Raw genomic sequence first — 70953 nt, forward strand, 5'->3', positions numbered from 1 at the left:
GAAGGGTGAGAGGGGAGAATTGGAGAAAAAAATTGAAGGGGAGGGGTGAGGGGGGAATTTAGGAGGGGCGGGGTGAGGAGGGAGTTTCGGACGGGAGGGGTGAGGGGAGAGGTTAGGAGGGGAGGGGCAAGGGGGAGATTTGAAAGGGATGGGTGATGGGTGAGGGGGGAGTTTAGGATTGGAGGGGTGAGTTTGGATTTTAGAAAGTGTTGAACATTAATTGTAAAATGAGTTACTTGTGATTTTCGGGTAAAAATCAAATAAAAGAGGGTGACAGCCTTTTCTTTATAAATAGGAATTTAGAGCTCAGTGTCCGATTGTCAATCTGCATAAAATCACCTGAGCTCAGTGGGAGAGTTTATTGAACTTGACATGGGATCCAATGAATGGGTGAACATTATAACAAAATCTCCCCTTGGTGCAATTCTCCCACTGAGTTTGTCATTTATTATGAATCTGTTCCCTAATTATGCCAAAAGGCTCTGATGGACCCAGAGGATCATATGGGTTTTGTAACCCCAGTCCATAAGGGCTTGCTTGACCGCTTGGTCACAGGCTTCATTGCCTCCTTTTGCTACACGAGTGTGGATCCAGCACAAAGGGATGATTGTGCCACTCCAATTAGAAGTGTTAATCATATTGATCACCTCAATTAATCAGAACATACCTACATCTAGTCTGTAGGGATTCTGGAGACTTTAGAGAAGCCAAAGAATCATATAAGATAACTGTGCTTAGAGGATTAAAATGAATCATCCATCCTACCTCCATTACAATGGTGAAAAATTCTGCCGAAAATAACTACAAGGACTTGGTTAACCTGGTACAATTGGTCACCTTAACATCTCGAATATATATTGCTACTGCTGTTCTCTTTGATTTTTTTTGTATTTGGAGTCATCTGTGCAAACATTGAAGGATTGAATCCAAACCGTATGAATGTATTCCTCAGCCTGATTACGCATCACCACCAGATTGTCCCTGTAGATTACTCAATAAGGTCTACATGGATAAGGGGGGCATATAGAGTACAGGGGGGCAAATTGCCAGTACATTTGAGATATTTATTGGGACAGGATCCAAATCCATGCTTTTAACTGCACTCATACATGCAAGCCCGAAAGATGGAGATCCTGAATTGTTATGGCTCATTTGGTGTTCCCAACAGTTTATAAACATGCCTTTTCTGGATGGATATCACCAGCATAGCTAAACTTGCCCCAGTATTTCAATCTAGTTGCTTCCTGTTGTAATAATAGAGACATTTCTCCAGCTTCCATTAGGAGAGCAGAGACTGCAGTGCTTCGTATGGATCATTGACAAACACAATGTGCCTTGGATTGGATGCTTTCATGTTTTTTTACAGTTAGCTTTTGACATGTCATCTTGGCTGCCATAAGTCAAGGGGCGAGTGGATAAAGGCCTTGTATCTTACTATAATTCACCAAATGTCCGTCTGTCCATTCGAAGGTACCGCAAAAACGGCTCAACCGATCGCAACGATATTTGGGGGGGGGGGGTGGGGGATTTCTGGGACCCCTGGGAGTAAAATAGGCTTAATTGTTTTTCCAAGTTTTCCAAGTTTTCCAATTTTCCAGTTTTTACAAACACGATGGAATAATAATTACCGATATGAACAGTGATGTGGCTTTTGTTGAAATTCTACAAATACTGTTTATTCTACGTACCAGGAGAGAGTACATCGACTCCTGACGAACTCTTCCTATATAAACGTGCGGCTCCGAAGTAACATGGCAGCGTGTGCAAAGCGACTGAGAAACAGGTGTAGCGGCCGCTTCCGTGTTACAGATTCGGCGCGCACTCTTCACACATAAACGTGCGACTGAGAAAGACGTGTAGCGGCCGCTTCCATTTTTCAGATTTCAATCTTTTTTCAAAATGGGCGCCATGTACTGTTTAGATTTTGATTTGCGTGTGATATGATTCAACGGATGTTTATATGAATCGTTTAAAATAAAAAAAGCCTTCAATTTCTGATATTTTGCCTTTTCACTTGGGCCTCCCAATTGAAGCCCCACCCATAGGGCAGGTACCGTTGCCAGTACAAGTAATAGAGTTTCCTGATGTGCTTTCTATGATGCACTGGATATGCCTCTAATTAAATTTAGGCCTATTGCTCATGAGGCACCCAACTTTTTAAATGAGATCTCCAATTTAAGCCTTTATCCAAAGGTAATCCCGAAAAAAATGATGTTTCTATGGAAGGACACTTTAATGTGAGTATCGTTGTGTCACTGAAAGGTCATTAATGACTTTCTTGTGTGTGAAAACAACCAATTTAGACTTAGTTCCTGAGGATTTGAGTCCATATTTTTGACACCATTGCTCAATATTGCAGATATCAGTTTGGAGATTTTACGGCGTAGCCTGAAGAGCAATGCTATCCAGAACAGCGTTTGTCTGTCTGTATGCCCCCACAAACATACACCAATCGGAGCTGAGGATCTGGTCACATGACAGGGGGGAGCGTTTCGTAACGTTTCCAGTTGCATATTTTACTAAAGGGAAATATAATAACATTCTGTGGAATGTTTTGGCGTCCCAGCTGTTGTCATAAGGTTTCAGAAATTCCTCAATACTATTATGATTTTGTTGGAGATTTCAGAAATTCCTCAATACTATTATGATTTTGTTGGAGGTTTCAGAAATTCCTCAATAATATTATGATTTTGTTGGAGGTTTCAGAAATTCCTCAATACTATTATGATTTTGTTGGAGGTTTCAGAAATTCATCAACACTATTATGATTTTGTTGGAGGTTTCAGAAATTCCTCCATACTATTATGATTTTGTTGGAGATTTCAGAAATTCCTCAATACTATTATGATTTTGTTGGAGGTTTCAGAAATTCCTCAATACTATTATGATTTTGTTGGAGATTTCAGAAATTCCTCAATACTATTATGATTTTGTTGGAGGTTTCAGAAATTCCTCAATACTATTATGATTTTGTTGGAGGTTTCAGAAATTCATCAACACTATTATGATTTTGTTGGAGGTTTCAGAAATTCCTCCATACTATTATGATTTTGTTGGAGGTTTCAGAAATTCCTCAATACTATTATGATTTTGTTGGGGGTTTCAGAAATTCCTCAATACTATTATGATTTTGTTGGAGCTTTCAGAAATTCATCAATACTATAATGATTTTGATGGAGGTTTCAGAAATTCCTCAATACCATTATGATTTTGTTGGAGGTTTCAGAAATTCCTCAATACTATTATGATTTTGTTGGAGGTTTCAGAAATTCCTCCATACTATTATGTTAGTTTGGCGCATGTGTTAGTTTGGCGAATGTGTTGGTTTGGCACATGTATTAGTTTGTCGAATGTGTTGGTTAGGCGCATGTGTTAGTTTTGTCGAATGTGTTGGTTTGGCGTATGTGTTAGTTTGGCGAATGTGTTTGTTTGGCGGGTGTGTTGGTTTGGTGCATGTGGTATTTTGGTGAATGTGTTGGTTTGGCACAAGTATTGGTTTGGTGAATGTGTTGATTTGGTGCATGTGTTAGTTTGGCGAATGTGTTGATTTGGCGCATGTGTTAGTTTGGCGAATGTGCTGGTTTGTCACAAGTCTTGGTTTGGCGAATGTGTTCGTTTCGCGAATGTGTTGGTTTGGTAAATGTGCTGGTTTGGCACATGTGTTAATTTGGCGAATGTGTTGGTTTGGCGTATGTGTTCGTTTAGCGAATATGTTGGTTTTGCACATGTGATAGTTTGCCGAATGTGTTCGTTTGGCGAATGTCTTAGTTTGGCGAATGTCTTAGTTTGGCGAATGTGTTAGTTTGGCGAATGTGTTGGTTTGGCGAATGTGCTGGTTTGGCGAAAATGTTAGTTTGGCGAATGTGTTAGTTTGGCGAATGTGTTAGATTGGTGAATGTCTTAGTTTGGCGAATGTCTTACTTTGGCGAATGTGTTAGTTTGGCGAATGTGTTGGTTTGGTGCATGTGTTAGTGTGGTGAATGTGTTAGTTTGGCGAATGTTTCTTTGGAAAATGTGTTGGTTTGGCGAATGTGTTAGTTTGGCAGATGTGTTCCTTTGGCGAATGTGTTAGTTTGGTGAATGTGTTAGTTTGGGGAATGTGTGAGTTTGGCAGATGTGTTGGTTTGGCGAATGTGTTAGTTTGGCGAATGTGTTAGTTTGGCGAATGTGTTGGTTTGGCGAATGTGCTGGTTTGGCGAATGTGTTAGTTTGGCGAATGTGTTCGTTTGGCGAATGTGTTAGTTTGGCGAATGTGTTCGTTTGGCGAATGTCTTAGTTTGGCGAATGTGTTAGTTTGGCGAATGTGTTAGTTTGGCGAATGTGTTAGTTTGGCGAATGTGTTGGTTTGGTGCATGTGTTAGTTTGGCGGATGTGCTCGTTTGGCGAATGTGTTAGTTTGGCAGATGTGTTAGTTTGGCGAATGTGTTGGTTTGGTGCATGTGTTAGTTTGGCGGATGTGTTGGTTTGTCGAATATGTTGGTTTGGCGTTTGTATTAGTTTGGCGGATGTGTTGGTTTGGCGTATGCGTTAGCTTGGCGACTGTGTTGGTTTGGCGCATGTGTTAGTTTGGCGACTGTGTTGGTTTGGCGTATGCATTAGTTTGGCGACTGTGTTGGTTTGGCGTATGCGTTAGTTTGGCGACTGTGTTAGTTTGGCGCATGTGTTAGTTTGGCGGATGTGTTGGTTTGGCGCATGTGTTAGTTTGGCGCATGTGTTAGTTTGGCGCATGTGTTAGTTTGGCGCATGTGTTAGTTTGGCGCATGTGTTAGTTTGGCGCATGTGTTAGTTTGGCGCATGTGTTAGTTTGGCGCATGTGTTAGTTTGGCGCATGTGTTAGTTTGTCGAATGTGTTGGTTTGGTGCATGTGTTAGTTTGGCGGATGTGTTGGTTTAGCGAATGTGTTAGTTTGGCAAATGTGTTTGTCTGGCGAATGTGTTCGATTGGCGAATGTGTTAGTTTGACGAATGTGTTAGTTTGGCGAATGTGTTAGTTTGGCGAATGTTTTAGTTTCGGGAATGTGTTGGTTTGGTGCACATGTTAGTTTCGCGGATGTGTTGGTTTGGCGAATGTGTTATTTTTACAAATGTGTTAGTTTGTCGAATGTGTTGGTTTGGTGCATGTGTTAGTTTGGCGGATGTGTTGGTTTGGCGAATGTGTTAGTTTGGCAAATGTGTTTGTCTGGCGAATGTGTTCGTTTGGCGAATGTGTTCGTTTGGCGAATGTTTTAGTTTGGCGAATGTTTTAGTTTCGTGAATGTGTTGGTTTGGTGCACATGTTAGTTTCGCAGATGTGTTGGTTTGGCGAATGTGTTAGTTTTACGAATGTGTTAGTTTGGCGAATGTGTTGGTTTGGTGCATGTGTTAGTTTGGCGAATGTGTTAGTTTGGCGAATGTCTTAGTTTGGCGAATGTGTTAGTTTGGTGAATGCGTTCGTTTGGCGAATGTGTTAGTTTGGCAAATGTGTTAATTTGGCGAATGTGTTAGTTTGGCGAATGTGTTGGTTTGGCACATGTGTTAGTTTGACGAATGTGTTGGTTTGGCGCATGTGTTAGTTTGGCGCTTGTGTTAGTTTGGCGCATGTGTTCGTTTGGTGCATGTGTTGGTTTGGCGCATGTGGAAGTTTGGCGCATGGGTTAATTTGGCGAATGTGTTGGTTTCGCACATGTGTTAGTTTGGCGCATGTGTTAGTTTGGCGCGTGTGTTAGTTTGGCGCTTGTGTTAGTTTGGCGAATGTGTTAGTTTGGCGAATGTGTACGTTTGGCGCATGTGTTAGTTTGGCGAATGTGTTGATTTGGCGAATGTGTTGGATTGTTGCATGTGTTGGTTTGGCGAATGTGTTCGTTTGGCGAATGTTTTAGTTTGGCGCATGCGTTAGTTTGGCGAATGTGTTGGTTTGGCGAATGTTTTAGTTTGGCGCATGCGTTAGTTTGGCGAATGTGTTGTTTTGGCGCATGTGTTAGTTTGGCGCATGTGTTAGTTTGGCGGATGTGTTGGTTTGGCGCATGCGTTAGTTTGGCGAATGTGTTGGTTTGGCGCATGTGTTAGTTTGGCGCATGTGTTAGTTTGGCGGATGTGTTGGTTTGGCGCATGTGTTAGTTTGGCGAATGTGTTGGTTTGGCACATGTGTTAGTTTGACGAATGTGTTGATTTGGCGAATGTGTTTGATTGGTGAATGTGTTGGTTTGGCGCATGTGTTGGTTTGGTGAATGTGTTGGTTTGGCGCATGTGTTAATTTGGCGCATGTGTTAGTTTGGTGGATGTGTTGGTTTGGCGCATGTGTTAGTTTGGCGCATGTGTTAGTTTGGCGCATGTGTTAGTTTGGCGCATGTGTTAGCTTGGCGCATGTGTTAGTTTGGCGCATGTGTTAGTTTGGCGCATGTGTTAGTTTGTCGAATGTGTTGGTTTGGTGCATGTGTTAGTTTGGCAAATGTGTTTGTCTGGCGAATGTGTTCGATTGGCGAATGTGTTAGTTTGGCGAATGTGTTAGTTTGGCGAATGTGTTAGTTTGGCGAATGTTTTCGTTTCGTGGATGTGCTGGTTTGGTGCACATGTTAGTTTCGCGGATGTGTTGGTTTGGCGAATGTGTTGTTTTTACGAATGTGTTAGTTTCTCGAATGTGTTGGTTTGGTGCATGTATTAGTTTGGCGGATGTGTTGGTTTGGCGAATGTGTTAGTTTGGCAAATGTGTTTGTCTGGTGAATGTGTTCGTTTGGCGAATGTGTTAGTTTGGCGAATGTGTTAGTTTGGCGAATGTGTTAGTTTGGCGAATGTTTTAGTTTCGTGAATGTGTTGGTTTGGTGAACATGTTAGTTTCACGGATGTGTTGGTTTGGCGAATGTGTTATTTTTACGAATGTTTAAGTTTGGCGAATGTGTTAGTTTGGCGAATGTGTTAGTTTGGCGAATGTGTTAGTTTGGCGAATGTGTTAGTTTGGCGAATGTGTTAGTTTGGCAAATGTGTTAATTTGGCGAATGTGTTAGTTTTGCGAATGTGTAAGTTTGGCGCATGTGTTAGTTTGGCGAATGTGTTGGTTTGGCACATGTTTTAGTTTGACGAATGTGTTGGTTTGGCGCATGTGTTAGTTTGGCGCTTCTGTTGGTTTGGCGCATGTGTTCGTTTGGTGCATGTGTTGGTTTGGCGCATGTGTAAGTTGGGCGCATGAGTTAGTTTGGCGAATGTGTTGGTTTCACACATGTGTTAGTTTGGCGCATGTGTTAGTTTGGCGCATTTGTTATTTTGGCGCTTGTGTTAGTTTGGCGAATGTGTTAGATTGGCGAATGTGTTAGTTTGGCGAATGTGTAAGTTTGGCGAATGTTTTAGTTTCGTGAATGTGTTGGTTCGTGAATGTGCACATGTTAGTTTCGCGGATGTGTTGGTTTGGCGAATGTGTTATTTTTACGAATGTGTTAGTTTGTGGAATGTTTTGGTTTGGTGCATGTGTTAGTTTGGCGGATGTGTTGGTTTGGCGAATGTGTTGGTTCATGAATGTGCACATGTTAGTTTCGCGGATGTGTTGGTTTGGCGAATGTGTTATTTTTACAAATGTGTTAGTTTGTGGAATGTGTTGGTTTGGTGCATGTGTTAGTTTGGCGGATGTGTTGGTTTGGCGAATGTGTTAGTTTGGCAAATGTGTTTGTCTGGCGAATGTGTTCGTTTGGCGAATGTGTTCATTTGGCGAATGTGTTAGTTTGGCGAATGTGTTAGTTTGGCGAATGTGTTGGTTTGGTCCACATGTTAGTTTCGCGGATGTGTTGGTTTGGCGAATGTGTTAGTTTTACGAATGTGTTTGTTTGGCGAATGTGTTGGTTTGGTGCATTTGTTAGTTTGGCGAATGTGTTAGTTTGGCGAATGTGTTAGTTTGGCGAATGTGTTAGTTTGGCGAATGTGTTCGTTTGGCGAATGTGTTAGTTTGGCGAATGTGTTAATTTGGCGAAAGTGTTAGTTTGGCGAATGTGTAAGTTTGGCGCATGTGTTAGTTTGGCGAATGTGTTGGTTTGGCACATGTGTTAGTTTGACGAATGTGTTGGTTTGGCGCATGTGTTAGTTTGGCGCTTGTGTTAGATTGGCGCATGTGTTCGTTTGGTGCATGTGTTGGTTTGGCGCATGTGTATGTTTGGCGCATGGGTTAATTTGGCGAATGTGTTGGTTTCGCACATGTTAGTTTGGCGCATGTGTTAGTTTGGCGCATGTGTTAGTTTGGCGCTTGTGTTAGTTTGGCGAATGTGTTGGTTTGGCGTATGTGTTCGTTTAGCGAATATGTTGGTTTTGCACATGTGATAGTTTGCCGAATGTGTTCGTTTGGCGAATGTCTTAGTTTGGCGAATGTCTTAGTTTGGCGAATGTGTTAGTTTGGCGAATGTGTTGGTTTGGCGAATGTGCTGGTTTGGCGAAAATGTTAGTTTGGCGAATGTGTTAGTTTGGCGAATGTGTTAGATTGGTGAATGTCTTAGTTTGGCGAATGTCTTACTTTGGCGAATGTGTTAGTTTGGCGAATGTGTTGGTTTGGTGCATGTGTTAGTGTGGTGAATGTGTTAGTTTGGCGAATGTTTCTTTGGAAAATGTGTTGGTTTGGCGAATGTGTTAGTTTGGCAGATGTGTTCCTTTGGCGAATGTGTTAGTTTGGTGAATGTGTTAGTTTGGGGAATGTGTGAGTTTGGCAGATGTGTTGGTTTGGCGAATGTGTTAGTTTGGCGAATGTGTTAGTTTGGCGAATGTGTTGGTTTGGCGAATGTGCTGGTTTGGCGAATGTGTTAGTTTGGCGAATGTGTTCGTTTGGCGAATGTGTTAGTTTGGCGAATGTGTTCGTTTGGCGAATGTCTTAGTTTGGCGAATGTGTTAGTTTGGCGAATGTGTTAGTTTGGCGAATGTGTTAGTTTGGCGAATGTGTTGGTTTGGTGCATGTGTTAGTTTGGCGGATGTGCTCGTTTGGCGAATGTGTTAGTTTGGCAGATGTGTTAGTTTGGCGAATGTGTTGGTTTGGTGCATGTGTTAGTTTGGCGGATGTGTTGGTTTGTCGAATATGTTGGTTTGGCGTTTGTATTAGTTTGGCGGATGTGTTGGTTTGGCGTATGCGTTAGCTTGGCGACTGTGTTGGTTTGGCGCATGTGTTAGTTTGGCGACTGTGTTGGTTTGGCGTATGCATTAGTTTGGCGACTGTGTTGGTTTGGCGTATGCGTTAGTTTGGCGACTGTGTTAGTTTGGCGCATGTGTTAGTTTGGCGGATGTGTTGGTTTGGCGCATGTGTTAGTTTGGCGCATGTGTTAGTTTGGTGCATGTGTTAGTTTGGCGCATGTGTTAGTTTGGCGCATGTGTTAGTTTGGCGCATGTGTTAGTTTGGCGCATGTGTTAGTTTGGCGCATGTGTTAGTTTGGCGCATGTGTTAGTTTGTCGAATGTGTTGGTTTGGTGCATGTGTTAGTTTGGCGGATGTGTTGGTTTAGCGAATGTGTTAGTTTGGCAAATGTGTTTGTCTGGCGAATGTGTTCGATTGGCGAATGTGTTAGTTTGACGAATGTGTTAGTTTGGCGAATGTGTTAGTTTGGCGAATGTTTTAGTTTCGGGAATGTGTTGGTTTGGTGCACATGTTAGTTTCGCGGATGTGTTGGTTTGGCGAATGTGTTATTTTTACAAATGTGTTAGTTTGTCGAATGTGTTGGTTTGGTGCATGTGTTAGTTTGGCGGATGTGTTGGTTTGGCGAATGTGTTAGTTTGGCAAATGTGTTTGTCTGGCGAATGTGTTCGTTTGGCGAATGTGTTCGTTTGGCGAATGTTTTAGTTTGGCGAATGTTTTAGTTTCGTGAATGTGTTGGTTTGGTGCACATGTTAGTTTCGCAGATGTGTTGGTTTGGCGAATGTGTTAGTTTTACGAATGTGTTAGTTTGGCGAATGTGTTGGTTTGGTGCATGTGTTAGTTTGGCGAATGTGTTAGTTTGGCGAATGTCTTAGTTTGGCGAATGTGTTAGTTTGGTGAATGCGTTCGTTTGGCGAATGTGTTAGTTTGGCAAATGTGTTAATTTGGCGAATGTGTTAGTTTGGCGAATGTGTTGGTTTGGCACATGTGTTAGTTTGACGAATGTGTTGGTTTGGCGCATGTGTTAGTTTGGCGCTTGTGTTAGTTTGGCGCATGTGTTCGTTTGGTGCATGTGTTGGTTTGGCGCATGTGGAAGTTTGGCGCATGGGTTAATTTGGCGAATGTGTTGGTTTCGCACATGTGTTAGTTTGGCGCATGTGTTAGTTTGGCGCGTGTGTTAGTTTGGCGCTTGTGTTAGTTTGGCGAATGTGTTAGTTTGGCGAATGTGTACGTTTGGCGCATGTGTTAGTTTGGCGAATGTGTTGATTTGGCGAATGTGTTGGATTGTTGCATGTGTTGGTTTGGCGAATGTGTTCGTTTGGCGAATGTTTTAGTTTGGCGCATGCGTTAGTTTGGCGAATGTGTTGGTTTGGCGAATGTTTTAGTTTGGCGCATGTGTTAGTTTGGCGGATGTGTTGGTTTGGCGCATGCGTTAGTTTGGCGAATGTGTTGGTTTGGCGCATGTGTTAGTTTGGCGCATGTGTTAGTTTGGCGGATGTGTTGGTTTGGCGCATGTGTTAGTTTGGCGAATGTGTTGGTTTGGCACATGTGTTAGTTTGACGAATGTGTTGATTTGGCGAATGTGTTTGATTGGTGAATGTGTTGGTTTGGCGCATGTGTTGGTTTGGTGAATGTGTTGGTTTGGCGCATGTGTTAATTTGGCGCATGTGTTAGTTTGGTGGATGTGTTGGTTTGGCGCATGTGTTAGTTTGGCGCATGTGTTAGTTTGGCGCATGTGTTAGTTTGGCGCATGTGTTAGCTTGGCGCATGTGTTAGTTTGGCGCATGTGTTAGTTTGGCGCATGTGTTAGTTTGTCGAATGTGTTGGTTTGGTGCATGTGTTAGTTTGGCAAATGTGTTTGTCTGGCGAATGTGTTCGATTGGCGAATGTGTTAGTTTGGCGAATGTGTTAGTTTGGCGAATGTGTTAGTTTGGCGAATGTTTTCGTTTCGTGGATGTGCTGGTTTGGTGCACATGTTAGTTTTGCGGATGTGTTGGTTTGGCGAATGTGTTGTTTTTACGAATGTGTTAGTTTCTCGAATGTGTTGGTTTGGTGCATGTATTAGTTTGGCGGATGTGTTGGTTTGGCGAATGTGTTAGTTTGGCAAATGTGTTTGTCTGGTGAATGTGTTCGTTTGGCGAATGTGTTAGTTTGGCGAATGTGTTAGTTTGGCGAATGTGTTAGTTTGGCGAATGTTTTAGTTTCGTGAATGTGTTGGTTTGGTGAACATGTTAGTTTCACGGATGTGTTGGTTTGGCGAATGTGTTATTTTTACGAATGTTTAAGTTTGGCGAATGTGTTAGTTTGGCGAATGTGTTAGTTTGGCGAATGTGTTAGTTTGGCGAATGTGTTAGTTTGGCGAATGTGTTAGTTTGGCAAATGTGTTAATTTGGCGAATGTGTTAGTTTTGCGAATGTGTAAGTTTGGCGCATGTGTTAGTTTGGCGAATGTGTTGGTTTGGCACATGTTTTAGTTTGACGAATGTGTTGGTTTGGCGCATGTGTTAGTTTGGCGCTTCTGTTGGTTTGGCGCATGTGTTCGTTTGGTGCATGTGTTGGTTTGGCGCATGTGTAAGTTGGGCGCATGAGTTAGTTTGGCGAATGTGTTGGTTTCACACATGTGTTAGTTTGGCGCATGTGTTAGTTTGGCGCATTTGTTATTTTGGCGCTTGTGTTAGTTTGGCGAATGTGTTAGATTGGCGAATGTGTTAGTTTGGCGAATGTGTAAGTTTGGCGAATGTTTTAGTTTCGTGAATGTGTTGGTTCGTGAATGTGCACATGTTAGTTTCGCGGATGTGTTGGTTTGGCGAATGTGTTATTTTTACGAATGTGTTAGTTTGTGGAATGTTTTGGTTTGGTGCATGTGTTAGTTTGGCGGATGTGTTGGTTTGGCGAATGTGTTGGTTCATGAATGTGCACATGTTAGTTTCGCGGATGTGTTGGTTTGGCGAATGTGTTATTTTTACAAATGTGTTAGTTTGTGGAATGTGTTGGTTTGGTGCATGTGTTAGTTTGGCGGATGTGTTGGTTTGGCGAATGTGTTAGTTTGGCAAATGTGTTTGTCTGGCGAATGTGTTCGTTTGGCGAATGTGTTCATTTGGCGAATGTGTTAGTTTGGCGAATGTGTTAGTTTGGCGAATGTGTTGGTTTGGTCCACATGTTAGTTTCGCGGATGTGTTGGTTTGGCGAATGTGTTAGTTTTACGAATGTGTTTGTTTGGCGAATGTGTTGGTTTGGTGCATTTGTTAGTTTGGCGAATGTGTTAGTTTGGCGAATGTGTTAGTTTGGCGAATGTGTTAGTTTGGCGAATGTGTTCGTTTGGCGAATGTGTTAGTTTGGCGAATGTGTTAATTTGGCGAAAGTGTTAGTTTGGCGAATGTGTAAGTTTGGCGCATGTGTTAGTTTGGCGAATGTGTTGGTTTGGCACATGTGTTAGTTTGACGAATGTGTTGGTTTGGCGCATGTGTTAGTTTGGCGCTTGTGTTAGATTGGCGCATGTGTTCGTTTGGTGCATGTGTTGGTTTGGCGCATGTGTATGTTTGACGCATGGGTTAATTTGGCGAATGTGTTGGTTTCGCACATGTTAGTTTGGCGCATGTGTTAGTTTGGCGCATGTGTTAGTTTGGCGCTTGTGTTAGTTTGGCGAATGTGTTAGATTGGCGAATGTGTTAGTTTGGCGAATGTGTAAGTTTGGCGCATGTGTTAGTTTGGCGAATGTGTTCGTTTGACGAATGTGTTGATTTGGCGAATGTGTTGGTTTGTTGCATGTGTTGGTTTGGCGAATGTGTTCGTTTGGCGAATGTCTTAGTTTGGCGCATGCGTTAGTTTGGCGAATGTGTTGGTTTGGCGCATGTGTTAGTTTGGCGCATGTGTTAGTTTGGCGCATGTGTTAGTTTGGCGCATGTGTTAGTTTGTCGAATGTGTTGGTTTGGTGCATGTGTTAGTTTGGCGGATGTGTTAGTTTGGCAAATGTGTTTGTCTGGCGAATGTGTTCGATTGGCGAATGTGTTAGTTTGACGAATGTGTTAGTTTGGCGAATGTGTTAGTTTGGCGAATGTTTTAGTTTCGGGAATGTGTTGGTTTGGTGCACATGTTAGTTTCGCGGATGTGTTGGTTTGGCGAATGTGTTATTTTTACAAATGTGTTAGTTTGTCGAATGTGTTGGTTTGGTGCATGTGTTAGTTTGGCGGATGTGTTGGTTTGGCGAATGTGTTAGTTTGGCAAATGTGTTTGTCTGGCGAATGTGTTCGTTTGGCGAATGTGTTCGTTTGGCGAATGTTTTAGTTTGGCGAATGTTTTAGTTTCGTGAATGTGTTGGTTTGGTGCACATGTTAGTTTCGCAGATGTGTTGGTTTGGCGAATGTGTTAGTTTTACGAATGTGTTAGTTTGGCGAATGTGTTGGTTTGGTGCATGTGTTAGTTTGGCGAATGTGTTAGTTTGGCGAATGTCTTAGTTTGGCGAATGTTTTAGTTTGGCGCATGCGTTAGTTTGGCGAATGTGTTGGTTTGGCGAATGTTTTAGTTTGGCGCATGCGTTAGTTTGGCGAATGTGTTGTTTTGGCGCATGTGTTAGTTTGGCGCATGTGTTAGTTTGGCGGATGTGTTGGTTTGGCGCATGCGTTAGTTTGGCGAATGTGTTGGTTTGGCGCATGTGTTAGTTTGGCGCATGTGTTAGTTTGGCGGATGTGTTGGTTTGGCGCATGGGTTAGTTTGGCGAATGTGTTGGTTTGGCACATGTGTTAGTTTGACGAATGTGTTGATTTGGCGAATGTGTTTGATTGGTGAATGTGTTGGTTTGGCGCATGTGTTGGTTTGGTGAATGTGTTGGTTTGGCGCATGTGTTAATTTGGCGCATGTGTTAGTTTGGTGGATGTGTTGGTTTGGCGCATGTGTTAGTTTGGCGCATGTGTTAGTTTGGCGCATGTGTTAGTTTGGCGCATGTGTTAGCTTGGCGCATGTGTTAGTTTGGCGCATGTGTTAGTTTGGCGCATGTGTTAGTTTGTCGAATGTGTTGGTTTGGTGCATGTGTTAGTTTGGCAAATGTGTTTGTCTGGCGAATGTGTTCGATTGGCGAATGTGTTAGTTTGGCGAATGTGTTAGTTTGGCGAATGTGTTAGTTTGGCGAATGTTTTCGTTTCGTGGATGTGCTGGTTTGGTGCACATGTTAGTTTCGCGGATGTGTTGGTTTGGCGAATGTGTTGTTTTTACGAATGTGTTAGTTTCTCGAATGTGTTGGTTTGGTGCATGTATTAGTTTGGCGGATGTGTTGGTTTGGCGAATGTGTTAATTTGGCAAATGTGTTTGTCTGGTGAATGTGTTCGTTTGGCGAATGTGTTAGTTTGGCGAATGTGTTAGTTTGGCGAATGTGTTAGTTTGGCGAATGTTTTAGTTTCGTGAATGTGTTGGTTTGGTGAACATGTTAGTTTCACGGATGTGTTGGTTTGGCGAATGTGTTATTTTTACGAATGTTTAAGTTTGGCGAATGTGTTAGTTTGGCGAATGTGTTAGTTTGGCGAATGTGTTAGTTTGGCGAATGTGTTAGTTTGGCGAATGTGTTAGTTTGGCAAATGTGTTAATTTGGCGAATGTGTTAGTTTGGCGAATGTGTAAGTTTGGCGCATGTGTTAGTTTGGCGAATGTGTTGGTTTGGCACATGTTTTAGTTTGACGAATGTGTTGGTTTGGCGCATGTGTTAGTTTGGCGCTTCTGTTGGTTTGGCGCATGTGTTCGTTTGGTGCATGTGTTGGTTTGGCGCATGTGTAAGTTGGGCGCATGAGTTAGTTTGGCGAATGTGTTGGTTTCACACATGTGTTAGTTTGGCGCATGTGTTAGTTTGGCGCATTTGTTATTTTGGCGCTTGTGTTAGTTTGGCGAATGTGTTAGATTGGCGAATGTGTTAGTTTGGCGAATGTGTAAGTTTGGCGAATGTTTTAGTTTCGTGAATGTGTTGGTTCGTGAATGTGCACATGTTAGTTTCGCGGATGTGTTGGTTTGGCGAATGTGTTATTTTTACGAATGTGTTAGTTTGTGGAATGTGTTGGTTTGGTGCATGTGTTAGTTTGGCGGATGTGTTGGTTTGGCGAATGTGTTGGTTCATGAATGTGCACATGTTAGTTTCGCGGATGTGTTGGTTTGGCGAATGTGTTATTTTTACAAATGTGTTAGTTTGTGGTATGTGTTGGTTTGGTGCATGTGTTAGTTTGGCGGATGTGTTGGTTTGGCGAATGTGTTAGTTTGGCAAATGTGTTTGTCTGGCGAATGTGTTCGTTTGGCGAATGTGTTCATTTGGCGAATGTGTTAGTTTGGCGAATGTGTTAGTTTGGCGAATGTTTTAGTTTCGTGAATGTGTTGGTTTGGTGCACATGTTAGTTTCGCGGATGTGTTGGTTTGGCGAATGTGTTAGTTTTACGAATGTGTTTGTTTGGCGAATGTGTTGGTTTGGTGCATTTGTTAGTTTGGCGAATGTGTTAGTTTGGCGAATGTGTTAGTTTGGCGAATGTGTTAGTTTGGCGAATGTGTTCGTTTGGCGAATGTGTTAGTTTGGCGAATGTGTTAATTTGGCGAAAGTGTTAGTTTGGCGAATGTGTAAGTTTGGCGCATGTGTTAGTTTGGCGAATGTGTTGGTTTGGCACATGTGTTAGTTTGACGAATGTGTTGGTTTGGCGCATGTGTTAGTTTGGCGCTTGTGTTAGATTGGCGCATGTGTTCGTTTGGTGCATGTGTTGGTTTGGCGCATGTGTATGTTTGGCGCATGGGTTAATTTGGCGAATGTGTTGGTTTCGCACATGTTAGTTTGGCGCATGTGTTAGTTTGGCGCATGTGTTAGTTTGGCGCTTGTGTTAGTTTGGCGAATGTGTTAGATTGGCGAATGTGTTAGTTTGGCGAATGTGTAAGTTTGGCGCATGTGTTAGTTTGGCGAATGTGTTAGTTTGACGAATGTGTTGATTTGGCGAATGTGTTGGTTTGTTGCATGTGTTGGTTTGGCGAATGTGTTCGTTTGGCGAATGTCTTAGTTTGGCGCATACGTTAGTTTGGCGAATGTGTTGGTTTGGCGCATGTGTTAGTTTGGCGCACGTGTTAGTTTGGCGCATGTGTAAGTTGGGCGCATGAGTTAGTTTGGCGAATGTGTTGGTTTCACACATGTGTTAGTTTGGCGCATGTGTTAGTTTGGCGCATTTGTTATTTTGGCGCTTGTGTTAGTTTGGCGAATGTGTTAGATTGGCGAATGTGTTAGTTTGGCGAATGTGTAAGTTTGGCGAATGTTTTAGTTTCGTGAATGTGTTGGTTCGTGAATGTGCACATGTTAGTTTCGCGGATGTGTTGGTTTGGCGAATGTGTTATTTTTACGAATGTGTTAGTTTGTGGAATGTGTTGGTTTGGTGCATGTGTTAGTTTGGCGGATGTGTTGGTTTGGCGAATGTGTTGGTTCATGAATGTGCACATGTTAGTTTCGCGGATGTGTTGGTTTGGCGAATGTGTTATTTTTACAAATGTGTTAGTTTGTGGAATGTGTTGGTTTGGTGCATGTGTTAGTTTGGCGGATGTGTTGGTTTGGCGAATGTGTTAGTTTGGCAAATGTGTTTGTCTGGCGAATGTGTTCGTTTGGCGAATGTGTTCATTTGGCGAATGTGTTAGTTTGGCGAATGTGTTAGTTTGGCGAATGTTTTAGTTTCGTGAATGTGTTGGTTTGGTGCACATGTTAGTTTCGCGGATGTGTTGGTTTGGCGAATGTGTTAGTTTTACGAATGTGTTTGTTTGGCGAATGTGTTGGTTTGGTGCATTTGTTAGTTTGGCGAATGTGTTAGTTTGGCGAATGTGTTAGTTTGGCGAATGTGTTAGTTTGGCGAATGTGTTCGTTTGGCGAATGTGTTAGTTTGGCGAATGTGTTAATTTGGCGAAAGTGTTAGTTTGGCGAATGTGTAAGTTTGGCGCATGTGTTAGTTTGGCGAATGTGTTGGTTTGGCACATGTGTTAGTTTGACGAATGTGTTGGTTTGGCGCATGTGTTAGTTTGGCGCTTGTGTTAGATTGGCGCATGTGTTCGTTTGGTGCATGTGTTGGTTTGGCGCATGTGTATGTTTGGCGCATGGGTTAATTTGGCGAATGTGTTGGTTTCGCACATGTTAGTTTGGCGCATGTGTTAGTTTGGCGCATGTGTTAGTTTGGCGCTTGTGTTAGTTTGGCGAATGTGTTAGATTGGCGAATGTGTTAGTTTGGCGAATGTGTAAGTTTGGCGCATGTGTTAGTTTGGCGAATGTGTTAGTTTGACGAATGTGTTGATTTGGCGAATGTGTTGGTTTGTTGCATGTGTTGGTTTGGCGAATGTGTTCGTTTGGCGAATGTCTTAGTTTGGCGCATACGTTAGTTTGGCGAATGTGTTGGTTTGGCGCATGTGTTAGTTTGGCGCACGTGTTAGTTTGGCGCATGTGTTAGTTTGGCGCATGTGTTAGTTTGTCGAATGTGTTGGTTTGGTGCATGTGTTAGTTTGGCGGATGTGTTGGTTTAGCGAATGTGTTAGTTTGGCAAATGTGTTTGTCTGGCGAATGTGTTCGATTGGCGAATGTGTTAGTTTGACGAATGTGTTAGTTTGGCGAATGTGTTAGTTTGGCGAATGTTTTAGTTTCGGGAATGTGTTGGTTTGGTGCACATGTTAGTTTCGCGGATGTGTTGGTTTGGCGAATGTGTTATTTTTACAAATGTGTTAGTTTGTCGAATGTGTTGGTTTGGTGCATGTGTTAGTTTGGCGGATGTGTTGGTTTGGCGAATGTGTTAGTTTGGCAAATGTGTTTGTCTGGCGAATGTGTTCGTTTGGCGAATGTGTTCGTTTGGCGAATGTTTTAGTTTGGCGAATGTTTTAGTTTCGTGAATGTGTTGGTTTGGTGCACATGTTAGTTTCGCAGATGTGTTGGTTTGGCGAATGTGTTAGTTTTACGAATGTGTTAGTTTGGCGAATGTGTTGGTTTGGTGCATGTGTTAGTTTGGCGAATGTGTTAGTTTGGCGAATGTCTTAGTTTGGCGAATGTGTTAGTTTGGCGAATGCGTTCGTTTGGCGAATGTGTTAGTTTGGCAAATGTGTTAATTTGGCGAATGTGTTAGTTTGGCGAATGTGTTGGTTTGGCACATGTGTTAGTTTGACGAATGTGTTGGTTTGGCGCATGTGTTAGTTTGGCGCTTGTGTTAGTTTGGCGCATGTGTTCGTTTGGTGCATGTGTTGGTTTGGCGCATGTGGAAGTTTGGCGCATGGGTTAATTTGGCGAATGTGTTGGTTTCGCACATGTGTTAGTTTGGCGCATGTGTTAGTTTGGCGCGTGTGTTAGTTTGGCGCTTGTGTTAGTTTGGCGAATGTGTTAGTTTGGCGAATGTGTACGTTTGGCGCATGTGTTAGTTTGGCGAATGTGTTGGATTGTTGCATGTGTTGGTTTGGCGAATGTGTTCGTTTGGCGAATGTTTTAGTTTGGCGCATGCGTTAGTTTGACGAATGTGTTGGTTTGGCGCATGTGTTAGTTTGGCGCTTGTGTTAGATTGGCGCATGTGTTCGTTTGGTGCATGTGTTGGTTTGGCGCATGTGTATGTTTGGCGCATGGGTTAATTTGGCGAATGTGTTGGTTTCGCACATGTTAGTTTGGCGCATGTGTTAGTTTGGCGCATGTGTTAGTTTGGCGCTTGTGTTAGTTTGGCGAATGTGTTAGATTGGCGAATGTGTTAGTTTGGCGAATGTGTAAGTTTGGCGCATGTGTTAGTTTGGCGAATGTGTTAGTTTGACGAATGTGTTGATTTGGCGAATGTGTTGGTTTGTTGCATGTGTTGGTTTGGCGAATGTGTTCGTTTGGCGAATGTCTTAGTTTGGCGCATGCGTTAGTTTGGCGAATGTGTTGGTTTGGCGCATGTGTTAGTTTGGCGCATGTGTTAGTTTGGCGCATGTGTTAGTTTGGCGCATGTGTTAGTTTGTCGAATGTGTTGGTTTGGTGCATGTGTTAGTTTGGCGGATGTGTTGGTTTAGCGAATGTGTTAGTTTGGCAAATGTGTTTGTCTGGCGAATGTGTTCGATTGGCGAATGTGTTAGTTTGACGAATGTGTTAGTTTGGCGAATGTGTTAGTTTGGCGAATGTTTTAGTTTCGGGAATGTGTTGGTTTGGTGCACATGTTAGTTTCGCGGATGTGTTGGTTTGGCGAATGTGTTATTTTTACAAATGTGTTAGTTTGTCGAATGTGTTGGTTTGGTGCATGTGTTAGTTTGGCGGATGTGTTGGTTTGGCGAATGTGTTAGTTTGGCAAATGTGTTTGTCTGGCGAATGTGTTCGTTTGGCGAATGTGTTCGTTTGGCGAATGTTTTAGTTTGGCGAATGTTTTAGTTTCGTGAATGTGTTGGTTTGGTGCACATGTTAGTTTCGCAGATGTGTTGGTTTGGCGAATGTGTTAGTTTTACGAATGTGTTAGTTTGGCGAATGTGTTGGTTTGGTGCATGTGTTAGTTTGGCGAATGTGTTAGTTTGGCGAATGTCTTAGTTTGGCGAATGTTTTAGTTTGGCGCATGCGTTAGTTTGGCGAATGTGTTGGTTTGGCGAATGTTTTAGTTTGGCGCATGCGTTAGTTTGGCGAATGTGTTGTTTTGGCGCATGTGTTAGTTTGGCGCATGTGTTAGTTTGGCGGATGTGTTGGTTTGGCGCATGCGTTAGTTTGGCGAATGTGTTGGTTTGGCGCATGTGTTAGTTTGGCGCATGTGTTAGTTTGGCGGATGTGTTGGTTTGGCGCATGTGTTAGTTTGGCGAATGTGTTGGTTTGGCACATGTGTTAGTTTGACGAATGTGTTGATTTGGCGAATGTGTTTGATTGGTGAATGTGTTGGTTTGGCGCATGTGTTGGTTTGGTGAATGTGTTGGTTTGGCGCATGTGTTAATTTGGCGCATGTGTTAGTTTGGTGGATGTGTTGGTTTGGCGCATGTGTTAGTTTGGCGCATGTGTTAGTTTGGCGCATGTGTTAGTTTGGCGCATGTGTTAGCTTGGCGCATGTGTTAGTTTGGCGCATGTGTTAGTTTGGCGCATGTGTTAGTTTGTCGAATGTGTTGGTTTGGTGCATGTGTTAGTTTGGCAAATGTGTTTGTCTGGCGAATGTGTTCGATTGGCGAATGTGTTAGTTTGGCGAATGTGTTAGTTTGGCGAATGTGTTAGTTTGGCGAATGTTTTCGTTTCGTGGATGTGCTGGTTTGGTGCACATGTTAGTTTCGCGGATGTGTTGGTTTGGCGAATGTGTTGTTTTTACGAATGTGTTAGTTTCTCGAATGTGTTGGTTTGGTGCATGTATTAGTTTGGCGGATGTGTTGGTTTGGCGAATGTGTTAATTTGGCAAATGTGTTTGTCTGGTGAATGTGTTCGTTTGGCGAATGTGTTAGTTTGGCGAATGTGTTAGTTTGGCGAATGTGTTAGTTTGGCGAATGTTTTAGTTTCGTGAATGTGTTGGTTTGGTGAACATGTTAGTTTCACGGATGTGTTGGTTTGGCGAATGTGTTATTTTTACGAATGTTTAAGTTTGGCGAATGTGTTAGTTTGGCGAATGTGTTAGTTTGGCGAATGTGTTAGTTTGGCGAATGTGTTAGTTTGGCGAATGTGTTAGTTTGGCAAATGTGTTAATTTGGCGAATGTGTTAGTTTGGCGAATGTGTAAGTTTGGCGCATGTGTTAGTTTGGCGAATGTGTTGGTTTGGCACATGTTTTAGTTTGACGAATGTGTTGGTTTGGCGCAAGTGTTAGTTTGGCGCTTCTGTTGGTTTGGCGCATGTGTTCGTTTGGTGCATGTGTTGGTTTGGCGCATGTGTAAGTTGGGCGCATGAGTTAGTTTGGCGAATGTGTTGGTTTCACACATGTGTTAGTTTGGCGCATGTGTTAGTTTGGCGCATTTGTTATTTTGGCGCTTGTGTTAGTTTGGCGAATGTGTTAGATTGGCGAATGTGTTAGTTTGGCGAATGTGTAAGTTTGGCGAATGTTTTAGTTTCGTGAATGTGTTGGTTCGTGAATGTGCACATGTTAGTTTCGCGGATGTGTTGGTTTGGCGAATGTGTTATTTTTACGAATGTGTTAGTTTGTGGAATGTGTTGGTTTGGTGCATGTGTTAGTTTGGCGGATGTGTTGGTTTGGCGAATGTGTTGGTTCATGAATGTGCACATGTTAGTTTCGCGGATGTGTTGGTTTGGCGAATGTGTTATTTTTACAAATGTGTTAGTTTGTGGAATGTGTTGGTTTGGTGCATGTGTTAGTTTGGCGGATGTGTTGGTTTGGCGAATGTGTTAGTTTGGCAAATGTGTTTGTCTGGCGAATGTGTTCGTTTGGCGAATGTGTTCATTTGGCGAATGTGTTAGTTTGGCGAATGTGTTAGTTTGGCGAATGTTTTAGTTTCGTGAATGTGTTGGTTTGGTGCACATGTTAGTTTCGCGGATGTGTTGGTTTGGCGAATGTGTTAGTTTTACGAATGTGTTTGTTTGGCGAATGTGTTGGTTTGGTGCATTTGTTAGTTTGGCGAATGTGTTAGTTTGGCGAATGTGTTAGTTTGGCGAATGTGTTAGTTTGGCGAATGTGTTCGTTTGGCGAATGTGTTAGTTTGGCGAATGTGTTAATTTGGCGAAAGTGTTAGTTTGGCGAATGTGTAAGTTTGGCGCATGTGTTAGTTTGGCGAATGTGTTGGTTTGGCACATGTGTTAGTTTGACGAATGTGTTGGTTTGGCGCATGTGTTAGTTTGGCGCTTGTGTTAGATTGGCGCATGTGTTCGTTTGGTGTATGTGTTGGTTTGGCGCATGTGTATGTTTGGCGCATGGGTTAATTTGGCGAATGTGTTGGTTTCGCACATGTTAGTTTGGCGCATGTGTTAGTTTGGCGCATGTGTTAGTTTGGCGCTTGTGTTAGTTTGGCGAATGTGTTAGATTGGCGAATGTGTTAGTTTGGCGAATGTGTAAGTTTGGCGCATGTGTTAGTTTGGCGAATGTGTTAGTTTGACGAATGTGTTGATTTGGCGAATGTGTTGGTTTGTTGCATGTGTTGGTTTGGCGAATGTGTTCGTTTGGCGAATGTCTTAGTTTGGCGCATGCGTTAGTTTGGCGAATGTGTTGGTTTGGCGCATGTGTTAGTTTGGCGCACGTGTTAGTTTGGCGCATGTGTTAGTTTGGCGCATGTGTTAGTTTGTCGAATGTGTTGGTTTGGTGCATGTGTTAGTTTGGCGGATGTGTTGGTTTAGCGAATGTGTTAGTTTGGCAAATGTGTTTGTCTGGCGAATGTGTTCGATTGGCGAATGTGTTAGTTTGACGAATGTGTTAGTTTGGCGAATGTGTTAGTTTGGCGAATGTTTTAGTTTCGGGAATGTGTTGGTTTGGTGCACATGTTAGTTTCGCGGATGTGTTGGTTTGGCGAATGTGTTATTTTTACAAATGTGTTAGTTTGTCGAATGTGTTGGTTTGGTGCATGTGTTAGTTTGGCGGATGTGTTGGTTTGGCGAATGTGTTAGTTTGGCAAATGTGTTTGTCTGGCGAATGTGTTCGTTTGGCGAATGTGTTCGTTTGGCGAATGTTTTAGTTTGGCGAATGTTTTAGTTTCGTGAATGTGTTGGTTTGGTGCACATGTTAGTTTCGCAGATGTGTTGGTTTGGCGAATGTGTTAGTTTGGTGAATGTGTTAGTTTGGCGAATGTGTACGTTTGGCGCATGTGTTAGTTTGGCGAATGTGTTGATTTGGCGAATGTGTTGGATTGTTGCATGTGTTGGTTTGGCGAATGTGTTCGTTTGGCGAATGTTTTAGTTTGGCGCATGCGTTAGTTTGGCGAATGTGTTGGTTTGGCGAATGTTTTAGTTTGGCGCATGCGTTAGTTTGGCGAATGTGTTGTTTTGGCGCATGTGTTAGTTTGGCGCATGTGTTAGTTTGGCGGATGTGTTGGTTTGGCGCATGCGTTAGTTTGGCGAATGTGTTGGTTTGGCGCATGTGTTAGTTTGGCGCATGTGTTAGTTTGGCGGATGTGTTGGTTTGGCGCATGTGTTAGTTTGGCGAATGTGTTGGTTTGGCACATGTGTTAGTTTGACGAATGTGTTGATTTGGCGAATGTGTTTGATTGGTGAATGTGTTGGTTTGGCGCATGTGTTGGTTTGGTGAATGTGTTGGTTTGGCGCATGTGTTAATTTGGCGCATGTGTTAGTTTGGTGGATGTGTTGGTTTGGCGCATGTGTTAGTTTGGCGCATGTGTTAGTTTGGCGCATGTGTTAGTTTGGCGCATGTGTTAGCTTGGCGCATGTGTTAGTTTGGCGCATGTGTTAGTTTGGCGCATGTGTTAGTTTGTCGAATGTGTTGGTTTGGTGCATGTGTTAGTTTGGCAAATGTGTTTGTCTGGCGAATGTGTTCGATTGGCGAATGTGTTAGTTTGGCGAATGTGTTAGTTTGGCGAATGTGTTAGTTTGGCGAATGTTTTCGTTTCGTGGATGTGCTGGTTTGGTGCACATGTTAGTTTCGCGGATGTGTTGGTTTGGCGAATGTGTTGTTTTTACGAATGTGTTAGTTTCTCGAATGTGTTGGTTTGGTGCATGTATTAGTTTGGCGGATGTGTTGGTTTGGCGAATGTGTTAGTTTGGCAAATGTGTTAGTTTGGCGAATGTTTTAGTTTCGTGAATGTGTTGGTTTGGTGAACATGTTAGTTTCACGGATGTGTTGGTTTGGCGAATGTGTTATTTTTACGAATGTTTAAGTTTGGCGAATGTGTTAGTTTGGCGAATGTGTTAGTTTGGCGAATGTGTTAGTTTGGCGAATGTGTTAGTTTGGCGAATGTGTTAGTTTGGCAAATGTGTTAATTTGGCGAATGTGTTAGTTTTGCGAATGTGTAAGTTTGGCGCATGTGTTAGTTTAGCGAATGTGTTGGTTTGGCACATGTTTTAGTTTGACGAATGTGTTGGTTTGGCGCATGTGTTAGTTTGGCGCTTCTGTTGGTTTGGCGCATGTGTTCGTTTGGTGCATGTGTTGGTTTGGCGCATGTGTAAGTTGGGCGCATGAGTTAGTTTGGCGAATGTGTTGGTTTCACACATGTGTTAGTTTGGCGCATGTGTTAGTTTGGCGCATTTGTTATTTTGGCGCTTGTGTTAGTTTGGCGAATGTGTTAGATTGGCGAATGTGTTAGTTTGGCGAATGTGTAAGTTTGGCGAATGTTTTAGTTTCGTGAATGTGTTGGTTCGTGAATGTGCACATGTTAGTTTCGCGGATGTGTTGGTTTGGCGAATGTGTTATTTTTACGAATGTGTTAGTTTGTGGAATGTTTTGGTTTGGTGCATGTGTTAGTTTGGCGGATGTGTTGGTTTGGCGAATGTGTTGGTTCATGAATGTGCACATGTTAGTTTCGCGGATGTGTTGGTTTGGCGAATGTGTTATTTTTACAAATGTGTTAGTTTGTGGAATGTGTTGGTTTGGTGCATGTGTTAGTTTGGCGGATGTGTTGGTTTGGCGAATGTGTTAGTTTGGCAAATGTGTTTGTCTGGCGAATGTGTTCGTTTGGCGAATGTGTTCATTTGGCGAATGTGTTAGTTTGGCGAATGTGTTAGTTTGGCGAATGTTTTAGTTTCGTGAATGTGTTGGTTTGGTGCACATGTTAGTTTCGCGGATGTGTTGGTTTGGCGAATGTGTTAGTTTTACGAATGTGTTTGTTTGGCGAATGTGTTGGTTTGGTGCATTTGTTAGTTTGGCGAATGTGTTAGTTTGGCGAATGTGTTAGTTTGGCGAATGTGTTAGTTTGGCGAATGTGTTCGTTTGGCGAATGTGTTAGTTTGGCGAATGTGTTAATTTGGCGAAAGTGTTAGTTTGGCGAATGTGTAAGTTTGGCGCATGTGTTAGTTTGGCGAATGTGTTGGTTTGGCACATGTGTTAGTTTGACGAATGTGTTGGTTTGGCGCATGTGTTAGTTTGGCGCTTGTGTTAGATTGGCGCATGTGTTCGTTTGGTGCATGTGTTGGTTTGGCGCATGTGTATGTTTGGCGCATGGGTTAATTTGGCGAATGTGTTGGTTTCGCACATGTTAGTTTGGCGCATGTGTTAGTTTGGCGCATGTGTTAGTTTGGCGCTTGTGTTAGTTTGGCGAATGTGTTAGATTGGCGAATGTGTTAGTTTGGCGAATGTGTAAGTTTGGCGCATGTGTTAGTTTGGCGAATGTGTTAGTTTGACGAATGTGTTGATTTGGCGAATGTGTTGGTTTGTTGCATGTGTTGGTTTGGCGAATGTGTTCGTTTGGCGAATGTCTTAGTTTGGCGCATGCGTTAGTTTGGCGAATGTGTTGGTTTGGCGCATGTGTTAGTTTGGCGCATGTGTTAGTTTGGCGCATGTGTTAGTTTGGCGCATGTGTTAGTTTGTCGAATGTGTTGGTTTGGTGCATGTGTTAGTTTGGCGGATGTGTTGGTTTAGCGAATGTGTTAGTTTGGCAAATGTGTTTGTCTGGCGAATGTGTTCGATTGGCGAATGTGTTAGTTTGACGAATGTGTTAGTTTGGCGAATGTGTTAGTTTGGCGAATGTTTTAGTTTCGGGAATGTGTTGGTTTGGTGCACATGTTAGTTTCGCGGATGTGTTGGTTTGGCGAATGTGTTATTTTTACAAATGTGTTAGTTTGTCGAATGTGTTGGTTTGGTGCATGTGTTAGTTTGGCGGATGTGTTGGTTTGGCGAATGTGTTAGTTTGGCAAATGTGTTTGTCTGGCGAATGTGTTCGTTTGGCGAATGTGTTCGTTTGGCGAATGTTTTAGTTTGGCGAATGTTTTAGTTTCGTGAATGTGTTGGTTTGGTGCACATGTTAGTTTCGCAGATGTGTTGGTTTGGCGAATGTGTTAGTTTTACGAATGTGTTAGTTTGGCGAATGTGTTGGTTTGGTGCATGTGTTAGTTTGGCGAATGTGTTAGTTTGGCGAATGTCTTAGTTTGGCGAATGTTTTAGTTTGGCGCATGCGTTAGTTTGGCGAATGTGTTGGTTTGGCGAATGTTTTAGTTTGGCGCATGCGTTAGTTTGGCGAATGTGTTGTTTTGGCGCATGTGTTAGTTTGGCGCATGTGTTAGTTTGGCGGATGTGTTGGTTTGGCGCATGCGTTAGTTTGGCGAATGTGTTGGTTTGGCGCATGTGTTAGTTTGGCGCATGTGTTAGTTTGGCGGATGTGTTGGTTTGGCGCATGTGTTAGTTTGGCGAATGTGTTGGTTTGGCACATGTGTTAGTTTGACGAATGTGTTGATTTGGCGAATGTGTTTGATTGGTGAATGTGTTGGTTTGGCGCATGTGTTGGTTTGGTGAATGTGTTGGTTTGGCGCATGTGTTAATTTGGCGCATGTGTTAGTTTGGTGGATGTGTTGGTTTGGCGCATGTGTTAGTTTGGCGCATGTGTTAGTTTGGCGCATGTGTTAGTTTGGCGCATGTGTTAGCTTGGCGCATGTGTTAGTTTGGCGCATGTGTTAGTTTGGCGCATGTGTTAGTTTGTCGAATGTGTTGGTTTGGTGCATGTGTTAGTTTGGCAAATGTGTTTGTCTGGCGAATGTGTTCGATTGGCGAATGTGTTAGTTTGGCGAATGTGTTAGTTTGGCGAATGTGTTAGTTTGGCGAATGTTTTCGTTTCGTGGATGTGCTGGTTTGGTGCACATGTTAGTTTCGCGGATGTGTTGGTTTGGCGAATGTGTTGTTTTTACGAATGTGTTAGTTTCTCGAATGTGTTGGTTTGGTGCATGTATTAGTTTGGCGGATGTGTTGGTTTGGCGAATGTGTTAATTTGGCAAATGTGTTTGTCTGGTGAATGTGTTCGTTTGGCGAATGTGTTAGTTTGGCGAATGTGTTAGTTTGGCGAATGTGTTAGTTTGGCGAATGTTTTAGTTTCGTGAATGTGTTGGTTTGGTGAACATGTTAGTTTCACGGATGTGTTGGTTTGGCGAATGTGTTATTTTTACGAATGTTTAAGTTTGGCGAATGTGTTAGTTTGGCGAATGTGTTAGTTTGGCGAATGTGTTAGTTTGGCGAATGTGTTAGTTTGGCGAATGTGTTAGTTTGGCAAATGTGTTAATTTGGCGAATGTGTTAGTTTGGCGAATGTGTAAGTTTGGCGCATGTGTTAGTTTGGCGAATGTGTTGGTTTGGCACATGTTTTAGTTTGACGAATGTGTTGGTTTGGCGCATGTGTTAGTTTGGCGCTTCTGTTGGTTTGGCGCATGTGTTCGTTTGGTGCATGTGTTGGTTTGGCGCATGTGTAAGTTGGGCGCATGAGTTAGTTTGGCGAATGTGTTGGTTTCACACATGTGTTAGTTTGGCGCATGTGTTAGTTTGGCGCATTTGTTATTTTGGCGCTTGTGTTAGTTTGGCGAATGTGTTAGATTGGCGAATGTGTTAGTTTGGCGAATGTGTAAGTTTGGCGAATGTTTTAGTTTCGTGAATGTGTTGGTTCGTGAATGTGCACATGTTAGTTTCGCGGATGTGTTGGTTTGGCGAATGTGTTATTTTTACGAATGTGTTAGTTTGTGGAATGTGTTGGTTTGGTGCATGTGTTAGTTTGGCGGATGTGTTGGTTTGGCGAATGTGTTGGTTCATGAATGTGCACATGTTAGTTTCGCGGATGTGTTGGTTTGGCGAATGTGTTATTTTTACAAATGTGTTAGTTTGTGGAATGTGTTGGTTTGGTGCATGTGTTAGTTTGGCGGATGTGTTGGTTTGGCGAATGTGTTAGTTTGGCAAATGTGTTTGTCTGGCGAATGTGTTCGTTTGGCGAATGTGTTCATTTGGCGAATGTGTTAGTTTGGCGAATGTGTTAGTTTGGCAAATGTTTTAGTTTCGTGAATGTGTTGGTTTGGTGCACATGTTAGTTTCGCGGATGTGTTGGTTTGGCGAATGTGTTAGTTTTACGAATGTGTTTGTTTGGCGAATGTGTTGGTTTGGTGCATTTGTTAGTTTGGCGAATGTGTTAGTTTGGCGAATGTGTTAGTTTGGCGAATGTGTTAGTTTGGCGAATGTGTTCGTTTGGCGAATGTGTTAGTTTGGCGAATGTGTTAATTTGGCGAAAGTGTTAGTTTGGCGAATGTGTAAGTTTGGCGCATGTGTTAGTTTGGCGAATGTGTTGGTTTGGCACATGTGTTAGTTTGACGAATGTGTTGGTTTGGCGCATGTGTTAGTTTGGCGCTTGTGTTAGATTGGCGCATGTGTTCGTTTGGTGCATGTGTTGGTTTGGCGCATGTGTATGTTTGGCGCATGGGTTAATTTGGCCAATGTGTTGGTTTCGCACATGTTAGTTTGGCGCATGTGTTAGTTTGGCGCATGTGTTAGTTTGGCGCTTGTGTTAGTTTGGCGAATGTGTTAGATTGGCGAATGTGTTAGTTTGGCGAATGTGTAAGTTTGGCGCATGTGTTAGTTTGGCGAATGTGTTAGTTTGACGAATGTGTTGATTTGGCGAATGTGTTGGTTTGTTGCATGTGTTGGTTTGGCGAATGTGTTCGTTTGGCGAATGTCTTAGTTTGGCGCATGCGTTAGTTTGGCGAATGTGTTGGTTTGGCGCATGTGTTAGTTTGGCGCACGTGTTAGTTTGGCGCATGTGTTAGTTTGGCGCATGTGTTAGTTTGTCGAATGTGTTGGTTTGGTGCATGTGTTAGTTTGGCGGATGTGTTGGTTTAGCGAATGTGTTAGTTTGGCAAATGTGTTTGTCTGGCGAATGTGTTCGATTGGCGAATGTGTTAGTTTGACGAATGTGTTAGTTTGGCGAATGTGTGAGTTTGGCGAATGTTTTAGTTTCGGGAATGTGTTGGTTTGGTGCACATGTTAGTTTCGCGGATGTGTTGGTTTGGCGAATGTGTTATTTTTACAAATGTGTTAGTTTGTCGAATGTGTTGGTTTGGTGCATGTGTTAGTTTGGCGGATGTGTTGGTTTGGCGAATGTGTTAGTTTGGCAAATGTGTTTGTCTGGCGAATGTGTTCGTTTGGCGAATGTGTTCGTTTGGCGAATGTTTTAGTTTGGCGAATGTTTTAGTTTCGTGAATGTGTTGGTTTGGTGCACATGTTAGTTTCGCAGATGTGTTGGTTTGGCGAATGTGTTAGTTTTACGAATGTGTTAGTTTGGCGAATGTGTTGGTTTGGTGCATGTGTTAGTTTGGCGAATGTGTTAGTTTGGCGAATGTCTTAGTTTGGCGAATGTGTTAGTTTGGCGAATGCGTTCGTTTGGCGAATGTGTTAGTTTGGCAAATGTGTTAATTTGGCGAATGTGTTAGTTTGGCGAATGTGTTGGTTTGGCACATGTGTTAGTTTGACGAATGTGTTGGTTTGGCGCATGTGTTAGTTTGGCGCTTGTGTTAGTTTGGCGCATGTGTTAGTTTGGCGAATGTGTTGGTTTGGCACATGTGTTAGTTTGACGAATGTGTTGGTTTGGCGCATGTGTTAGTTTGGCGCTTGTGTTAGATTGGCGCATGTGTTCGTTTGGTGCATGTGTTGGTTTGGCGCATGTGTATGTTTGGCGCATGGGTTAATTTGGCCAATGTGTTGGTTTCGCACATGTTAGTTTGGCGCATGTGTTAGTTTGGCGCATGTGTTAGTTTGGCGCTTGTGTTAGTTTGGCGAATGTGTTAGATTGGCGAATGTGTTAGTTTGGCGAATGTGTTAGTTTGACGAATGTGTTGATTTGGCGAATGTGTTGGTTTGTTGCATGTGTTGGTTTGGCGAATGTGTTCGTTTGGCGAATGTCTTAGTTTGGCGCATGCGTTAGTTTGGCGAATGTGTTGGTTTGGCGCATGTGTTAGTTTGGCGCACGTGTTAGTTTGGCGCATGTGTTAGTTTGGCGCATGTGTTAGTTTGTCGAATGTGTTGGTTTGGTGCATGTGTTAGTTTGGCGGATGTGTTGGTTTAGCGAATGTGTTAGTTTGGCAAATGTGTTTGTCTGGCGAATGTGTTCGATTGGCGAATGTGTTAGTTTGACGAATGTGTTAGTTTGGCGAATGTGTGAGTTTGGCGAATGTTTTAGTTTCGGGAATGTGTTGGTTTGGTGCACATGTTAGTTTCGCGGATGTGTTGGTTTGGCGAATGTGTTATTTTTACAAATGTGTTAGTTTGTCGAATGTGTTGGTTTGGTGCATGTGTTAGTTTGGCGGATGTGTTGGTTTGGCGAATGTGTTAGTTTGGCAAATGTGTTTGTCTGGCGAATGTGTTCGTTTGGCGAATGTGTTCGTTTGGCGAATGTTTTAGTTTGGCGAATGTTTTAGTTTCGTGAATGTGTTGGTTTGGTGCACATGTTAGTTTCGCAGATGTGTTGGTTTGGCGAATGTGTTAGTTTTACGAATGTGTTAGTTTGGCGAATGTGTTGGTTTGGTGCATGTGTTAGTTTGGCGAATGTGTTAGTTTGGCGAATGTCTTAGTTTGGCGAATGTGTTAGTTTGGCGAATGCGTTCGTTTGGCGAATGTGTTAGTTTGGCAAATGTGTTAATTTGGCGAATGTGTTAGTTTGGCGAATGTGTTGGTTTGGCACATGTGTTAGTTTGACGAATGTGTTGGTTTGGCGCATGTGTTAGTTTGGCGCTTGTGTTAGTTTGGCGCATGTGTTCGTTTGGTGCATGTGTTGGTTTGGCGCATGTGGAAGTTTGGCGCATGGGTTAATTTGGCGAATGTGTTGGTTTCGCACATGTGTTAGTTTGGCGCATGTGTTAGTTTGGCGCGTGTGTTAGTTTGGCGCTTGTGTTAGTTTGGCGAATGTGTTAGTTTGGCGAATGTGTACGTTTGGCGCATGTGTTAGTTTGGCGAATGTGTTGGATTGTTGCATGTGTTGGTTTGGCGAATGTGTTCGTTTGGCGAATGTTTTAGTTTGGCGCATGCGTTAGTTTGACGAATGTGTTGGTTTGGCGCATGTGTTAGTTTGGCGCTTGTGTTAGATTGGCGCATGTGTTCGTTTGGTGCATGTGTTGGTTTGGCGCATGTGTATGTTTGGCGCATGGGTTAATTTGGCGAATGTGTTGGTTTCGCACATGTTAGTTTGGCGCATGTGTTAGTTTGGCGCATGTGTTAGTTTGGCGCTTGTGTTAGTTTGGCGAATGTGTTAGATTGGCGAATGTGTTAGTTTGGCGAATGTGTAAGTTTGGCGCATGTGTTAGTTTGGCGAATGTGTTAGTTTGACGAATGTGTTGATTTGGCGAATGTGTTGGTTTGTTGCATGTGTTGGTTTGGCGAATGTGTTCGTTTGGCGAATGTCTTAGTTTGGCGCATGCGTTAGTTTGGCGAATGTGTTGGTTTGGCGCATGTGTTAGTTTGGCGCATGTGTTAGTTTGGCGCATGTGTTAGTTTGGCGCATGTGTTAGTTTGTCGAATGTGTTGGTTTGGTGCATGTGTTAGTTTGGCGGATGTGTTGGTTTAGCGAATGTGTTAGTTTGGCAAATGTGTTTGTCTGGCGAATGTGTTCGATTGGCGAATGTGTTAGTTTGACGAATGTGTTAGTTTGGCGAATGTGTTAGTTTGGCGAATGTTTTAGTTTCGGGAATGTGTTGGTTTGGTGCACATGTTAGTTTCGCGGATGTGTTGGTTTGGCGAATGTGTTATTTTTACAAATGTGTTAGTTTGTCGAATGTGTTGGTTTGGTGCATGTGTTAGTTTGGCGGATGTGTTGGTTTGGCGAATGTGTTAGTTTGGCAAATGTGTTTGTCTGGCGAATGTGTTCGTTTGGCGAATGTGTTCGTTTGGCGAATGTTTTAGTTTGGCGAATGTTTTAGTTTCGTGAATGTGTTGGTTTGGTGCACATGTTAGTTTCGCAGATGTGTTGGTTTGGCGAATGTGTTAGTTTTACGAATGTGTTAGTTTGGCGAATGTGTTGGTTTGGTGCATGTGTTAGTTTGGCGAATGTGTTAGTTTGGCGAATGTCTTAGTTTGGCGAATGTTTTAGTTTGGCGCATGCGTTAGTTTGGCGAATGTGTTGGTTTGGCGAATGTTTTAGTTTGGCGCATGCGTTAGTTTGGCGAATGTGTTGTTTTGGCGCATGTGTTAGTTTGGCGCATGTGTTAGTTTGGCGGATGTGTTGGTTTGGCGCATGCGTTAGTTTGGCGAATGTGTTGGTTTGGCGCATGTGTTAGTTTGGCGCATGTGTTAGTTTGGCGGATGTGTTGGTTTGGCGCATGTGTTAGTTTGGCGAATGTGTTGGTTTGGCACATGTGTTAGTTTGACGAATGTGTTGATTTGGCGAATGTGTTTGATTGGTGAATGTGTTGGTTTGGCGCATGTGTTGGTTTGGTGAATGTGTTGGTTTGGCGCATGTGTTAATTTGGCGCATGTGTTAGTTTGGTGGATGTGTTGGTTTGGCGCATGTGTTAGTTTGGCGCATGTGTTAGTTTGGCGCATGTGTTAGTTTGGCGCATGTGTTAGCTTGGCGCATGTGTTAGTTTGGCGCATGTGTTAGTTTGGCGCATGTGTTAGTTTGTCGAATGTGTTGGTTTGGTGCATGTGTTAGTTTGGCAAATGTGTTTGTCTGGCGAATGTGTTCGATTGGCGAATGTGTTAGTTTGGCGAATGTGTTCGATTGGCGAATGTGTTAGTTTGGCGAATGTGTTAGTTTGGCGAATGTGTTAGTTTGGCGAATGTTTTCGTTTCGTGGATGTGCTGGTTTGGTGCACATGTTAGTTTCGCGGATGTGTTGGTTTGGCGAATGTGTTGTTTTTACGAATGTGTTAGTTTCTCGAATGTGTTGGTTTGGTGCATGTATTAGTTTGGCGGATGTGTTGGTTTGGCGAATGTGTTAATTTGGCAAATGTGTTTGTCTGGTGAATGTGTTCGTTTGGCGAATGTGTTAGTTTGGCGAATGTGTTAGTTTGGCGAATGTGTTAGTTTGGCGAATGTTTTAGTTTCGTGAATGTGTTGGTTTGGTGAACATGTTAGTTTCACGGATGTGTTGGTTTGGCGAATGTGTTATTTTTACGAATGTTTAAGTTTGGCGAATGTGTTAGTTTGGCGAATGTGTTAGTTTGGCGAATGTGTTAGTTTGGCGAATGTGTTAGTTTGGCGAATGTGTTAGTTTGGCAAATGTGTTAATTTGGCGAATGTGTTAGTTTGGCGAATGTGTAAGTTTGGCGCATGTGTTAGTTTGGCGAATGTGTTGGTTTGGCACATGTTTTAGTTTGACGAATGTGTTGGTTTGGCGCATGTGTTAGTTTGGCGCTTCTGTTGGTTTGGCGCATGTGTTCGTTTGGTGCATGTGTTGGTTTGGCGCATGTGTAAGTTGGGCGCATGAGTTAGTTTGGCGAATGTGTTGGTTTCACACATGTGTTAGTTTGGCGCATGTGTTAGTTTGGCGCATTTGTTATTTTGGCGCTTGTGTTAGTTTGGCGAATGTGTTAGATTGGCGAATGTGTTAGTTTGGCGAATGTGTAAGTTTGGCGAATGTTTTAGTTTCGTGAATGTGTTGGTTCGTGAATGTGCACATGTTAGTTTCGCGGATGTGTTGGTTTGGCGAATGTGTTATTTTTACGAATGTGTTAGTTTGTGGAATGTGTTGGTTTGGTGCATGTGTTAGTTTGGCGGATGTGTTGGTTTGGCGAATGTGTTGGTTCATGAATGTGCACATGTTAGTTTCGCGGATGTGTTGGTTTCGCGAATGTGTTATTTTTACAAATGTGTTAGTTTGTGGAATGTGTTGGTTTGGTGCATGTGTTAGTTTGGCGGATGTGTTGGTTTGGCGAATGTGTTAGTTTGGCAAATGTGTTTGTCTGGCGAATGTGTTCGTTTGGCGAATGTGTTCATTTGGCGAATGTGTTAGTTTGGCGAATGTGTTAGTTTGGCGAATGTTTTAGTTTCGTGAATGTGTTGGTTTGGTGCACATGTTAGTTTCGCGGATGTGTTGGTTTGGCGAATGTGTTAGTTTTACGAATGTGTTTGTTTGGCGAATGTGTTGGTTTGGTGCATTTGTTAGTTTGGCGAATGTGTTAGTTTGGCGAATGTGTTAGTTTGGCGAATGTGTTAGTTTGGCGAATGTGTTCGTTTGGCGAATGTGTTAGTTTGGCGAATGTGTTAATTTGGCGAAAGTGTTAGTTTGGCGAATGTGTAAGTTTGGCGCATGTGTTAGTTTGGCGAATGTGTTGGTTTGGCACATGTGTTAGTTTGACGAATGTGTTGGTTTGGCGCATGTGTTAGTTTGGCGCTTGTGTTAGATTGGCGCATGTGTTCGTTTGGTGCATGTGTTGGTTTGGCGCATGTGTATGTTTGGCGCATGGGTTAATTTGGCGAATGTGTTGGTTTCGCACATGTTAGTTTGGCGCATGTGTTAGTTTGGCGCATGTGTTAGTTTGGCGCTTGTGTTAGTTTGGCGAATGTGTTAGATTGGCGAATGTGTTAGTTTGGCGAATGTGTAAGTTTGGCGCATGTGTTAGTTTGGCGAATGTGTTAGTTTGGCGCATGTGTTAGTTTGGCGCATGTGTTAGTTTGTCGAATGTGTTGGTTTGGTGCATGTGTTAGTTTGGCGGATGTGTTGGTTTAGCGAATGTGTTAGTTTGGCAAATGTGTTTGTCTGGCGAATGTGTTAATTTGGCGAATGCGTTCGTTTGGCGAATGTGTTAGTTTGGCAAATGTGTTAATTTGGCGAATGTGTTAGTTTGGCGAATGTGTTGGTTTGGCACATGTGTTAGTTTGACGAATGTGTTGGTTTGGCGCATGTGTTAGTTTGGCGCTTGTGTTAGTTTGGCGCATGTGTTCGTTTGGTGCATGTGTTGGTTTGGCGCATGTGGAAGTTTGGCGCATGGGTTAATTTGGCGAATGTGTTGGTTTCGCACATGTGTTAGTTTGGCGCATGTGTTAGTTTGGCGCGTGTGTTAGTTTGGCGCTTGTGTTAGTTTGGCGAATGTGTTAGTTTGGCGAATGTGTACGTTTGGCGCATGTGTTAGTTTGGCGAATGTGTTGGATTGTTGCATGTGTTGGTTTGGCGAATGTGTTCGTTTGGCGAATGTTTTAGTTTGGCGCATGCGTTAGTTTGACGAATGTGTTGGTTTGGCGCATGTGTTAGTTTGGCGCTTGTGTTAGATTGGCGCATGTGTTCGTTTGGTGCATGTGTTGGTTTGGCGCATGTGTATGTTTGGCGCATGGGTTAATTTGGCGAATGTGTTGGTTTCGCACATGTTAGTTTGGCGCATGTGTTAGTTTGGCGCATGTGTTAGTTTGGCGCTTGTGTTAGTTTGGCGAATGTGTTAGATTGGCGAATGTGTTAGTTTGGCGAATGTGTAAGTTTGGCGCATGTGTTAGTTTGGCGAATGTGTTAGTTTGACGAATGTGTTGATTTGGCGAATGTGTTGGTTTGTTGCATGTGTTGGTTTGGCGAATGTGTTCGTTTGGCGAATGTCTTAGTTTGGCGCATGCGTTAGTTTGGCGAATGTGTTGGTTTGGCGCATGTGTTAGTTTGGCGCATGTGTTAGTTTGGCGCATGTGTTAGTTTGGCGCATGTGTTAGTTTGTCGAATGTGTTGGTTTGGTGCATGTGTTAGTTTGGCGGATGTGTTGGTTTAGCGAATGTGTTAGTTTGGCAAATGTGTTTGTCTGGCGAATGTGTTCGATTGGCGAATGTGTTAGTTTGACGAATGTGTTAGTTTGGCGAATGTGTTAGTTTGGCGAATGTTTTAGTTTCGGGAATGTGTTGGTTTGGTGCACATGTTAGTTTCGCGGATGTGTTGGTTTGGCGAATGTGTTATTTTTACGAATGTGTTAGTTTGGCGAATGTGTTGGTTTGGTGCATGTGTTAGTTTGGCGAATGTGTTAGTTTGGCGAATGTCTTAGTTTGGCGAATGTTTTAGTTTGGCGCATGCGTTAGTTTGGCGAATGTGTTGGTTTGGCGAATGTTTTAGTTTGGCGCATGCGTTAGTTTGGCGAATGTGTTGTTTTGGCGCATGTGTTAGTTTGGCGCATGTGTTAGTTTGGCGGATGTGTTGGTTTGGCGCATGCGTTAGTTTGGCGAATGTGTTGGTTTGGCGCATGTGTTAGTTTGGCGCATGTGTTAGTTTGGCGGATGTGTTGGTTTGGCGCATGTGTTAGTTTGGCGAATGTGTTGGTTTGGCACATGTGTTAGTTTGACGAATGTGTTGATTTGGCGAATGTGTTTGATTGGTGAATGTGTTGGTTTGGCGCATGTGTTGGTTTGGTGAATGTGTTGGTTTGGCGCATGTGTTAATTTGGCGCATGTGTTAGTTTGGTGGATGTGTTGGTTTGGCGCATGTGTTAGTTTGGCGCATGTGTTAGTTTGGCGCATGTGTTAGTTTGGCGCATGTGTTAGCTTGGCGCATGTGTTAGTTTGGCGCATGTGTTAGTTTGGCGCATGTGTTAGTTTGTCGAATGTGTTGGTTTGGTGCATGTGTTAGTTTGGCAAATGTGTTTGTCTGGCGAATGTGTTCGATTGGCGAATGTGTTAGTTTGGCGAATGTGTTCGATTGGCGAATGTGTTAGTTTGGCGAATGTGTTAGTTTGGCGAATGTGTTAGTTTGGCGAATGTTTTCGTTTCGTGGATGTGCTGGTTTGGTGCACATGTTAGTTTCGCGGATGTGTTGGTTTGGCGAATGTGTTGTTTTTACGAATGTGTTAGTTTCTCGAATGTGTTGGTTTGGTGCATGTATTAGTTTGGCGGATGTGTTGGTTTGGCGAATGTGTTAATTTGGCAAATGTGTTTGTCTGGTGAATGTGTTCGTTTGGCGAATGTGTTAGTTTGGCGAATGTGTTAGTTTGGCGAATGTGTTAGTTTGGCGAATGTTTTAGTTTCGTGAATGTGTTGGTTTGGTGAACATGTTAGTTTCACGGATGTGTTGGTTTGGCGAATGTGTTATTTTTACGAATGTTTAAGTTTGGCGAATGTGTTAGTTTGGCGAATGTGTTAGTTTGGCGAATGTGTTAGTTTGGCGAATGTGTTAGTTTGGCGAATGTGTTAGTTTGGCAAATGTGTTAATTTGGCGAATGTGTTAGTTTGGCGAATGTGTAAGTTTGGCGCATGTGTTAGTTTGGCGAATGTGTTGGTTTGGCACATGTTTTAGTTTGACGAATGTGTTGGTTTGGCGCATGTGTTAGTTTGGCGCTTCTGTTGGTTTGGCGCATGTGTTCGTTTGGTGCATGTGTTGGTTTGGCGCATGTGTAAGTTGGGCGCATGAGTTAGTTTGGCGAATGTGTTGGTTTCACACATGTGTTAGTTTGGCGCATGTGTTAGTTTGGCGCATTTGTTATTTTGGCGCTTGTGTTAGTTTGGCGAATGTGTTAGATTGGCGAATGTGTTAGTTTGGCGAATGTGTAAGTTTGGCGAATGTTTTAGTTTCGTGAATGTGTTGGTTCGTGAATGTGCACATGTTAGTTTCGCGGATGTGTTGGTTTGGCGAATGTGTTATTTTTACGAATGTGTTAGTTTGTGGAATGTGTTGGTTTGGTGCATGTGTTAGTTTGGCGGATGTGTTGGTTTGGCGAATGTGTTGGTTCATGAATGTGCACATGTTAGTTTCGCGGATGTGTTGGTTTCGCGAATGTGTTATTTTTACAAATGTGTTAGTTTGTGGAATGTGTTGGTTTGGTGCATGTGTTAGTTTGGCGGATGTGTTGGTTTGGCGAATGTGTTAGTTTGGCAAATGTGTTTGTCTGGCGAATGTGTTCGTTTGGCGAATGTGTTCATTTGGCGAATGTGTTAGTTTGGCGAATGTGTTAGTTTGGCGAATGTTTTAGTTTCGTGAATGTGTTGGTTTGGTGCACATGTTAGTTTCGCGGATGTGTTGGTTTGGCGAATGTGTTAGTTTTACGAATGTGTTTGTTTGGCGAATGTGTTGGTTTGGTGCATTTGTTAGTTTGGCGAATGTGTTAGTTTGGCGAATGTGTTAGTTTGGCGAATGTGTTAGTTTGGCGAATGTGTTCGTTTGGCGAATGTGTTAGTTTGGCGAATGTGTTAATTTGGCGAAAGTGTTAGTTTGGCGAATGTGTAAGTTTGGCGCATGTGTTAGTTTGGCGAATGTGTTGGTTTGGCACATGTGTTAGTTTGACGAATGTGTTGGTTTGGCGCATGTGTTAGTTTGGCGCTTGTGTTAGATTGGCGCATGTGTTCGTTTGGTGCATGTGTTGGTTTGGCGCATGTGTATGTTTGGCGCATGGGTTAATTTGGCGAATGTGTTGGTTTCGCACATGTTAGTTTGGCGCATGTGTTAGTTTGGCGCATGTGTTAGTTTGGCGCTTGTGTTAGTTTGGCGAATGTGTTAGATTGGCGAATGTGTTAGTTTGGCGAATGTGTAAGTTTGGCGCATGTGTTAGTTTGGCGAATGTGTTAGTTTGGCGCATGTGTTAGTTTGGCGCATGTGTTAGTTTGTCGAATGTGTTGGTTTGGTGCATGTGTTAGTTTGGCGGATGTGTTGGTTTAGCGAATGTGTTAGTTTGGCAAATGTGTTTGTCTGGCGAATGTGTTCGATTGGCGAATGTGTTAGTTTGACGAATGTGTTAGTTTGGCGAATGTGTTAGTTTGGCGAATGTTTTAGTTTCGGGAATGTGTTGGTTTGGTGCACATGTTAGTTTCGCGGATGTGTTGGTTTGGCGAATGTGTTATTTTTACAAATGTGTTAGTTTGTCGAATGTGTTGGTTTGGTGCATGTGTTAGTTTGGCGGATGTGTTGGTTTGGCGAATGTGTTAGTTTGGCAAATGTGTTTGTCTGGCGAATGTGTTCGTTTGGCGAATGTGTTGGTTTGGCGAATGTGTTAGTTTGGCGAATGTGTTAGTTTGGCGAATGCGTTCGTTTGGCGAATGTGTTAGTTTGGCAAATGTGTTAATTTGGCGAATGTGTTAGTTTGGCGAATGTGTTGGTTTGGCACATGTGTTAGTTTGACGAATGTATTGGTTTGGCGCATGTGTTAGTTTGGCGCTTGTGTTAGTTTGGCGCATGTGTTCGTTTGGTGCATGTGTTGGTTTGGCGCATGTGGAAGTTTGGCGCATGGGTTAATTTGGCGAATGTGTTGGTTTCGCACATGTGTTAGTTTGGCGCATGTGTTAGTTTGGCGCGTGTGTTAGTTTGGCGCTTGTGTTAGTTTGGCGAATGTGTTAGTTTGGCGAATGTGTACGTTTGGCGCATGTGTTAGTTTGGCGAATGTGTTGGATTGTTGCATGTGTTGGTTTGGCGAATGTGTTCGTTTGGCGAATGTTTTAGTTTGGCGCATGCGTTAGTTTGACGAATGTGTTGGTTTGGCGCATGTGTTAGTTTGGCGCTTGTGTTAGATTGGCGCATGTGTTCGTTTGGTGCATGTGTTGGTTTGGCGCATGTGTATGTTTGGCGCATGGGTTAATTTGGCGAATGTGTTGGTTTCGCACATGTTAGTTTGGCGCATGTGTTAGTTTGGCGCATGTGTTAGTTTGGCGCTTGTGTTAGTTTGGCGAATGTGTTAGATTGGCGAATGTGTTAGTTTGGCGAATGTGTAAGTTTGGCGCATGTGTTAGTTTGGCGAATGTGTTAGTTTGACGAATGTGTTGATTTGGCGAATGTGTTGGTTTGTTGCATGTGTTGGTTTGGCGAATGTGTTCGTTTGGCGAATGTCTTAGTTTGGCGCATGCGTTAGTTTGGCGAATGTGTTGGTTTGGCGCATGTGTTAGTTTGGCGCATGTGTTAGTTTGGCGCATGTGTTAGTTTGGCGCATGTGTTAGTTTGTCGAATGTGTTGGTTTGGTGCATGTGTTAGTTTGGCGGATGTGTTGGTTTAGCGAATGTGTTAGTTTGGCAAATGTGTTTGTCTGGCGAATGTGTTCGATTGGCGAATGTGTTAGTTTGACGAATGTGTTAGTTTGGCGAATGTGTTAGTTTGGCGAATGTTTTAGTTTCGGGAATGTGTTGGTTTGGTGCACATGTTAGTTTCGCGGATGTGTTGGTTTGGCGAATGTGTTATTTTTACAAATGTGTTAGTTTGTCGAATGTGTTGGTTTGGTGCATGTGTTAGTTTGGCGGATGTGTTGGTTTGGCGAATGTGTTAGTTTGGCAAATGTGTTTGTCTGGCGAATGTGTTCGTTTGGCGAATGTGTTCGTTTGGCGAATGTTTTAGTTTGGCGAATGTTTTAGTTTCGTGAATGTGTTGGTTTGGTGCACATGTTAGTTTCGCAGATGTGTTGGTTTGGCGAATGTGTTAGTTTTACGAATGTGTTAGTTTGGCGAATGTGTTGGTTTGGTGCATGTGTTAGTTTGGCGAATGTCTTAGTTTGGCGAATGTTTTAGTTTGGCGCATGCGTTAGTTTGGCGAATGTGTTGGTTTGGCGAATGTTTTAGTTTGGCGCATGCGTTAGTTTGGCGAATGTGTTGTTTTGGCGCATGTGTTAGTTTGGCGCATGTGTTAGTTTGGCGGATGTGTTGGTTTGGCGCATGCGTTAGTTTGGCGAATGTGTTGGTTTGGCGCATGTGTTAGTTTGGCGCATGTGTTAGTTTGGCGGATGTGTTGGTTTGGCGCATGTGTTAGTTTGGCGAATGTGTTGGTTTGGCACATGTGTTAGTTTGACGAATGTGTTGATTTGGCGAATGTGTTTGATTGGTGAATGTGTTGGTTTGGCGCATGTGTTGGTTTGGTGAATGTGTTGGTTTGGCGCATGTGTTAATTTGGCGCATGTGTTAGTTTGGTGGATGTGTTGGTTTGGCGCATGTGTTAGTTTGGCGCATGTGTTAGTTTGGCGCATGTGTTAGTTTGGCGCATGTGTTAGCTTGGCGCATGTGTTAGTTTGGCGCATGTGTTAGTTTGGCGCATGTGTTAGTTTGTCGAATGTGTTGGTTTGGTGCATGTGTTAGTTTGGCAAATGTGTTTGTCTGGCGAATGTGTTCGATTGGCGAATGTGTTAGTTTGGCGAATGTGTTAGTTTGGCGAATGTGTTAGTTTGGCGAATGTTTTCGTTTCGTGGATGTGCTGGTTTGGTGCACATGTTAGTTTCGCGGATGTGTTGGTTTGGCGAATGTGTTGTTTTTACGAATGTGTTAGTTTCTCGAATGTGTTGGTTTGGTGCATGTATTAGTTTGGCGGATGTGTTGGTTTGGCGAATGTGTTAATTTGGCAAATGTGTTTGTCTGGTGAATGTGTTCGTTTGGCGAATGTGTTAGTTTGGCGAATGTGTTAGTTTGGCGAATGTGTTAGTTTGGCGAATGTTTTAGTTTCGTGAATGTGTTGGTTTGGTGAACATGTTAGTTTCACGGATGTGTTGGTTTGGCGAATGTGTTATTTTTACGAATGTTTAAGTTTGGCGAATGTGTTAGTTTGGCGAATGTGTTAGTTTGGCGAATGTGTTAGTTTGGCGAATGTGTTAGTTTGGCGAATGTGTTAGTTTGGCAAATGTGTTAATTTGGCGAATGTGTTAGTTTGGCGAATGTGTAAGTTTGGCGCATGTGTTAGTTTGGCGAATGTGTTGGTTTGGCACATGTTTTAGTTTGACGAATGTGTTGGTTTGGCGCATGTGTTAGTTTGGCGCTTCTGTTGGTTTGGCGCATGTGTTCGTTTGGTGCATGTGTTGGTTTGGTGCATGTGTAAGTTGGGCGCATGAGTTAGTTTGGCGAATGTGTTGGTTTCACACATGTGTTAGTTTGGCGCATGTGTTAGTTTGGCGCATTTGTTATTTTGGCGCTTGTGTTAGTTTGGCGAATGTGTTAGATTGGCGAATGTGTTAGTTTGGCGAATGTGTAAGTTTGGCGAATGTTTTAGTTTCGTGAATGTGTTGGTTCGTGAATGTGCACATGTTAGTTTCGCGGATGTGTTGGTTTGGCGAATGTGTTATTTTTACAAATGTGTTAGTTTGTGGAATGTGTTGGTTTGGTGCATGTGTTAGTTTGGCGGATGTGTTGGTTTGGCGAATGTGTTAGTTTGGCAAATGTGTTTGTCTGGCGAATGTGTTCGTTTGGCGAATGTGTTCATTTGGCGAATGTGTTAGTTTGGCGAATGTGTTAGTTTGGCGAATGTTTTAGTTTCGTGAATGTGTTGGTTTGGTGCACATGTTAGTTTCGCGGATGTGTTGGTTTGGCGAATGTGTTAGTTTTACGAATGTGTTTGTTTGGCGAATGTGTTGGTTTGGTGCATTTGTTAGTTTGGCGAATGTGTTAGTTTGGCGAATGTGTTAGTTTGGCGAATGTGTAAGTTTGGCACATGTGTTAGTTTGGCGAATGTGTTGGTTTGGCACATGTGTTAGTTTGACGAATGTGTTGGTTTGGCGCATGTGTTAGATTGGCGCATGTGTTCGTTTGGTGCATGTGTTGGTTTGGCGCATGTGTATGTTTGGCGCATGGGTTAATTTGGCGAATGTGTTGGTTTCGCACATGTTAGTTTGGCGCATGTGTTAGTTTGGCGCATGTGTTAGTTTGGCGCTTGTGTTAGTTTGGCGAATGTGTTAGATTGGCGAATGTGTTAGTTTGGCGAATGTGTAAGTTTGGCGCATGTGTTAGTTTGGCGAATGTGTTAGTTTGACGAATGTGTTGATTTGGCGAATGTGTTGGTTTGTTGCATGTGTTGGTTTGGCGAATGTGTTCGTTTGGCGAATGTCTTAGTTTGGCGCATGCGTTAGTTTGGCGAATGTGTTGGTTTGGCGCATGTGTTAGTTTGGCGCACGTGTTAGTTTGGCGCATGTGTTAGTTTGGCGCATGTGTTAGTTTGTCGAATGTGTTGGTTTGGTGCATGTGTTAGTTTGGCGGATGTGTTGGTTTAGCGAATGTGTTAGTTTGGCAAATGTGTTTGTCTGGCGAATGTGTTCGATTGGCGAATGTGTTAGTTTGACGAATGTGTTAGTTTGGCGAATGTGTTAGTTTGGCGAATGTTTTAGTTTCGGGAATGTGTTGGTTTGGTGCACATGTTAGTTTCGCGGATGTGTTGGTTTGGCGAATGTGTTATTTTTACAAATGTGTTAGTTTGTCGAATGTGTTGGTTTGGTGCATGTGTTAGTTTGGCGGATGTGTTGGTTTGGCGAATGTGTTAGTTTGGCAAATGTGTTTGTCTGGCGAATGTGTTCGTTTGGCGAATGTGTTCGTTTGGCGAATGTTTTAGTTTGGCGAATGTTTTAGTTTCGTGAATGTGTTGGTTTGGTGCACATGTTAGTTTCGCAGATGTGTTGGTTTGGCGAATGTGTTAGTTTTACGAATGTGTTAGTTTGGCGCATGTGTTCGTTTGGTGCATGTGTTGGTTTGGCGCATGTGGAAGTTTGGCGCATGGGTTAATTTGGCGAATGTGTTGGTTTCGCACATGTGTTAGTTTGGCGCATGTGTTAGTTTGGCGCGTGTGTTAGTTTGGCGCTTGTGTTAGTTTGGCGAATGTGTTAGTTTGGCGAATGTGTACGTTTGGCGCATGTGTTAGTTTGGCGAATGTGTTGGATTGTTGCATGTGTTGGTTTGGCGAATGTGTTCGTTTGGCGAATGTTTTAGTTTGGCGCATGCGTTAGTTTGGCGAATGTGTTGGTTTGGCGAATGTTTTAGTTTGGCGCATGCGTTAGTTTGGCGAATGTGTTGTTTTGGCGCATGTGTTAGTTTGGCGCATGTGTTAGTTTGGCGGATGTGTTGGTTTGGCGCATGTGTTAGTTTGGCGAATGTGTTGGTTTGGCACATGTGTTAGTTTGACGAATGTGTTGATTTGGCGAATGTGTTTGATTGGTGAATGTGTTGCTTTGGCGCATGTGTTGGTTTGGTGAATGTGTTGGTTTGGCGCATGTGTTAATTTGGCGCATGTGTTAGTTTGGTGGATGTGTTGGTTTGGCGCATGTGTTAGTTTGGCGCATGTGTTAGTTTGGCGCATGTGTTAGTTTGGCGCATGTGTTAGCTTGGCGCATGTGTTAGTTTGGCGCATGTGTTAGTTTGGCGCATGTGTTAGTTTGTCGAATGTGTTGGTTTGGTGCATGTGTTAGTTTGGCAAATGTGTTTGTCTGGCGAATGTGTTCGATTGGCGAATGTGTTAGTTTGGCGAATGTGTTAGTTTGGCGAATGTGTTAGTTTGGCGAATGTTTTCGTTTCGTGGATGTGCTGGTTTGGTGCACATGTTAGTTTCGCGGATGTGTTGGTTTGGCGAATGTGTTGTTTTTACGAATGTGTTAGTTTCTCGAATGTGTTGGTTTGGTGCATGTATTAGTTTGGCGGATGTGTTGGTTTGGCGAATGTGTTAGTTTGGCAAATGTGTTTGTCTGGTGAATGTGTTCGTTTGGCGAATGTGTTAGTTTGGCGAATGTGTTAGTTTGGCGAATGTGTTAGTTTGGCGAATGTTTTAGTTTCGTGAATGTGTTGGTTTGGTGTTCACGGATGTGTTGGTTTGGCGAATGTGTTATTTTTACGAATGTTTAAGTTTGGCGAATGTGTTAGTTTGGCGAATGTGTTAGTTTGGCGAATGTGTTAGTTTGGCGAATGTGTTAGTTTGGCGAATGTGTTAGTTTGGCAAATGTGTTAATTTGGCGAATGTGTTAGTTTGGCGAATGTGTAAGTTTGGCGCATGTGTTAGTTTGGCGAATGTGTTGGTTTGGCACATGTTTTAGTTTGACGAATGTGTTGGTTTGGCGCATGTGTTAGTTTGGCGCTTCTGTTGGTTTGGCGCATGTGTTCGTTTGGTGCATGTGTTGGTTTGGCGCATGTGTAAGTTGGGCGCATGAGTTAGTTTGGCGAATGTGTTGGTTTCACACATGTGTTAGTTTGGCGCATGTGTTAGTTTGGCGCATTTGTTATTTTGGCGCTTGTGTTAGTTTGGCGAATGTGTTAGATTGGCGAATGTGTTAGTTTGGCGAATGTGTAAGTTTGGCGAATGTTTTAGTTTCGTGAATGTGTTGGTTCGTGAATGTGCACATGTTAGTTTCGCGGATGTGTTGGTTTGGCGAATGTGTTATTTTTACGAATGTGTTAGTTTGTGGAATGTGTTGGTTTGGTGCATGTGTTAGTTTGGCGGATGTGTTGGTTTGGCGAATGTGTTGGTTCATGAATGTGCACATGTTAGTTTCGCGGATGTGTTGGTTTGGCGAATGTGTTATTTTTACAAATGTGTTAGTTTGTGGAATGTGTTGGTTTGGTGCATGTGTTAATTTGGCGGATGTGTTGGTTTGGCGAATGTGTTAGTTTGGCAAATGTGTTTGTCTGGCGAATGTGTTCGTTTGGCGAATGTGTTCATTTGGCGAATGTGTTAGTTTGGCGAATGTGTTAGTTTGGCGAATGTTTTAGTTTCGTGAATGTGTTGGTTTGGTGCACATGTTAGTTTCGCGGATGTGTTGGTTTGGCGAATGTGTTAGTTTTACGAATGTGTTTGTTTGGCGAATGTGTTGGTTTGGTGCATTTGTTAGTTTGGCGAATGTGTTAGTTTGGCGAATGTGTTAGTTTGGCGAATGTGTTAGTTTGGCGAATGTGTTCGTTTGGCGAATGTGTTAGTTTGGCGAATGTGTTAATTTGGCGAAAGTGTTAGTTTGGCGAATGTGTAAGTTTGGCGCATGTGTTAGTTTGGCGAATGTGTTGGTTTGGCACATGTGTTAGTTTGACGAATGTGTTGGTTTGGCGCATGTGTTAGTTTGGCGCTTGTGTTAGATTGGCGCATGTGTTCGTTTGGTGCATGTGTTGGTTTGGCGCATGTGTATGTTTGGCGCATGGGTTAATTTGGCGAATGTGTTGGTTTCGCACATGTTAGTTTGGCGCATGTGTTAGTTTGGCGCATGTGTTAGTTTGGCGCTTGTGTTAGTTTGGCGAATGTGTTAGATTGGCGAATGTGTTAGTTTGGCGAATGTGTAAGTTTGGCGCATGTGTTAGTTTGGCGAATGTGTTAGTTTGACGAATGTGTTGATTTGGCGAATGTGTTGGTTTGTTGCATGTGTTGGTTTGGCGAATGTGTTCGTTTGGCGAATGTCTTAGTTTGGCGCATGCGTTAGTTTGGCGAATGTGTTGGTTTGGCGCATGTGTTAGTTTGGCGCACGTGTTAGTTTGGCGCATGTGTTAGTTTGGCGCATGTGTTAGTTTGTCGAATGTGTTGGTTTGGTGCATGTGTTAGTTTGGCGGATGTGTTGGTTTAGCGAATGTGTTAGTTTGGCAAATGTGTTTGTCTGGCGAATGTGTTCGATTGGCGAATGTGTTAGTTTGACGAATGTGTTAGTTTGGCGAATGTGTTAGTTTGGCGAATGTTTTAGTTTCGGGAATGTGTTGGTTTGGTGCACATGTTAGTTTCGCGGATGTGTTGGTTTGGCGAATGTGTTATTTTTACAAATGTGTTAGTTTGTCGAATGTGTTGGTTTGGTGCATGTGTTAGTTTGGCGGATGTGTTGGTTTGGCGAATGTGTTAGTTTGGCAAATGTGTTTGTCTGGCGAATGTGTTCGTTTGGCGAATGTGTTCGTTTGGCGAATGTTTTAGTTTGGCGAATGTTTTAGTTTCGTGAATGTGTTGGTTTGGTGCACATGTTAGTTTCGCAGATGTGTTGGTTGGGCGAATGTGTTAGTTTTACGAATGTGTTAGTTTGGCGAATGTGTTGGTTTGGTGCATGTGTTAGTTTGGCGAATGTGTTAGTTTGGCGAATGTCTTAGTTTGGCGAATGTGTTAGTTTGGCGAATGCGTTCGTTTGGCGAATGTGTTAGTTTGGCAAATGTGTTAATTTGGCGAATGTGTTAGTTTGGCGAATGTGTTGGTTTGGCACATGTGTTAGTTTGACGAATGTGTTGGTTTGGCGCATGTGTTAGTTTGGCGCTTGTGTTAGTTTGGCGCATGTGTTCGTTTGGTGCATGTGTTGGTTTGGCGCATGTGGAAGTTTGGCGCATGGGTTAATTTGGCGAATGTGTTGGTTTCGCACATGTGTTAGTTTGGCGCATGTGTTAGTTTGGCGCGTGTGTTAGTTTGGCGCTTGTGTTAGTTTGGCGAATGTGTTAGTTTGGCGAATGTGTACGTTTGGCGCATGTGTTAGTTTGGCGAATGTGTTGGATTGTTGCATGTGTTGGTTTGGCGAATGTGTTCGTTTGGCGAATGTTTTAGTTTGGCGCATGCGTTAGTTTGGCGAATGTGTTGGTTTGGCGAATGTTTTAGTTTGGCGCATGCGTTAGTTTGGCGAATGTGTTGGTTTGGCGAATGTGTTAGTTTGGCGAATGTTTTCGTTTCGTGGATGTGCTGGTTTGGTGCACATGTTAGTTTCGCGGATGTGTTGGTTTGGCGAATGTGTTGTTTTTACGAATGTGTTAGTTTCTCGAATGTGTTGGTTTGGTGCATGTATTAGTTTGGCGGATGTGTTGGTTTGGCGAATGTGTTAGTTTGGCGCATGTGTTAGTTTGGTGGATGTGTTGGTTTGGCGCATGTGTTAGTTTGGCGCATGTGTTAGTTTGGCGCATGTGTTAGTTTGGCGCATGTGTTAGCTTGGCGCATGTGTTAGTTTGGCGCATGTGTTAGTTTGGCGCATGTGTTAGTTTGTCGAATGTGTTGGTTTGGTGCATGTGTTAGTTTGGCAAATGTGTTTGTCTGGCGAATGTGTTCGATTGGCGAATGTGTTAGTTTGGCGAATGTGTTAGTTTGGCGAATGTGTTAGTTTGGCGAATGTTTTCGTTTCGTGGATGTGCTGGTTTGGTGCACATGTTAGTTTCGCGGATGTGTTGGTTTGGCGAATGTGTTGTTTTTACGAATGTGTTAGTTTCTCGAATGTGTTGGTTTGGTGCATGTATTAGTTTGGCGGATGTGTTGGTTTGGCGAATGTGTTAGTTTGGCAAATGTGTTTGTCTGGTGAATGTGTTCGTTTGGCGAATGTGTTAGTTTGGCGAATGTGTTAGTTTGGCGAATGTGTTAGTTTGGCGAATGTTTTAGTTTCGTGAATGTGTTGGTTTGGTGTTCACGGATGTGTTGGTTTGGCGAATGTGTTATTTTTACGAATGTTTAAGTTTGGCGAATGTGTTAGTTTGGCGAATGTGTTAGTTTGGCGAATGTGTTAGTTTGGCGAATGTGTTAGTTTGGCGAATGTGTTAGTTTGGCAAATGTGTTAATTTGGCGAATGTGTTAGTTTGGCGAATGTGTAAGTTTGGCGCATGTGTTAGTTTGGCGAATGTGTTGGTTTGGCACATGTTTTAGTTTGACGAATGTGTTGGTTTGGCGCATGTGTTAGTTTGGCGCTTCTGTTGGTTTGGCGCATGTGTTCGTTTGGTGCATGTGTTGGTTTGGCGCATGTGTAAGTTGGGCGCATGAGTTAGTTTGGCGAATGTGTTGGTTTCACACATGTGTTAGTTTGGCGCATGTGTTAGTTTGGCGCATTTGTTATTTTGGCGCTTGTGTTAGTTTGGCGAATGTGTTAGATTGGCGAATGTGTTAGTTTGGCGAATGTGTAAGTTTGGCGAATGTTTTAGTTTCGTGAATGTGTTGGTTCGTGAATGTGCACATGTTAGTTTCGCGGATGTGTTGGTTTGGCGAATGTGTTATTTTTACGAATGTGTTAGTTTGTGGAATGTGTTGGTTTGGTGCATGTGTTAGTTTGGCGGATGTGTTGGTTTGGCGAATGTGTTGGTTCATGAATGTGCACATGTTAGTTTCGCGGATGTGTTGGTTTGGCGAATGTGTTATTTTTACAAATGTGTTAGTTTGTGGAATGTGTTGGTTTGGTGCATGTGTTAGTTTGGCGGATGTGTTGGTTTGGCGAATGTGTTAGTTTGGCAAATGTGTTTGTCTGGCGAATGTGTTCGTTTGGCGAATGTGTTCATTTGGCGAATGTGTTAGTTTGGCGAATGTGTTAGTTTGGCGAATGTTTTAGTTTCGTGAATGTGTTGGTTTGGTGCACATGTTAGTTTCGCGGATGTGTTGGTTTGGCGAATGTGTTAGTTTTACGAATGTGTTTGTTTGGCGAATGTGTTGGTTTGGCGAATGTGTTGGTTTGGTGCATTTGTTAGTTTGGCGAATGTGTTAGTTTGGCGAATGTGTTAGTTTGGCGAATGTGTTAGTTTGGCGAATGTGTTCGTTTGGCGAATGTGTTAGTTTGGCGAATGTGTTAATTTGGCGAAAGTGTTAGTTTGGCGAATGTGTAAGTTTGGCGCATGTGTTAGTTTGGCGAATGTGTTGGTTTGGCACATGTGTTAGTTTGACGAATGTGTTGGTTTGGCGCATGTGTTAGTTTGGCGCTTGTGATAGATTGGCGCATGTGTTCGTTTGGTGCATGTGTTGGTTTGGCGCATGTGTATGTTTGGCGCATGGGTTAATTTGGCGAATGTGTTGGTTTCGCACATGTTAGTTTGGCGCATGTGTTAGTTTGGCGCATGTGTTAGTTTGGCGCTTGTGTTAGTTTGGCGAATGTGTTAGATTGGCGAATGTGTTAGTTTGGCGAATGTGTAAGTTTGGCGCATGTGTTAGTTTGGCGAATGTGTTAGTTTGACGAATGTGTTGATTTGGCGAATGTGTTGGTTTGTTGCATGTGTTGGTTTGGCGAATGTGTTCGTTTGGCGAATGTCTTAGTTTGGCGCATGCGTTAGTTTGGCGAATGTGTTGGTTTGGCGCATGTGTTAGTTTGGCGCATGTGTTAGTTTGGCGGATGTGTTGGTTTGGCGCATGTGTTTTTTTTTTTTTTTTTTTTTTTTTTTGTTTTGTTTTGTTTTGTTTTGTATACAAGATCGAGGCTCGTGAAAGAGCGAACATTAATCACACAGAAAGACAAACAGACACATAAAACAAATAACATCGGGAGCGGTAGACAAGATGGGGAGAGAGGGGGAAGGACACAAACACAACATTTGAGAGCAGGGACCGAGAGACATGGAGACATCGAGAGATCTGTGGGAGGGAGAGGGCTTTGGGGGGGAGGCATGTGAAGGTGGGGAGGCATGTGAAGGGGGGGAGGCATGTGAAGGGGGGGGGGGGGTGGGAGAGGTATAAACATATGGACACTGCCAGGATTTCCAGGAAATAAGTTGGAATTTCAAACAAGGTGGATCTGGGGTGAATTAGTGGGGGTAGAAAAGATCAAGGTTATGGATGGGGGAAGATAAGAGATGGTGGTGAACAGCTGTTTTAAAGACCTGGAGGGAGGAGAGGGATTGAAGGGAGTGTGGGAGTTTGTTCCACAGGCGGGAGAAAAGAGGAATGAAAGAGTGAAGGTGAGCAGAGAGTCCTGATTTTGGCAGTTTAACCATCAGAGGGTTGCTGGCAGATCTTGTGCGACCTGTAGGAATATTTGGGGGACAGAGCACAGAGAGAGCTGGGGGAGCAAGGCCGGAGAGGAGTCGGTAGAAGACAGAAAGACCACCTACCTGCCTGCGGTGAGTGAGTGAAAGGCCCTCAGAGATAGCTTCATCGCGGGAGATTCCAATGATTTTGAAAGCTTTGGATTCAACAGCGTGAAGCCGAGCCAGGTGTGAGGCAGGAGCACCAGCCCATAGGGGAGAACAATATTCCATTGAGCTGCGGATGAAAGCCTTGTATGTGGTGAGGAGCTCAGGTGTGCCGAGGAAGGACTTCGCACGACGGAGGATGCCCAGTCGGCGACTGGCTTTGGAGGCCAGCTTGGAAATGTGGTTTTCCCAAGAAAGATCATGGCAGATAGTGAGACCCAAAAGCTTGAGTGACAGAACTTCTTGGAGAGGATTGTTGAGAAAGTAGATGGGAGGGTTGTCCAGTCGATCTTTTCGGAGAGACATAGTAAGAGAGTGAGATTTGGCAGGATTGAAAGACATGTTCCACTTGTTTGACCAGTCTGTGATTTTGTCCAGGTCTTCAGAGAGTGAGGAGGCTGCAGACTGCCGATCTGAGGGAAGAGGAATGGAGCGGCAGAGAGTGGAGTCATCAGCAAAGAGATAGAGAGGATTTTCCAGAGAGTCAGAGAGATCATTGATAAAGACCAGAAAAAGCACAGGGCCCAGCACACTTCCTTGGGGAACTCCAGCCTGAACAGGAAGGGGAGATGAGAGAAATCCATTCAGGGCCACACGTTGACTACGACCAGAGAGGAAGTCCGCAAGCCATGCATGGAGATTTCCATGGATACCATAGGAGCAGAGTTTGGTGAGCAGAGCTGGGTGCCAGACCGTATCAAAGGCCCTTGATATGTCAAGGGAGACAGCTCTGATTTCCTGTTTGGCATTGAGGACCTCCATCCATTGTTGAGACAGCAGAAGCAGCATGTCCAGAGTAGAGTGACCTGGTCTGAAACCAAATTGATGATCAGAGATCAAGCCATTGGAGAAGAGGAAAGATTTCATATCCGAAGCAATGATGGATTCCATGACTTTGCTGATAATTGGGAGCAGGCTGATTGGTCTGTAGTTGCAAGGATCTGTTTTTGCACCTTTTTTGTGTAAAGCGGTAATGTTAGCTGATTTCCAGGATGCTGGCAGATGACCTTGAGCAAAAGATAGGGTGAAAAGAACAGAGAGCGGGTGAGATAGAGCGGCAGAGCAGGATTTTAGGACCCGTGGGCTGATGCCGTCTGGTCCAGTTGCAGAATCAGAGTCGAGGTTTGACAAAAACTCCTCCACCTTGTCAGGAGAGAAGGACACAGAGTCCAGGAGCAGTTGGGTTCGACTGGGAAAGGTGGGAACAGAGAGAGATGGGTTTGGGACTAAGGATTTCGAGGCGAACACAGAGTTGAGGCATTCGGCTTTGTCACGTGCGATGTCAACTGTGTGGCCATTTGAGGTAAGGGAGGGGATGGAGGGGGAACAAACACCAGAAACGGATTTGACCAGACGCCACCAGGATTTGGAGGAAGGAGACAGGTTTGAGAGTTCATTCTTGAGTGAGGAGAGATAGTGCTTCCTGGCACTCCTGAGGGTAGACACACACTTGTTCCGAGCTTGGTGGAAGGAACTGAGATTTCCTTCAGTTGGATTAGCCTTCCAAGAGGCAAAGGCAAGTTGTTTCAGGGCAACTGCCTCACCACAAGATTCAGTGTACCATGGACGGGAGGAAGGGTAAGACAATTGAAGGCGAGATGGGATAAATCTGTGCATGAGAGAGATCAGTTTGCTTTGGAAGAATTCCCAGGAAGAATTGATGTCAGAGGCAGTGGAGATGGGAGACCAATCCAGACGATTGATGGCTGCTTGAAGACCGTCCCAGTCGGCCTGAGTGAAATGCCAGACTCGCCGACGCTGAGGAGGCTCTCTGAGAATGGCCAGAGAGATGTCCACTTTGACAAGCACATGATCAGAAGAACCGATTGGAGCAGAAGAAGAGCAGCAGACATTAGCAGGGAAGTTTGTCATAACCAAGTCTAGAAGAGAAGATACTCCATTGGCTGAGATCCGGGTCGGGAAATTGACAGATTGTGTCAATCCCAGTGAGTCACAGAAGTCCTTTGCTGAGGTGCCATGACTAGTGAGAGAGGAACCCACACCCAACCAGGTGGCATGATGACAGTTGAAGTCACCACATATGAGGAAGAGAGAGTTGGGATGAGTGGATAGAAGTTGGTCCATGTTGTCAGACATTGAAATGTAGATGGAGTCATCACTGTGTGGAAATGTAACTCATTGATTGTAACTCAGTATAACTCATTGGTTGGAAGCAGGTACTAGCAGGTGGTTGTAAGAATGTCAGGAATGTATCTCGCTCTGTCGAAGCTGGGAGTCCTTTTGTCCACCTTTATTACGACCCCGGGCTAACACACATTCCCAAGCCCGCACTATTTGTTTTTGGACATCGGGATGCAAAGAGGGTGAAGAACCTCCCCAGCAGGGAGGCGGTTGTGGATGACCAAGGAGCTTCAGCGCACGGAGGATTAACATTCAGCGCACGGAGGATTAACTCCAATTTGCCCATATAACCAAGAGCAAACTTTGAGTCAGGAGGACTTGCCACGAGAACATCTGCCGGACGGACGAACGAGTATGCAACGGGAAAGCAGCGCCAGGAGAGCACCGGCCAATGAGGAAGAACCAACGACTTGAATTACTAAATTCGTTATGGTATTGTAGTTCCTTATTATATTGAAACAAGTGAACTAGTAGTTAATAAAGTCTTGATCTTTTGTAAACCTGTTTCCGGTCATTGGAGTCCTGTGAGTCATACACGAAATTCTACCACAATATGGAGGCACCGCTGAAATTTCGAGTGGACGTCGCCAAGGTGAGCATGTAAGCATGACGTCTTGGGGATCTGTCCATTATGAAATATGAATTCTGAAGATGGAGGATTTGGTGTGTGGGACTTGCATTCCGTAGGTAATCCAAGGAGTGTAAAAGTATTTTTGTCACGACCGTCCAAGGTAAAAGTCACGGATGGAACGGTTTAAATGATTCTATTATTCGTGTGCTTGCATATGCGTACGGTATACGCTGGGTGTTAAGAGCCTTACTCTGGTCTGCGGGCAAGTCGGCTCATGAAGTGCACCATGAAGCGACTTGTTTGCCGGTTCGGTAAGGTCCGTCCGTACACGTGTACAATCGTGTACACCCGTTTTAAATAAATAATTTTTTTCAGTTTTCCCGCCATGCCTATAAATTCATGACAGACAACCCCCCCTCATGCCGGTCCAGAATTATGATGAAAGATGGCGATTGAGAAAAAAAATTGCATCAAATTTTGTCCAGGTCCATCAAGAAGCCTTTGAGACATGCTTCACGGTTGAATAAAAAACCACCGTTTAGAGTACTTCTTTTTTTTGTTCAAAGCACTCGACTTGGAGCCAGCGACTTGCTCGGCGGGGGATATAATTTTAGATATATATATAGTACGGGCATGCCCTAGTGAGAGATAATTACAGGAAATGGTGTTTGTGAGTAACAACCACCCTCTGGTCGAGGCTCATAGAAGGGGTGATGCTTACTGATTCGGCACGCTTACAATAGGTGTTAATGGTGGGATGTCAGAGGTTTTGGTGTGGGTTAATGTTGGCACTTGTTGGAACTTGTTGTTGGAACTTGTTGGAACTTGTTGTTGGAACTTGTTGGAACTTGTTGTTGGAACTTGTTGTTGGAACTTGCTGTTGGCACTTGTTGGAACTTGTTGGAACTTGTTGTTGGAACTTGTTGTTGGAACTTGCTGTTGGAACTTGTTGTTGGAAGTTGTTGGAACTTGCTGTTGGAACTTGCTGTTGGAACTTGTTGGAACTTGTTGTTGGAACTTGCTGTTGGAACTTGTTGTTGGAACTTGTTGTTGGAACTTGCTGTTGGAACTTGTTGTTGGAACTTGTTGTTGGAACTTGCTGTTGGAACTTGTTGTTGGAACTTGTTGGAACTTGCTGTTGGAACTTGTTGGAACTTGTTGTTGGAACTTGTTGTTGGAACTTGCTGTTGGAACTTGTTGTTGGAAGTTGTTGGAACTTGCTGTTGGAACTTGCTGTTGGAACTTGTTGGAACTTGTTGTTGGAACTTGCTGTTGGAACTTGTTGTTGGAACTTGTTGTTGGAACTTGCTGTTGGAACTTGCTGTTGGAACTTGTTGTTGGAACTTGTTGTTGGAACTTGCTGTTGGAACTTGTTGGAACTTGTTGTTGGAACTTGTTGTTGGAACTTGCTGTTGGCACTTGTTGGAACTTGTTGGAACTTGTTGTTGGAACTTGTTGTTGGAACTTGCTGTTGGAACTTGTTGTTGGAACTTGTTGGAACTTGCTGTTGGAACTTGTTGGAACTTGTTGTTGGAACTTGTTGTTGGAACTTGTTGTTGGAACTTGCTGTTGGAACTTGTTGTTGGAACTTGTTGGAACTTGTTGTTGGAACTTGCTGTTGGAACTTGTTGTTGGAACTTGTTGGAACTTGTTGTTGGAACTTGCTGTTGGAACTTGCTGTTGGAACTTGTTGGAACTTGTTGTTGGAACTTGTTGTTGGAACTTGTTGTTGGAACTTGCTGTTGGAACTTGTTGTTGGAACTTGTTGTTGGAACTTGTTGTTGGAACTTGTTGTTGGAACTTGCTGTTGGCACTTGTTGGAACTTGTTGGAACTTGTTGTTGGAACTTGTTGTTGGAACTTGCTGTTGGAACTTGTTGTTGGAAGTTGTTGGAACTTGCTGTTGGAACTTGCTGTTGGAACTTGTTGGAACTTGTTGTTGGAACTTGCTGTTGGAACTTGTTGTTGGAACTTGTTGTTGGAACTTGCTGTTGGAACTTGCTGTTGGAACTTGTTGTTGGAACTTGTTGTTGGAACTTGCTGTTGGAACTTGTTGTTGGAACTTGTTGGAACTTGCTGTTGGAACTTGTTGGAACTTGTTGTTGGAACTTGCTGTTGGCACTTGTTGGAACTTGTTGGAACTTGTTGTTGGAACTTGTTGTTGGAACTTGCTGTTGGAACTTGTTGTTGGAACTTGTTGGAACTTGTTGTTGGAACTTGCTGTTGGAACTTGCTGTTGGAACTTGTTGGAACTTGTTGTTGGAACTTGTTGTTGGAACTTGCTGTTGGAACTTGTTGTTGGAAGTTGTTGGAACTTGCTGTTGGAACTTGCTGTTGGAACTTGTTGGAACTTGTTGTTGGAACTTGCTGTTGGAACTTGTTGTTGGAACTTGTTGTTGGAACTTGCTGTTGGAACTTGCTGTTGGAACTTGTTGTTGGAACTTGTTGTTGGAACTTGCTGTTGGAACTTGTTGTTGGAACTTGTTGGAACTTGCTGTTGGAACTTGTTGGAACTTGTTGTTGGAACTTGTTGTTGGAACTTGCTGTTGGCACTTGTTGGAACTTGTTGGAACTTGTTGTTGGAACTTGTTGTTGGAACTTGCTGTTGGAACTTGTTGTTGGAACTTGTTGGAACTTGCTGTTGGAACTTGTTGGAACTTGTTGTTGGAACTTGTTGTTGGAACTTGTTGTTGGAACTTGCTGTTGGAACTTGTTGTTGGAACTTGTTGGAACTTGTTGTTGGAACTTGCTGTTGGAACTTGTTGTTGGAACTTGTTGGAACTTGTTGTTGGAACTTGCTGTTGGAACTTGTTGGAACTTGTTGTTGGAACTTGTTGTTGGAACTTGTTGTTGGAACTTGCTGTTGGAACTTGTTGTTGGAACTTGTTGGAACTTGTTGTTGGAACTTGTTGTTGGAACTTGTTGTTGGAACTTGTTGTTGGAACTTGCTGTTGGCACTTGTTGGAACTTGTTGGAACTTGTTGTTGGAACTTGTTGTTGGAACTTGCTGTTGGAACTTGTTGTTGGAACTTGTTGGAACTTGTTGTTGGAACTTGCTGTTGGAACTTGCTGTTGGAACTTGTTGGAACTTGTTGTTGGAACTTGTTGTTGGAACTTGCTGTTGGCACTTGTTGGAACTTGTTGGAACTTGTTGTTGGAACTTGTTGTTGGAACTTGCTGTTGGAACTTGCTGTTGGAACTTGTTGTTGGAACTTGTTGTTGGAACTTGCTGTTGGAACTTGTTGTTGGAACTTGTTGGAACTTGTTGTTGGAACTTGCTGTTGGAACTTGCTGTTGGAACTTGTTGGAACTTGTTGTTGGAACTTGTTGTTGGAACTTGTTGTTGGAACTTGCTGTTGGAACTTGTTGTTGGAACTTGTTGGAACTTGTTGTTGGAACTTGCTGTTGGAACTTGCTGTTGGAACTTGTTGTTGGAACTTGTTGTTGGAACTTGCTGTTGGAACTTGTTGTTGGAACTTGTTGGAACTTGTTGTTGGAACTTGCTGTTGGAACTTGCTGTTGGAACTTGTTGGAACTTGTTGTTGGAACTTGTTGTTGGAACTTGTTGTTGGAACTTGCTGTTGGAACTTGTTGTTGGAACTTGTTGGAACTTGTTGTTGGAACTTGTTGTTGGAACTTGCTGTTGGAACTTGTTGTTGGAACTTGTTGTTGGAATGTTTTGGGAACATTCAAATGTTGGGTTTTGCTAACGTTTCCACAACGTCGCTACAACGTTTCACTTTCGTTGTTGCAACGTTTTGCTCCAACGTTTTGGGGACATTCGAATGTCAAGTGAATCGAATGAGAATTCAGGAATTATTTCATTATTAACGATTAATGAAGTACTTATTTAATTAATTACATTTCTTATTACATTACAGTAATTACATTACAGTAATTACCTGAGGTAATTACAGTAATTACAGTTCCGGTAATTACAGTAATTACAGTAATCATTACAGTAATTGCAGTAATCTTATTACAGTAATTACATTACATTAACTCAGGCACCTTTTGAGTAAGGAAGCTGATATTTGGACATGACACTGACCAAGTGATGTGGCTGTCAAGGAAAATATTGATTTATTGATTAATCATTTAATAAATTAACTCGTTGATTTATAAATGACTTATTTAATTAAAATTCCTGAGAGATACATCTTCGGATGAAATACTTGCAGATTGGTTATGCTATGAGCCAATTGATTAAGGAAAATATTTTGTGATGGCCATATTGGCAATTTCGTGGCCATATTCGTGGCAACTCAGTTAGTGCCACTGCACCTTTAAAATGCATCCCTGCGTTCATTTTTTCGATCGATTGAGTTGAAATTTTGAACAATCGGATCTGGACTGTCGTTGTTAACGACTCTAGCACGCACTCGTCCAATCAGGATGGAGCGGTATGGTCCCCGGATCATCACTGCCCGCAGTTTTAATTAATTTTACTTTTCTCTTGGGCATATAATTTTGAAGACATGCATGTCATGATAGAGGAAATGTTTGTTCTGTTAAACGGAATAAATGTTGTTTATTTGTGTGGGTGTGTATTTTTGTGTAGTTGGATATATTTTCACGACTAATTCCAGTTATCGTCCTGCAAAAGGTCTGCTCGTTCTTTTCCTTTGAGTCGTAAATTCCTGTTGAATTCTCATTAAAAAGCGGAATTAAGTACGCTGTGTGATGATGGAGATCCTTGATGACGAATCAGGAATAGTGAATGAGCAGACAAATATCACGGATGGTACACCAGATAGGGAAAATGTAGATGAAACCCCTTTTTGCTCAGGTGCTGTGTAGCGCTGCACAAAGATCCATATGAGCGGGGCCTGGGTGCTGTGTAATTAGTACACAAAGAACCAATTACTAGGGTGCTGAATAAACACAAAGATCCATTTTTGGAGCTGGTTCTCCCGGTGCTGTGATTTATTCAAAGAACCAAAATCTTGTAAGAATTAAGATATGATTTGTCGACATCATAAATACTTTAATATATGTAACGATTTTTGTAACGATCATCCTGCAAAAGGTCTGCTCGTTCTTTTCCTTTGAGTCGTAAAATCCTGTTGAATTCTCATTAGAATGCGGAATTAAGTACGCTGTGTGATGATGGAGATCCTTGATGACGAATCAGGAATAGTGAATGAGCAAACAAATATCACGGATGCTGCGGCTGGAGCAGGGGAAGCGATTTTTGAATTGTTCAGTGATTATTCGATATTGTTATGACTTATTGTCAATAGGTATACTAAGTGGCCATGAGGTAGCCTGTTGCTATGTACAGTTTTATTCTATTGTTGATTATACCACATAGCTGTGGTGATAAAGGAAATGTTCGTTTTAAATAGATGATTATGATAGGACCATGACTATAAAATCATGATGATTATTATGAATGATATCATAGGGTTCAAATGCAGAATGCTGCATGAACTTGGGAAAGAACTTTCAAGCCCTATGGGATAAATTGGGTATTACAAGCGATGGAGTTTCAAAATTTAGCATGATTGAAGAAATTCTACAGTCTTATTTCAGGAGTTTTACGAAATTTATATTGCCAAGAGATTTTGGATACTATTAAAAGAAAAATGATGAGATGTTTTTCCCAATGAACTTTAATATCTGCCATCCATTTTGGCTGTCTCACGAATGAAGGATGAGTTGCCTTTAGTGGTTGCAAAGAAAATTTGTGGAGACCAGGCAAAATGGGGAAATATGTCAGATATGACCCTAGGACAGGACGGTGATTCATCAATTAACATGAGGTACGAACCAGAGGTGACGACCGATGAGATTCGATCTCAGTCAATGGATGGACCTGTCCTGACATCATTGGGGAAAGGGCTTATGCAAGGAGTCATCCAAAATGATTAATTTGATTTATTGATGAATATTGATGAATTAATTGAAATTGAATAATTGATTGAATTGTTAATTGATTGAATCTAATTGATTGAATTTAATTGAATAAATTTAACTGAATAAATTGAACTGAATAAATTGAATTGAATATATTGATTGTTTGATTAATGAAAATGCGGTCTCAAGAAAGAAGCTTTGATATCTTTGCGAGATATTATCAATGTGGAGACAACCTGGGAAAATTGAGCAAGGTGGTGAGTTTATATACAGATATATATGTGCGGTTACCATTGTGTGATTTCCCCGTCAAACAGAGCGGACACCTGAGGATTCACCCATTTCATACTGACCCTCCGGCTCATCTGCAAATACTGATCTGTGAGATTGGATTGTGCAAAAGCCACAGCTGAGGGAGATTCTCTGGAAATCACCGTGTGAACAGGTGGAGAGACCCTTCCTGGAGGTACGAGTGAAGCTTTAGAGGAACAAACTACAACACATCCAACGCTACTTTGATAAAAGGCAGAATGGGAAATGGAGCCTACAAGAATACACAAGGACAACCAGAGATTCCACAAAAAAGGTACTTGTACACATCATATGTACGACCGTTATGGTGCCGAAGCTATAAGGCAGGTCGAGAATTGGTATTTGTGGACAAAGGGACATGATGAGGAGTTTCCAAGAGATGGTACAGTTGAGCGAAGTCGATTGGAAAGATTAGAACAAAGATTGAAGGCCAGAAAGAGACAGAATCTAACGGTAGACTGGCTTGCATTCCATCTTTGGGATGGTGAATCCAGACAACGGGAACAGCAAGAACAGATAACGGATGTAGAATTTAAAATAAAAAGGATACAGGATACAGTGGAGGAGACAAATGCACAACTGCCCTCGAAATTAGGAATGAAAGTGACAGTTGTCCCATCTGATTTCCAGTTGTCTCCCCAAAAAGGACGGTACAGAGAATTTTTTCGTGTTTCAGGAGATAACGAGAGATTGCAGTGGCAACTCAGGGATGTAGAGATGCAGCCCAGCAATACAAGTGCACAGGTGCACAGCCCAGGTAACGACAGAAGCCGGTGCTTCAACTGTGGAGAGATGGGACACTGGATAAGGAGATGCCCATATCTGAGCAGAAGACAATTTCGACAGGGAAACCAAGGACAAAGAAACCAAGGACAAAGAAACCAAGATCAAGGGTACCAGTGCTGACCGATACCTCAGACAATGATTAGGCCTTCATTGCGACAAATCCCAAATGACGATTGGCCTCAACAAATTAGATTACTGGACAAACATGAATAACTGTCGATGATTCTTGTGTCTGAAAAGTTTTCAGAGCAAGAATGATTCATTTTTCTTTTTGCTTGTTAACAAATTAATAATTAATTGATCAAATGCCAAAATTGGATCTTCTATTTTGGGCACAGCAATTTTAAATTTACAAAGTTTGGAACAATTGCGTTGCAATTGTTGGCAAACCAAGTAACAAGAGTCACATGATGATCAGGTGGGAATTTCGGACTATTGTTCCGCACGATTGATAGGTCAATGGTCGACTGACATGCAAATGGGTGTGTAGTCAAAATTTGGATAGATTATTGTGAAGGCAGAAAGGGTAATTTCAATTTGACATCATAAAGGTTTTCTAAGAATGGACTTTTGGTTCATTTGTCTATAAGCATTTTGAATTTGATTGACAAATTTTATGAAATTGAAATAAAATTGACACCCATCTGATCTGTAAATAATGGTTCCAACGCAAACAAATATGCATAATGCATGTGTGTGTGTGTTTTTGTGTATCAATCTTACAAGATTGTTGACACCGACAGTGTGCCTGTCTGGAAATGGATAGTTATATGTGGATGGGATTGGGATATGTGGATGGGATTGAATATCTAGAGAATCCGTAAAATAAAATAGAAATATAATTTGATTATGAACATTATCTCTTTTGTCAAGGGAAATGGAATATAAAAAATTTGATGTGCTGGGTTATGAGCAGCCATTAATTAATAGTAAAATTGTGAGTAATTTTGGGATTCCATTTTTGATAGAATGTATATGAGAATAACATCTATTTATGGATATGAGCTTCATAAAAGGAAATGAGGAAGTACAAAATCATCCAAATTTGGGAGAGGTCTTACACTGACTTCCCAGAATACTCTGCTCATGGATTTTATATATACACAAAGAATTAAGTTAAGCACCCCCTACACAAAGAATTAAGTTAAGCACCCCCTAATATATATTCTTTGTGTATATGTATACATTGGCATATATTCTAAGGTATGTGAGATCAAATAATGATTGGTATGACATTAGCAATTATCCATTGATGAAATGCAGATGAGTGCACTCATCTGTGACGCCCATCGCTCGTGCAGCACGTGTTATCATCCACGTGGTCGTGATTGACGCAAAGATCGCTAGAGGTCTTCTCAGAACAATGACTGTACGTTAGAAAACATAAACGTCATCCACACTGTCCGTGATGGACCTATAGCTCCATACTTAAATCGAAGTGAAAATATGCCTAAAATTCCCAAAAATTTTCACCTTAAATTATTCAGAATAAAATATTGAAAACGGCATGATTGTTATGTTTTTATGTGACCATAATATCACTTCTCCAGAAAATATAGCAATATCATGGGTATATTACACTGTTTTGACGACAACAAACTTGTAATGTGCGAGGTTGTAAAAAAACGGGGGGGGGTGCTTAACTTAATTCTTTGTGTATATATAAACTTGAATTTTATCAGCATATAAATTGTGCTGTATGTATGGATGTGTTTTAGGCATAGATGATATGGGAAAAGAGTAAAGAAAATTTTGCTGGTTTGAACTATTGTGGGTTTTCAGTTCTGGAGTTTAAACAAAGTCACTGGTTAACAGATGAGAAAGGATAGTAAATAAATTATTCTCTGCTGGGCAAATTAAGTACGATATTACTAAGACTTATGAGAGCTATTGTTCCGCCTTACAGCAGTGGAAAATTATTGGAAAAAATTAGATCCAACATAATGAATCTATAAAAGAATGTGATAGGGATAATATCCTCAATTTGTACTAATTATTTGATTGTGGGTAAAGGAATTAAGTCATCGTAGTGGATTGTTAACAGCAGCCTGAAAATGTCCTGAGAGTGTGCATCCATGTAATCAGAAATCCCAGATTTGTTTTTACAAACAACATTTTGGTAGAGGTCTTGTGTGGAACACTTCCTTGGTAGATAAAAACGGTACTGCATGCTGGCAGCCACTTTTGCGGCCAGTTAGGCCAAACAAATTGAGAGGAAATTGTAGTTAAATACGTAAGTTACACATGGCTATTTGTAAAAAAGGAAATTTGTTGAGATGGGAAACATTTTTTCGAAGGTTTATTAAGGTGTTATAATATGACATGTGGCAAGGCAAACTATTGGATGGGAAAATTAGATCTGGCTATAGAATAAATTTATTGACCCCTTGAAGTTAATCCTTCGAATCATTGTTTCACTGACATTTTTGTTCAAATTGGAAATAGTTTGGTAGAGCTTTGGTTAAAACCTTTGGTTGCGGTATCTTGGAACGAATTGATAAACCATAGGAGATTGATAAGAATAGAAACAAATATGGACCCAAAATAGAAAGTTGGATTCATGCCTCTCATTGCAAGCAAGCACATGGGGCTAAGGTGGACGATCCCACAGAAAATGAGGCTGCACCTAGCAGCCCAGCAGAACATTCAGTGGTAGAAAAATGATAGTCATGATTTACAGTCATTTGAATTACATTTTAACACCCCTTGCATTGATAAACATTACATTTTCAACATGTGATATTCCTACTTGGAATAGTGACATTTATTTGCCTACATGACATACAATTACCTGCTGATATTAATACAGCATGAGTGAAAAAATGTATCACAACTACACTCATGATCAGGGGATTGAGTTCAACCCCGGGAGATAGGGGGATCAGGGTAAGACAAACAATCTGATTATGTTACATATTAAGGGATTTTCTTTATTTACCTTTTAGGAAGCTTGTTAGTTTGGTATATAATGTTAAATGTCATCGACATATAACTATGTCATAGATATGAAGAATATATACAAGGAGTAGCAGACTTGTTTGTTGGTTTAGTAGTTATATTGGCAATTGTTTTAGTGGTGGCTTGCTTGAAAGCCTTAGTGACGGTGTGTTTGAATAAGGTAACCAACAACACGATGATAACACATGAAGTGACAAATGAGGAAAGAAATGTGGAACCAGAAAAGGAAGACTTTTATGGCGACATAAACAGTAGAATTAAGATAATGGCATAACGACAATGTTATGAGTTGTGTCAATTACAATATCAATGAACTCATATCACCACGAGTGACACACTGTTAGAAAAAAAAAAAAAAAAAAAAAAAAAAAAAAAAGAGGGAAAAGAAAAAGTGGAGAGGAATTATGGTAATAACACCATTATGCTTAATTTGTTGGTTTGGGAAAATTGTTGTTGGGAATTAGGTATTCCCGTTTGTGATTGTAATCATATACAATGCTATTCTTAGTTTAGTAATAAAATACATACCTGATTGAATATTATTTGTGTGACGCATATAAATGAATATAACTTTTTGTGTTAAGGAAAAACAACAAATTGTTGAATGTGAAACTGTCGGAAGATATACATGATTATGCTGATTTCATGGTAAGATGTACCCTATCTGATTCAGTGTGTGCGGAAAGCAGATTCAGATATGACTGAGCATAAGGATAAGACGAGATCACATTTTGGAGGGATTGCTAACGGAATTGGGAAGAAGAAAGAAAGAAAATTTGTGGCTAAAAAATGAAGTTAATCGTGGCATACACCCTCTTTCTCAAAGAATGATGAAGACATTCTCCCGTGTAACTTGGAGATGGATGCTTACCTTCACCAAGGAAATGTATGTGACCATCTGCCTGGATCACACTGCAACATATGAAAGAAAGGCGATCACTTACTCTTGTTCGAAGGCTTGGAACATTCATCACATCAGAAGTTGCAGGACAACGACATTTTACCTGCAACCTCTGTGAAATGCGGGAACATATGTTATTACTTCACCAACTTGCGGGGAGCCAGCATGGAGCTGCAAACAAATGGCTGTGCCTTTTCACAACAGCTGTGCACAATTCCGCTGGTTGCTCATGGTATGGACCATGGATGACCTGAACACCATGGTCCCAACATCATTGTGGATGCATCCGGCATCCCTGTTCCACATCTTGCTGGCCAATCAACGTCACACCAATACTTGCTGCCCACTCATAATGAGGGAAGAGGCAAGTCGACTACAACTGGGCGAAGGCCTTGTTCAGGAATTACTATGGTTTACAGCAAAAGTGGCAAGAATGCTACATGGAGAGCAGGGTCAGTCTATGACTCCGCACTGTTACCACAACAGCGAAATCCTACACGAAGTAGTGCAGGTGTTATGAAGACAGAAAATGTTTCATACCTGGATTCAAACACAAGTGATCAGCCCTTCCTTTCAAACAAAGAGTCAACATTTGTGTGGAGGCAAACGTTTTTGCCAGATGTTGCAGATGCTTTACAAAACTTGAAAATGAAGTGAAATTGTTGTATCTTGGTGATGGTGAAGTGTTGTTTTGAAAAGATATTTGGGATGCAAATGCAATAGATTGAACAATATGGAAGGAGTCAATGACCAACGAAATGTTTTGTGATTCTTGCAGGATGACGGTGTATGCCCAAGGGAATGTAATTACCAAAGTTGTGGTTTGAGTACTTGTATTGATATTTACTTATACTTGTATTGATATTTACTTGTAGTGATTGATTATTTACTTATACTTGTATTGATATTTACTTGTAGTGATTGATTATTTACTTATACTTGTATTGATGTTTACTTTTAGTGATTGATTGTTTACTTTTATTGATGTTTAGATTAATGGTTAATATAAACAAAAACAAAAAGATGAGGGAATTGTGGAAATGTAACTCATTGATTGTAACTCAGTATAACTCATTGGTTGGAAGCAGGTACTAGCAGGTGGTTGTAAGAATGTCAGGAATGTATCTCGCTCTGTCGAAGCTGGGAGTCCTTTTGTCCACCTTTATTACGACCCCGGGCTAACACACATTCCCAAGCCCGCACTATTTGTTTTTGGACATCGGGATGCAAAGAGGGTGAAGAACCTCCCCAGCAGGGAGGCGGTTGTGGATGACCAAGGAGCTTCAGCGCACGGAGGATTAACATTCAGCGCACGGAGGATTAACTCCAATTTGCCCATATAACCAAGAGCAAACTTTGAGTCAGGAGGACTTGCCACGAGAACATCTGCCGGACGGACGAACGAGTATGCAACGGGAAAGCAGCGCCAGGAGAGCACCGGCCAATGAGGAAGAACCAACGACTTGAATTACTAAATTCGTTATGGTATTGTAGTTCCTTATTATATTGAAACAAGTGAACTAGTAGTTAATAAAGTCTTGATCTTTTGTAAACCTGTTTCCGGTCATTGGAGTCCTGTGAGTCATACACGAAATTCTACCACAACTGTTTGGGGGACGGTACAGAACACATATGAACAAAAGGTGGGAGCGGAGAGGAAGCCGTAACCAGAGGTACTCCTGCGGGTGAGGAGGAAGGAGAGCAGTGCAAGGAGAGTGAGGAAGAGAGTTTTTGACAAAGATAGCCACCCCACCACCAGGCCGAGGCTCAGGTCTATCATACCGGAGGAGGGAGTAACCAGGAAGAGATATTAAGGAATCAGAGACATCTTGAAGGAGGAAAGTCTCTGTTAAGCAGATCAAGTCTGGATTGTCAGAAGCAACCTGTATGGAGAGATCAGTCAGGTTTGAGCGAAGGCCCCGGATGTTTGAGGTCCATACCGTTAATGAAGAGAGAGGGGGAGCATCGGGTACAGGACAGGGGAGGGGAGGAGTAGGGTAAGATGAAGGATGAGAGGGGGAGGTAGGGAGAGCAGTTGTTAGTGTGTCAGCGATTGCAGAAGAGTTCCAAGAAAGGGAAGGATGAGGAGGATGAAAGGTTTGAAGGTGAAGGGATGAGGCACAGTGAGGGGTTGTTTGAGGGGGGGCAGAGGAAAGTAGAAGGTTTGGGGGGGTGGAGGTATGAGATAGAAGGGAGACGAAGTGGGGAGGAGGCAGCTTGGAGGAGGAGGGGGGAGGAGAGAGAATTGGAGAGGAATGGTATGGGGGGAGAATTGAATGGGAGGGATTGGGGGGGAGTTTTGAAGGGGAGGAGTGAGGGGGGAGTTTAGGAGGGGAGGGGCAAGGGGGGAGTTTTGGAGGGAAGGGGAAAGGGGGGAGATCAGGAGTGGAGGGGCAAGGGGGGGGATTAGGAGGGGAGGGGCAAAGGGGAAGTTTAGGAGGGGAAGGGCAAGGGGGGAGTTCAGGAGTGGAGGGGCAAGGGGGGAGTTTAAGAGTGGTGGGGCAAGGGGGAAGTTTCGGAGTGTAGGTGCAAGGGGGGGGATTTGGATGGGAGGGGCAAGAGGGGAGTTTAGAAAGTGGATGATTTAATGAAAGACGAACATTGATAACAAATTGGGTTTGTTGTGATTTTCAAGTTAGCAATCCGGTTCAGGATGATGGAGGAGGGATGGAATGAATGTGAATTTAGACCATGTAGTGAGGGAGACGTATAAGATATTGAATTTCTTTTTTTTGAAGTGGAATGAGTTGGAGAGGAAATTGAGAAAAGCCTTTTAAATAGGAAGAAAAACAGCGTGTTGTAATATACCACTGAATAAAAAACAGAAGGGGAAAGGTTAAACATATTTAAAAATATTTAAACAGAACTATGAACAATCTTATATGCACAAAAATACCAACGGGGGGAGAGCCGAGAGGGACCACCACGAGTCACGTGAACAGGGCAAACGGTGGATGGCAAGGAGATAATGGGGGTGGGGCGAACAGCACACCTGGACAGAAAATACAGGATGAGACAACAGTACACGTGGAGAAAAGAAAATAAATGTTTTTGGTTTTTTTTGTTTTTTTTGGGGGGGGGGGGTGGGGATTTAGAACGTTAGACAGTATTATGTTCGGGGTAGAAGGGAAAAAACCAAGAGCCAAGCAAAACACACTTAAGTTAACAAAACACCGACGGGGGTACAACTACAAGGCCACACACGATGAGCAGAAAACGATTAATTAATTACGAGTTACAGGAAATTCAAACCAAAACTAACTATAATCCAACAATATCACATGGACGATAAAATAACGAATTGAAATTTGACAATCTATCTGGGGAAATGGGGGAGAAACACGTGGTCGAAGAACGAACGAACGAATAAGAATGAATAAACGAATGAGCACAGAGAAGGTAGTCTTTTTTTTTTGTTTTTTTGAGTTGAGATTTACATAAGGAAGTAGGCTTTGGGGTGGAAAGACTGCGAAAACAGAGAACGAAAGTTATTGGATCACAAACGACAGGCGCTGAGAGAAAAACAAAGCCTCAAGGTTGTACAGTGTACACTGTACAAGACCTCGAGACGACACGAATTAACGCGATTTTCAATACAGGTATGAAAGATTTGCACCGAAAATCTTTGACGGGACAATATACGTACATACACCATAAAAGAAATACAGTTATAACGAAAATACAAATTGGAACAATGACTTAACTTCGATTTCGATGGAGAGCGTGGAGACCTGCGAAAAAACGAACCGTCGCCAGCAAGACCGGAAACGGAAGTCCCAATGTTTAGTCCCAATTTTTACGAATGTGTTACTTTGGCGAATGTGTTGGTTTGGTGCATGTGTTAGTTTGGCGAATACGTTAGTTTGGCGAATGTGTTAGTGTTAGTTTGGCGAATGTGTTGGTTTGGCACATGTGTTAGTTTGACGAATGTGTTGATTTGGCGAATGTGTTGGATTGGTGAATGTGTTGGTTTGGCGAATGTGATAGTTTGGCAAATGTGTTTGTCTGGCGAATGTGTTCGTTGGGCGGTGTTCGTTTGGCGAATGTGTTCGTTTGGCGAATGTGTTAGTTTGGCGAATGTGTAAGTTTGGCACATGTGTTAGTTTGGCGAATGTGTTGGTTTGGCACATGTTAGTTTGACGAATTTGTTGGTTTGGCGCATGTGTTAGTTTGGCACTTGTGTTAGTTTGGTGCATGTGTTCGTTTGGTGCATGTGTTCGTTTGTCGAATGTGTTAGTTTGGCGAATGTGTTAGTTTGGCGAATGTGTTAGTTTGGCGAATGTGTTAGTAGTTTGGCGAATGTTTTAGTTTTGTGAAGGTGTTGGTTTGGTGCACATGTTAGTTTCGCGGATGTGTTGGTTTGGCGAATGTGTTAATTTGGCGAATGTGTTAGTTTGGCGAATGTGTTAGTTTGGCGAATGTGTTAGTTTGGCGAATGTGTTAGTTTGGCGAATGTGTTAGTTTGGCAAATGTGTTAATTTGGCGAATGTGTTAGTTTGGCGAATGTGTTAGTTTGACGAATGTGTTAGTTTGGCGAATGTTTTAGTTTCGTGAATATGTTGGTTTGGTGCACATGTTAGTTTCGCGGATGTGTTGGTTTGGCGAATGTGTTATTTTTACGAATGTGTTACTTTGGCGAATGTGTTGGTTTGGTGCATGTGTTAGTTTGGCGAATACGTTAGTTTGGCGAATGTGTTAGTTTGGCGAATGTGTTAGTTTGGCGAATGTGTTAGTTTGGTGAATGTGTTAGTTTGGCAAATGTGTTAATTTCGCGAATGTGTTAGTTTGGCGAATGTGTAAGTTTGGCGCATGTGTTAGTTTGGCGAATGTGTTGGTTTGGTGCATGTGTTAGTTTGGCGAATGTGTTAGTTTGGCGAATGTGTTAGTTTGGCGAATGTGTTAGTTTGGCGAATGTGTTCGTTTGGCAAATTTGTTAATTTGGCGAATGTGTTAGTTTGGCGAATGTGTAAGTTTGGCGCATGTGTTAGTTTGGCGAATGTGTTGGTTTGGCGCAAGTGTTAGTTTGGCGCATGTGTTCGTTTGGCGCACGTGTTCGTTTGGCAGACGTGTTGGTTTGGCAGACGTGTTGGTTTGGCGAATGTGTTGGTTTGGCGCATGTGTTGGTTTTGCGCATGTGTTGGTTTGGCGAATGTGTTGGTTTGGCGCATTTGTTAGTTTGGCGAATGTGTTGCTTTGGCGCATGAGTTAATTTGGCGAATGTGTTGGTTTGGCGAATGTGTAAGTTTGGTGAATGTGTTGGTTTGGCAAATGTGTAAGTTTGGCACATGTGTAAGTTTGGCGCATGTGTTAGTTTGGCGAATGTGTTTGTTTGGCACATGTGTTAGTTTGGCGCATGTGTTAGTTTGGCGCACGTGTTCGTTTGGCAGACGTGTTGGTTTGGCAGATGTGTTGGTTTGGCGAATGTGTTGGTTTGGCGCATGTGTTGGTTTGGCGAATGTGTTGGTTTGGAACATGTGTTAGTTTGGCGAATGTGTTGGTTTGGCGCATGTGTTAGTTTGGCTAATGTGTTGGTTTGGCGCATGTGTTAGTTTGGCGAATGTGTTGGTTTGGCGCATGAGTTAGTTTGGCGAATGTGTTGGTTTGGCGAATGTGTAAGTTTGGCGCATGTGTTAGTTTGGTGAATGTGTTGGTTTGGCACATGTTTTAGTTTGGCGAATGTGTTGGTTTGGCGCATGTGTTAGTTTCGCGAATGTTTTGGTTTGAAATGTGATTGAGACAGACCTTGTTCCCAAATCCAGAAGTGAGTAGATGATGACGGTTCGCTGGTTTGACATCTCCACAATACAATCATGAATTAACATTATATTTTGATATATAAATTTGTGATTGGAGTGACGAATGATTCTGTTTCGAATGAAAATATAGAGAACATGCTGTCAATGTGTGACGTTCGACTGAAGGTGGCACAGGAATGTGGAATTTATTGGTTCATCATTTGCCATTCACCGTGTTTTTACCCAAGTCATTCACGAACCGTTGGCGAATGTGTTAGTTTTGTGTTAGTTAATGTGTGTGTTATGTTAATGTGTGTTATGTGTTCATGTTATGTTATGTGTTAATGTTATGTGTTATGTGTTATGTGTTAATGTGTTAGTTAATGTGTTAGTAACACATTCGCTTTCCATGCCTGAAGTCAAAAATATTTAATACTTACATTATTTGCTGTCTGCTAACTGGTGTCCTCACCCAAGTCATCTTCAACTAAAATATCAAACAAGCCCAGAAACGCCGTTGTTAGACTATCGGTCTTGTTTCAGCAATTAATGCTTCCACTCTGAATCCCCAGTGCAATTATCAAACAAAATTATCTTATTATGAACCTAGGAGCGAAGGCCTGCATCGTTAGTCATGAAGTAAAAGAGCATTGTACAGTAATACTGTCTTTACCTCGCGGTCCCCCTGTGCTGTCTTTCCCTCGCGGTCCCCCTATACTGTCTTTCCCTCGCGGTCCCCCTGTACTGTCTTTCCATCGCGGTCCCCCTGTGCTGTCTTTCCCTCGCGGTCCCCCTGTGCTGTCTTTCCCTCGCGGTTGTCAGCTCTTTCACGAACCTCGATTCAGTATACAAAAAAAAAAAAAAAAAAATACTGCCTTGACGAATGTCATTCTCAGTTTGAAATATCGGGGACAGGGCTTGGCCTCTCTTGTCTGAAAGGTTTTATTGGATAAAAGTCTCCAATCCATCAAAACATTTTGCCTTTAATCTATAATTGGTGGATCTTAAAAGGGACTTATTCCTTCCAAATTGTGTCATAAGACTTTTTGAATGTCAATAAATACTCCACAAGATGACTTATGGTTGTTTAAATATTTATTGATGTCATTTGCTATGTCGACAACATAATCAATTTCAACATGCTGCAAATTTATGCTGCAAACAACATAATCAACATAATCAAGAAGTTTCACTTCCCTTCCTAAACACACTTTAAAATCTGTACAAAAGGTTATTTATTTCTAAAAAATAAACCATACATTCATGAAGCACCTTCTCCATAATATTTTACAGGATGGAGGTGAGAGCAATAGGATGATAGGAGGTTGGATTTGGTCCTTTCCTTTCCTTTATGGTCCTTTCCAACTTTAAGAATCGGGATAAATATGGAATGCTTCCAGTCAGTGGCAGATTTTCCTGATAACCAAATAATGTT

The sequence above is a fragment of the Myxine glutinosa genome, chromosome 1 (genome assembly GCF_964187855.1).
Source record: "Myxine glutinosa chromosome 1, kmMyxGlut1.1, whole genome shotgun sequence".
NCBI lineage: Eukaryota > Metazoa > Chordata > Myxini > Myxiniformes > Myxinidae > Myxine > Myxine glutinosa.